Genomic DNA, 72,089 nt, shown 5'->3' on the forward strand with positions numbered 1-72,089 from the left:
TATAAATAATTTTATCTTAGATTTTAATACCAACCATATATTATAGATCTCCAAGATTTTTTAGAACATGTTATCACATGATACTTTATTTTTCCTTCAGTCTTCCTCACCATTCTCACTTCATTATTTTTGCACCCCTAATAGCATATATTATAGATCGATCATGCTCCGACTGAAATTCCTCCTAACTTTTATAATTGTTATTTACAAAAAAAATCACATAAACATGTACTCATTCCCAAATCTGAGTGAAGTTACCATACTAAAAGTGCACTATTATTTAAGGCTGTCTCTTTCATTGTTTCTTCCAGCTAAGTCATATATTATTGTTTTTGTGGGTTTTCCATATTTAAGTAAAAATGTAAGTCTTTGAAAAATTAAAATTTGAAGACAATAGAGTTTAATATGTCTCATTTTTACAATAGCATGATTGAACTTTTAATTTAAAACAAATAATATTAATTATTAGGAACATGAATGTGTGAATGAAGCCATCTGGTTTCCAACTTTACACCTTTATCTGATTAGACTTTGAGCTGAAAAGCCTTAGAAGCACAAAATGTTCAAAATTACTCTGTTAACATGCATGAAAATATTTTGTCAAACCATAAGTATTCAGCAGCTGTTACTGCTAAATCATGAAGATCTTGAGATGGTATTTGCAAAACAGTTCTTTACATTTGAAAAGATGAGGCTGGAAGCTCAGTCTCTTCCCAGATAATTAATGCTAGCTGGGCTGTTCATTTCTCTGAAGGGTGGGGACATCAGCTTATTATTCTTGCATCTTATTGTGTTAAGTGGTTATCTCCCTTTTCCTAACAACTACTGGCACAACCACAATACGTTTGCACTTAGGTTCAGTTTTCGGTGTTGTCTGGCTTATAAAACAATAAGTTTAACAGGATGAAATGATGTTGATTACCCTAATTTGTATTATACATGTATTTTTAAAACAGCATGCAGATTTTCATTTCCTATTAGACAAGTACAGATGGTGCACCTTTCAGTATTACCACCCACTCATGTAAAGAAAGGGGCAACATTAACTGGGGAAGAGTAACTGAACCATTTTCAGCCCCCTTTCCTTTCTTCCCACGCTGTTTAGGGGGAGAATGGAAGGAAGGATCTCCAGCAGCAGCACTGGAGAGGACTGTAAAGAAACCAGCCCAGGATATTCAACCAAGTCTGAATTGCTCTGCAAATCAGGCAAGTTCTCCAATGCCAGCAAGTGCAAACAAGATATCGGTGAGCCATCCCTCTTTTGGACAGTGATGCTTATAAGACTCTTACAGCCTTTTCTGCAGCCTTTCCTTCAACGTGCGTCTCTTTTAAGCCAAGGTCTGCTCAGTTGCTCTACAACTGCACCCTCTTCCCTCCACAACCAGCTGCACACCCACATCATTTCTCTTACCCCCACCTTCTCCAGTCCGGTGATCTTTAATCGGATTAAAATGGCATATTCCCCACCCACCCACCCCTCCATATTGCTGCCTTTGGCTATGCTATGTTTGGGAAATCCTGGAAGTTCTAGCCTCAGCATAATATCCGGAGGGCGCCCGGTTGGAGACGGCTGCTCCAAGGAAAACTAGAATTCGCGCCACCCCGCTTTCCACTGCTGTCTAGGAATGTGCAGGCATCGGCTTCTGGGCATCAGCGCGCTCTCTGTCTGCCTCGACCGGTGCTCCCCCGCCCGCGCTCCCCTGCACTCTGCTAGCGGAGGGCGCCCCGACCTGCATTGCCCCAAAGGGACAGTCGCCCTGCACCACCGGCCCCCCCCTCTCTCTTTTGCACGGGGCGCACGGGGATCAGTCAGCCGCGCCGTTTTGTCTAGGCAGCTGCTCTGCGTAAAAACACCCTCCGCCCCAGCAGACCGAAGACTGGCCAGCGCCACCGATCCCGGCACCCCCAGCCAGCCTCCCACCCTGCATCCCAGGAGCTTGCTCGATCCCGGGTTTTGCGCGCCCCCCCAAAAGAACGGGGCTTGCGGGGGTGTCTTCTTCCGCCTGCGCCTGCCCCGGCTCCCCCCTTCCCGTTCCCTTCCTTGTTGGCAGCGCCCCACGAACCCCCCTCGCCTCCTTACCGTCCCAGCTCTGACTCCAGGTCGTAATAATCCGTCAGGGTGTCCCTATTGGAGCCGTCGATCCAGAAATCCGGGCTAGCGGAGGCGGCAGCGGCGCCGGTGGCAGCACCTCCGACCCGGCCCGAGGTAGGGGCAGAGGCGAGCGTGCCGGTGGCGCTGGGGGTCGCCGAGGCAGAAGGAGGCGACGAAGACGCGGAGGAGGGCATGGTGACTTTGAGCATGCTGCGGTTGGAGGCGCGGCGGCAGCGGCGTTGGGGGTCCGCCGGGACTCGCCGGCTGTTCAGAAGCTGCGAGGAAACGAGAGGACAAAGCTGCTAGCGGCGGCTTCTCCGCTGCCACCCCCGCCTCCGGCTCTTCGAGCTGACGAGGGAAGCGGGAGGGGGAGGAAACTCTCGCGGGCTGCCTGAGGAAGCCGAGCTGACAAGCCAAACTTCTAGCCGGGCGCAGCGGCAGAAGCAGCCAGCGAGCAAACCTCTCCGGCTGCAGGGAGGGCGCGCTCTCAGTCCGGACGCGCGCGCCCGGGCACGCGCTCCCTTGTCTCTTTCCAAACGCGCCCTGCGCGCACAGACGGCGCTCTACAGTGGGGAATGGGATGGGGGGCGAGCTGAGGAGTCCCCCCACTAAGGGAAGGCCCGGGGAAATCACCTCCAAGGCCAGGAACGGTCGCAACCGAGCCCAGAGAGCAGAAGGACTCCAGAAATCACCTGGCGAGGGCAAGCTGCTATCCGAGGCAAGAGGGAGTTTTGCTCGCGGACAACTGTGTGCCAAAGGGTTGGACTTTGAGATACCAAATCAGTGGCAGGATTCAGAGGCTGCTTACGTCTTGGCAAAGCACCTGTTTTTCCTCCCTCCCCGAGGGTGTGTGTGTGTGTGTGTGTGTGTGCATGTAAGACACAGGCACCAGGAGAGGGAACCCCATTTGTGGTACCTCTTATTTCTGCTGGGTCTTAATGCATCCCGTTTTTCTTGCCAGAGAAGAGGAGACAGGACCAAGACCAGCAGTTTGTTTCTAGCTTCTTCTAAACCAGGCTAATCCCGCCTACATGGTCCTTCTAAACCAGGCTAATCCCGCCTACATGGTCCTTGAATTTGATGGTCCATTTGTGCTACTATTCCTGAACCCTTGTTATTTTTTTCAACAATAAAAGCAATCTGAGAACATCCTTGCTTTCCTTGATGGACTGAGGTTTCCCTATAACGCACTGCTAAACATAGTTTTAAGTTCTAGCATGGGACATCTTGCTTGGTGCTTGAAATACGACAGGGTGTTTGGAATTCTAGAACTAATGATTGAACCAGCAGCAGACAGAAATATGCTTTAAGAAACAGTGCACTGGAGTTTTAGCACTGTTTAAACTGTGCTAAAGGCATATCTTGTCCACTATCAAATTTGATATCAAATATCAAATATAAATTCAGTCTTAAGAAGGGTTAGCAGATATCTGAATAGGCAAAGGAGAACATGGGCAATTAGAAAGGAGAATAAATGGGAGGTTGGAAGAAAGACTTACTAGCTGATTAACTTTCTTAGCATCTGTGACAAAAATTGCACAAAAAAACAAAAAAAAAACACCCTACTTAGGCCTACATGTATATAAAATTACTTTTTCCAGCATCAGAAAGACTGATTTTTCAATCACAATATTTTTCCAATATATCTTTGTTTTTGAAAACTAAAAAGTAGCAATAAAATAGAATTGACTTCAACATGCTTTTCAAATTTTGCCATAGAAACATATAATGAGTCATGTGATCTACACACTAGAGTGATTGGAAGGGGTTGGACTAAACTGATTTCTGGAATCAAGTAATAAATAATGTAAATTGAGATGGTCAAGTCTGTTGATGGAAAAGTGAAAGAAACAATTTACAGAATCACAATACAATTTTGGATGACCCGTGTTGAAATGCCCCCCCAAGATATTCAAAAAGCTAGACAATGCTTGATTTTAAGGCTATGCCTTCTGATGGAGGATATAAGTACAAACAAGAGAACACGTCTTCCTTTTGTCCAGCCTCCAGTAAGCCTAGCCTGAAGCTTCATAATTATTATGCTTATGCTAATGAAACTTATTTACAAACATTAATTGGCTGTATCCACTCTACATTCCAGGTAAAAAAAATAAAATAAACAAAATGACTTCATGCTCCACAAGGACCATTAGATTAATTTGGCATAAGCATTTTGCATTATAGTTATCAAATACATTCATGTTTTCCTGAGGTTGGATATAATCTCTCACTGGGGCACATGCACACACAAAAGGGGTTAATAGTAAAGTCAAAACAATAACAGAAACATTAATGCCTGTATCAATTCAACATAAAGCTTTAAGACATGGTGAACCAATTGGAAATTTACATTATCAGTAGCTAACAGCCATCATAGAATTAATTCATAAAATTCATTAATACCTGCTGTAGGCAGGAAACTAATCTCAATTCAAATGTTTGTGGATGAAATATTTTTTTTTGATGAGTGGACGTCCCACATATTGTTTAGGGAATACATTTTAAATTAGAGTATTTCCCTATGTATTTAAGAGAAAGCTCAGACACTAACTTTTGTTGGAACTAGGGATGCAGCTGAACTGTATGAGAACATGGTAAAATCCTGAATTTGTTACATTCAGGGCAACTCAGACTTATTCTAAATAAAGGCCAAATCTTATGGGTTATTTGCCTTTAGTTCAGCACCAGGCATTCCTGCTGCTGAGCTCTGTTGAAACTGAGATTATGGACACAATAATGGCAATGCTAGAAATGAATGCAATGTAATGTGGCTTCCATTACAGATGTCAACAATATTGTGCTTTGCTGAGAGACCAGAAACCCTGGGAACAAAAGTAGTGGGAGATTCTGCTGCCTGACCCATTATCCCACAATTAATGAACGCTGCTACTACAGCTCTTCATTTCCCTGCCGGCAACAGATTTGGGTTGGAAAAAATGGACAAAATATGGGAGGGTGGAAATATCTTCTGGGTAAATTAGAGTCTTAATAGAGTAGCAGTAGGCAATGTGGTGTCATTATTGCTTCCTCCTGGTCTGCTAGCTCTCTGATTTTAACTCTTTAAAGTTCAAAAGATTAAATAGGGAAAGGGCATGCTTCCCATTTCCTAATTATTCCGAGTCATGTTTTAAGATCATCAAATCCCTGCAGATAATCTTAAAAAGGGAGGCACTTGGTTACAGCCTTGTATTTTGGAAATGTGCCTAACTGCTTGGGGATGGGGGCAATACTAGCAAAAACCTGGAATAGGAAAGAAAAACTACCACTGTTTGTGGTAGCAACCACTTTGGAAATAGGCAGACCTTCTGCCAAAGGACTAATTTTGTCTAAGCACGCACAATATGCCCTCAACATTTCCAGTATGCATGTTGATCTAAAGAGTCCTTATGGTAGAACGAGACTTGGGATCAAGGACAGACTGTATTGAACAAATATGAGCCCAATCAAAATTTAATTTAAATAAACTCATTTTGAGGAAACCTAGGAAAGGTCATGTATGGATAAATTAAAAGTGTTTGTTATATTTTGCTATATTTACAATAATGTTCCCATTCCTTCCCAAGAGTGGGGTGTTTGTTTCTCAGGAGATTACCTCTTTATTTTTTCATGGCTTTCCTTGTTGTCCCAGTTACTGCTTCTTTCTGCTAGATGTTGAACTTTTTTGTCTTCCTGTTGCTAGGAGATGTATTATTACCTCTTTCCTGTGACATGAAAGAGAAATATTAAATAACTACCGTAACCACCAACTATCTTAATTAGTTAAAACAATTCTACTTTTAATATAAGTTCTTTTTTTTAAAGTGTGTTCAGATGGGAAATAATTAGGAACAATTACATGTAAGTATTATACTTAACTGAATAGTTCTGAGTAAAAGTAAATATTTCTTTGAGCACAGCTTGTCTTCTGGTGTTTTCATGGATACATCCATATATGATTTTTTATTATGCTAAGACAAATTCTACTTCTGATTGACATTACTTTGAATCTATTTTCTAATTAATTGTTTGTTTCTTAAATCTGTAGCTGATCATATTATCCAAATTGTAACCCAGTACATAAACTTAGACTGGGATTCAAGAAAACTATTCTTGTTCACGAACAGGCAAAATTCACTTATGGTTGCCATACTGCAACTTGCAAAAGTGATGAAGAAAATTGGGGTTTTTTTGTTTAAAAGTTGTATTCTTTCCATTAGGGCAGACATGTCAAACTTGCAATGTCACGTGATGTCACGCGACGTATCGGAGCTTTTTCCCCATTGCTGGCAATGGGTTGGTTGCGGTTTCATCGTGATGCGTCTGGCCCGTGGGCTGGCAGTTTGACACCCCTGCATTAGGGGAACCTAAGTAAAGAAACTACAGAGAAAACATCAGTTAAATGCAAATGTTTCATAGATTCAGAGGTTCAGTGAATGACATATCAGAAGTGTTGTTCTGTTGGGGCATTCCAGTTAGTAATAAATCCTGTTTGCTGCAGTGTTTTTGTTGTGTGTTTATGTATTTCTCATATTGCAACAATGAGATAGAATAGGCTTAAGTGGGACTGTTCACACTTTTAAAATGATTTGGAATAATTGCTTCATGTCACTTGTGAGCATTGTCTACAGCCCTGAGCCAATATAGCAAATAATAGATAGGAACTGTGTTTATATAATGTCCAAAGCATTTCTTTAAAATCATTTTCAGAGCTTGCACAGTTCTCCTATTTAGAGCCACTGATATTTCTTCAGTTATGAAACAGGGAAACAGGTTGGAAGGGTCTATACAGAGGGTAAATCACTGTGAAAAAAGAGGAAAAAGTAGGAAAATAATATAAAATTATGTGATAGTCTTTTTATTCTGAAATATTGTGAGAAATTTTCATGACTAACAATGTTCAAAAACCATAAAAATACACCTTGTTCTGAATATATTAGAAGCAACTGAAAAGAGGCAGAAAAACATTTCAATCACATCAAATCACATCAAAAGAATTTACTCTAAGAAATATACCAATGCAGAAAAATATTTTTTCCTGTTCACCTCTTACTTAACCAACTTCGGAGACACTCAAACTAATCAAGAGAAATGAAACCAATCGCTCTATTGTCCATCACTCTTTATTTTATGAGGACTGTTCTTATTTATCACCAAAGAATTGAGTTAAAAAACTTAGTAAGGAAATCAGATTGGAAATCACTGTCTAATTGTGGTTTCCAAATCTTTTTTGTAAAACAAATCACAAATTATGGGTTGCCTTTTCAAAATAGAGAAGAAAGAATGGCTATGTATGTAGGAAGCCCGGAAGCAAGCAAACTGGGGACTTGGACCATTTCCTCATGAGCGATTTATCACATCTTATAGTGTCTTCAAACCATGAAGATAAATAATTACTATAATAGTGACTGAGGAATACTATACAATGTGATAAATCATTTATGAGGAAATGGCCTTGGTGTGATATCTATCCTGCTGTTTCCATGACAATGAAATAAGACAAAATGAGAGAAATAGGCAGGGCGAGAAATGTAACTTCTCATACAATTAACAGATTCAAATTTTAAAACAAAAAATCATTTTGTAAAAGGAAAAGGAGATGGCAGGATAAGAAAAACTATTCAACTTGTTGGCTTGAAGACATTTCATCAATGACTATTTTCTCCAGCCTAGACTTACCATACATGAAATGTAAATATACAAATGGACACCAGATGGTAAGAATTTTTTTTATCTCTTTACTGCCCTCTAGTAGTCAACTAAATATTTGCAACTATGGTAGACCTACCCAAACTTATAGCCATCCTTTATTTAGGTAAGTTCTTATCGTAAATATCCAGATTTTGAGCATTTTTCTTCTGCTTAACTTTTTCTTATATGATCGTCTTCTGAAATGCAACAAGCAGTAACAACTCTTAAGGATCAATTTCTCAGAGCAATGAGAAGTTCTAGAAGTGTAGCATTTTCCCAGTTTTGATTCTTTTAGAAGGATTGAGTGTTTATCTCAGCAACTTTAAGATGTGTGGACTTGAATTCCCAGACAATTCTGGGAGATGGTCCACACATATTAAATTTGCTGAGGTTGAGAAACTGTGATCTAGAAGGTAATCTATAACGGGTTCTAAAGGTTTCTCATCATACCTTCCTTTAATCTTAATGTACACACTTTCCCTAAAAATACAAGTACAAAATGAACATAAGTGAACAATGAAAATGATACAATGAACTTTTGGGAAAAGTGGATTTATTGTAACAATGTAATGAAAATGAAATGTAATGAAAAGTTTCTTCACTTGCACCTCTCATGGATTTTGCCTGCATCCCCTGAAGGGAGGTACACCTCCTCACAATTTGGGAAACACTGATTGATAGGTATTATCAATTTGCAGATTGAAAGTCAGGTCATCATTTTATTTTAATAAAAAATGTATTATGTAGATCTATGTCCTTTGCATGTATTTCAATTGTGGATCCAGTTGCCCTCAATCTTGGTTCATGTGAACACCCAATTATTGTTTTTAGATTATCTAACTCTTGATGTGTCTTAGCAAATTGCATAGTTTTCATTTCATCACATAGAGATTTATTGTTACTATCCAAGTATTTAATAATAATAATAATAATAATAATAATAATAATAATAATAATAATAATAATAATAATAATAATAATAATAATAATAATAAAGTTGGAAGGGACCTTGGAGGTAATCTAGTCCAACCCCCTGCTCAGGCAGGAAACCCTATACCATTTCAGACAGTACATTGTCATGCAATGTACAGATATGTTTATGGATAATTGCTATCCCCTCCCCCCAACAAGAGCCAAACTCTAAGCATATTTTTTCATGATTCGATTCCATCTCAGAATATAATTTACCAAGATCAAACTACATAAGGTTACACATGAATGGCAATTTTGTCGTAAACAGAAAAGACTGTTCCTTAGAAGTTCCACTCTCAGCCAATGATGTATCAGAAGTCATAGTGGACTTTTCCAGCTGAATATCAAGAATCTTAGATGTTTTGAGATGTCATCCATCAACATAATGTCTTGTCTTGAGATGTCATCCATCAACATAATTCTTCTATGGAGGAGGGATTTTAGAATGACCTCATTTACCCTAAAGGATAAGACTTCCTTTTTTTCTGTTTTATGAAGCATAATTAAATCTAGACTTTCTTCTTTAAACAATGTCAAGATCAGAAATCTATGTAACAGGTTTAAGAAAAAGCAAAAAGATAAGTCCCACAGTTCAATAAATTAAACAAAGAGAAGAAAGAGAAGTTAGCCACTGGAATCTCCATGCCATAAATCCACTTTTGGTAATTGGTTCCACCATCCAATTCTTCTTAGCGTAGGGAAATGTTTCTTAACAAAGATGATTAGGGGACTGGAGGCTAAAACATATAAGGAAAGGCTGCTGGAATTGGGTATGTCTTGTTTAATGAAGAGAAGGACAAGGGGTGACATGATAGCAGTGTTCCAATATCTCAGGGGTTGCCACAAAGAAGAGGGAGTCAAGCTATTCTCCAAAGCACCTGAAGGCAGGACAAGAAGCAATGGATGGAAACTAACCAAAGAGAGAAGCAACCTAGAACTAAGGAGAATTTTCCTGACAGTTAGAACAATTAACCAGTGGAACAACCTGCCTCCAGAAGCTGTGAATGCTCCAACACTGGAAGTTTTTAAGAAGGGACTGGACAGCCTTTTGTCTGAAATGGATGGTATAGGGTTTCCTGCTGGAGCAGGGGGTTAGACTAGAAGACCTCCAAGGTCCCTTCCCACTTTGTTGTTGTTGTTGTTATTATTATTATTATTAATAATAATAATAATAATTGCACAGTCAGCCAGATATTCAGATTGGATTTGACATTTTTGTCTACCTATCGAGTCCTTACCAAGGACTTGGGATAGGCAGATATGGATGTTTGATGGTATTACAGATATCATCGCAGGATGGAATCAGTTCCTAGTAAGGCTGCCTTTTGCAACTGACTAATGGCGAATTTGTCAATGCCAATAGGTTCAAGTGATGCTCCAATTGTTTTGAGATTGCACCCAAGGAGCCAATTACTATTGGTACTACCCTTGCTTGTCTTTGCTACAGTTTTTCTATTTCTATTCGTATGTCTTTGTATTTTATTATCTATTCCAGTTCTTTCTTGTCTATTGTGCTGTCTCCAGGTACTGCCACGTCCACTATCCAGACTTTTTTGTCTTTCTTATCGACAATTGTTAAGTCCAGGTGTTCTGTTGCAGGTGCTTGTCTGTTTGAATTCTGAAGTCCCAGAGCAATTTAACTTTATCATTTTCTATAACTTTCTCTATTTTACGATCCCACCAGTTCTTGCTTACAGGCAAATGATATTTCTTGCAGATCTTCCAATGCACCATTGTTGTTACTTTGTCATGCAGCTGCTTGTAGTCAGTTTGTGCGATTTTCTTGCAGCAGCTTACCAGGTAGTCCACTGTTTCTTCAGCTTCTTTGCATAGGCGGCACTTACTGTCTGTAAGAGGAACAATCGACAGCATCCTGTCATACAGCATCACGGTCTGGTTTGGAGGCATCACTGTTTCAGACAGGAAGGCGGTGCAGAAAGTGGTGAGAATGGCCGAAAAGATCATTGGCAGTTCCCTCCCTCCCATCCAGGACATAGCACAGAAGCACTGCTTGAGCAGGGTCTGTAAGATTATTTGGGACACTACACAAACTCTTCACGACCTGTTTTCCTTGTTACCTTCTGGGAGGACGCTTCATGGTATCCGAAGCAGAACATCCAGATTCAGCCAGAGTTTCATTCCATACAGCATTAACCTTGCGAACTCTCAAGCTTCCTCCTTCCGTTATATATTCAAGATGGACAATATTTAATATTTATTTGCTATGTATATGTAGGGATGTGGGTCTATACATGTTGTTCATAGTATGTTTAGGTGTGTGTCATGTATGTGTTTCACTTTGAGAGCGGGCAACTAAATTTCATTTTTGATGTATGCCATTGTGCCCACAGTATAAAAAGGACAATAAAGGTTATCTTATCTTCTCAATTTTGACTTTGTATGCATTTGTCCTTAAGGCTTGGTCTTGTGCAGCCAGAATTAATCCCTCAGTCTCTTTCTTCAACTTTCCTGCTCTTAGCCATTGCCAGGTCTTGTTATTATCTGCTTTCCCAGCTATTTTTTTTTAACGTACTGGCCATGTAGTGCTTTGTCTTCCCATGCCTCTATTCTGTTCTTCATTTGGTCTTTCTTGTAGGCCAGTTTGGTCTCTCCATTAGTCAGTAAACCTTCCTGATATACTAATTTCAATGCATCTTCATCATTGTCCTTCAGATATTCTTCCAAAGCCATTTTTTCTTCTTCAACCATCTGATGTACTAGCAGCATTCCACACCCACCTATTTGCCTTGGTAGATAGAGTATGTCAATGTCACTGCGTGGATGAAGGGCATGATTCATTGTCATTATTTTTCTGGTTTTCCTATCCATTGCTTTTAGTTCTGCTTCAGTCCAGTCCACTATTCCAGCGGTGTATCTAATGACTGGAATTGCCCAGGTGTTGATTGCCTTCATGGTATTTCCTCCATTGAGTTTGGACTTTAAGATCTTCACTCTCGATATATTCACCTCTAATCTTCTTATTGACTTCAATGTGCTTGATATTGTCAGATTGAAGGATACCCAGGTATTTGTACTAATCTTCCTCATCCAGACTCTTAATGTTGTTTTCATGGGGCATCTTGATTCTTTCAGTTTTCACTATTTTTCCTTGTTTGATAGTAAGTGTAGCACATTTGTCCAAGCCAAACTCCATTGCAATATCTTGGCTATATATACGGACAGTGTTGAGCAGCAATTCTATTTCAGATGATGTTTTTCCATACAGCTATTATTATTGTTGTTGTCATTATTTAATATTCTGGAATGTTAGATATCCATCAATCTATACTGTTATGAAGATTCATGGTCTTGCTTTCAAATAGGATATGTTTGTGACAAAATAACTAATTGGAAATACACTATAAACTTTAAAGCTAGTCATACCCTAAGACTAAAATCCTAGTAGAGCTGTCAAAAACTGGCTCTCTCTCTAAGGTTAGAGCAGAGTATCTGCCCTGTTTAAACTTACCAGACTTTTAGTAAAGAAATCCTAATTCTTGTCCAACAATTCTGTCCTGATTTCAGAAAGAGCAAAAAGGATCTCTTATCTTAAGAATGGAAAGGTGAGAAAAATTAAAAGCCACATGATCCAAAGTTCTCCCATTCTCTGAATCTGTTTCCAAGAGGGAAGACAACATATGCAGTATAACTAATTTCTCTTTTGTTGTTGCAAATAGGGTTCCCTACCATTTCCACTTCAAAATGTGACCCAGCAAGAACATCGTCCATCTTGGAGTTTCTCATCTTCAATTTCTAATTTTTGTTTTTAAATTTCTGCAACGTGCATTTTTCTGCATTTAAAAAGAAAAATTGCCATACATCTAGAAACAGTAAGATGACATATACTATACTACACTTGTATTCAGTTTGTTTTGGTAGCTGAAGCCTTTCAAGCTAGGCTGAACCTGGGGCTGTTTAGGCCTCCTGATGCTGCTCTTTACTGTATGTAGCTAGCATAGCTAATTAGGATACATAGCTAATGTAAGCTACTGTAGCTTAACAGTATTGCAGTATATTTGTAATTCTAAAACAGTGGTTCTCAACCTTTTTAATGCCGCGACCCCAACCGGTCGTAAGTCGAGGACTAAACTGGTCATAAGTCGAGGACTAAACTGGTCGTAAATCGAGGTCTAAACCGGTCGTAAGTCGAGGACTACCCTGCCCGGGAGCGCCGCGCATGCGTGGTTCCGCCCCCTGCGCCGGCCAAGGCATAGCTGGCAAGCAGCAGAGACGGAGCAGGCCGACCACCAGCTGGCCCAGCCCAAGGGAGGTAAGGCACCCGCCGGAAAAGGGGAAAAAAATGGCGGACAAAAAAAATGGCGGACAGCCTTGCTTGGCGACCCCCATGAAATGGTCGATCGACCCCAAATGGGGTCCCGACCCACAGGTTGAGAACCACTGTTCTAAAACCAGAGCACGTAGTGGATTGCTAGAATTTTGAATCTCATACCTATTTAAATGGTTAAATGGTACTATGTCACCAATATAGCTGTTTTATGAGTTTCTTCAGTGCAATGACACGAATATGTTGACCTATTGGCAAAACATGGGGAAAACGACCTGAGTTTGAGGAATACACATACAGCTCATAAGATCAGAAGGGAACTTTTAAAATATAAAATTATATATGCATGTGGTTCAAATATTTCTATTCATGCATAACCATAAATAGGCATATCTGGTTTCCATCAGATATATGTTTAAAGACCAAGAGGATTAGTGAATATTTAAATGTGACGAAAGAATCTGAATGCTGAATAGACAACACCTCTTCTTGGTAATTGCCTCCGCCCTGTGGAACATCCTCCTGAGATCCAGCAGACCCCACCCTCCTGGCCTCCTGTCAGCCCTTTGAGGTTCAGCATATTAGAAAACCCAAGTTATGAATATTAGTATCATTATTAGATTGTTACAGTAACAATCTTGTAAATCTGAATACTCTTCCTCCCCCTCTCCCTTTATATTTGTGAGAATTAGGATGGAAAGTCCGAGACATTTTCTCAAATTTTATTTCTCCCCTAGCCTCAGATTTCTTTTATCTGGCTACTAGCTTGGTTGCTGCTCTTCCTCTCGTCCCTGAAGGCTATTCTTGCAGCCTACAAAAAAAAGTTTCTGAAAAGGTGTCAAGGCCAATCTTTCCCCACAAACCTTGTGTTAGTGTAAGGCTGGAAGCCAGGGAAACTCTACAAATTGTTTGGGTATGTGGGGATGTGTTGTGTTTAGGATGCCAGGGAGTAAATATGAGTAATTTTGCTTGCACTTATTCTATAAAACACTTTAGGGAATGAATTGAACATGTGTACACTTTCTTGACTTATTTTTCTTTTACAAGAACTACCCCTTACTGAAGGTAAGAGACATTTTTTCTAAGATTGGTGCGAATAGGATGGTGCCCCAATGAAACACTTCTTGGCAGATACACTTGGCTAGTATAAGCTGCATCAGGGATTTGGGACCCCCTGGTGAACAGAATCGTAACGTCCTATCTGAAAAATCTATCTGAATCCCATCTTGTATGGAGATGCTTTTGCAGTGTGCAGAGCATGATTGGGCTCCCAGATTAAGTCATAATTAGTTTGTAGGGAGATAAAATAGCCCCCCTTCAAAACACCAACAAAATTTTAGATTCCGATATATACCCAAGAGGTGCTTATCTGCAACTACAGACAGTACTAGTTTTTCCTCAACAAAGTCTGCTTCCCTGTCAAGGTAAGGTCACAATCAAAACAAGACCATTCAGAAGTCTTGTCCTTCCTTGAGGGCAGCACCTTGAAGAGTGGAAGAAATACTTTCCATTGTTAACGTGATAAATGAGCACTTTAAAATTTACAAATATGTACTGAATTAAAATCAAGGAATATATAAATTTTAGATAAAATTATCACAGCTGTGGTGGTCCATACAAAACCCAAAATTAATAAGACCAACTAAAATGCACAAATGTGTACAAGCTCTGAATTATTCCAAACTCTTCAGCAGGAGGACATTTTAAAAATAAGGGATTGAGAAAAAGCAAGAAAGTCTTAACATTTGGTGAGATTGTTCATCCACAAAGTGAGTGGTTTCAAATCAATTTTAAGACAGAGATTGTAGAGTAATATCTTAATAATGGTACAATTGTACTATTGTAGATCTATCTACCATTTTGGGATAAAGAAAATAGTCTCACATTTCTGCTGTAATACAATTAGAATTTTGTATGTGCACTGTCTCTGTATATGTGTGAACGTAACTATGTGTGTGTGTCTATGTTGGAATATGGTAAGAGTTAGCCTGATGTGAATTTTGCAGTTCAAAAATTCTGCTACTTTTATCTGTTTAATTGTTTAAAAAAATGTTTTTCGACATTCAAGCACTCACATTTTCACTTCCATTTTTTATCCCAGTTTCAAAGGGCTCTCACTGGTCCCCATTCATATCACTACGATAGTTCTTTTCACAGAAAAGAATCCCAAAACATTCATGAACCTTATAATTTGTTTCATTTTTGCATACTGAATATTTTTCTGTACTATACTTCTTTTAAGTATTTTATTAACCCTGTACTTATTTAAATAGAATGCCCATTATTAGTTTATGAAGATACTAGATTTATATTTAAATTTGAATAAAAAGTCAAATTATACTGATATTTTAAAAACTGATGTACAATACCCATTATTAGATATACTTTGTACAAGAAATTAAGGATTCAACATCTTGAATTTCACAGAACAAAAGGTACTTTATAAGAGAGCTGTCTTAATGTAATTTAAAATGCAAATGCTTTGGTTGAATAGAGTCTGCAAATGAATCCAGATTTCTTCAAGTTGGTTTGACAGCTTGGATACTTCTGCCAACAAAGTAGGCTCGGAACAAATGATTTTAAAATGCAACTAAAAAAAAACAAAAAAAACGTAAGTTCATTTAAATGGCATTAACAGGATACAAATAAGCAAATTGATCTAGCTATTTGAGAAAGCTATTACATCACTGTGCCTGTATTAGCTAATAAACTTGTCAGCTCTCCTCAAGAGGATGCAAATCTTTCATAAATCATATTAAAATCTAAGCATGTCCCATTTACCTATCAAGGAGCATTAATGCATATAACAAGGCATCTGGCAAGTAGCAGTACTGCAGATAATGCTAAATGCTATTTAAAATTGCTCAATCCTTGTTTATAATAATGAAAATTGTAACATAAAAGGGCTCTGCACTAAACACAATAGTTACAGTTTATGCCTGGGCATGGGATGGAAATGACACTGGCTGCTCTGATAGTACTTGGACAGCAATGGGATTCTGTTGCTTACCCTAAAACAGAGGTTCCCAACCTTTTAGAAACCAGGGACTGGTTCTGTGGAGAAGTTTTTCCGCGGACCAGAGGGTGCATGGTTTTATGTGCTGCCTGCATCTTGCGGATGGGGCTTTGCTTTTTTGTGCAGACCGGTTGCTGGCATGCCACCGGCTGGTACTGGTCCATGGACCAGGAGTTGGGGACCCCTGCCCTAAAAGATCTCTCAGCAGCATCTGATACAGCGACTATATTATCCTTTTTTATTGTTTGCAAGGGTTGTGTATTAGAGGCACTATTCTGCAATGGTTCCATTCCTTCCTAAATAGGTGGTTCCATTTAGAATTTTTGGGGAAGAGGTCAGGCCATTGGGCACGTCAATATATGATGCTGACGGCTTGACCTTCTCCTTCACAGAATTTAACATTAATCTTTGGGAAAGGTTTTCTCTTGATGTGAAGTGAGGTGTTATCAATATGGTAAACATCCAGTTGCATGTCTACCCCAGAAGTTTTGGCCTTGGGTCTGAGAGTTGTGAGAACTGGATGAAGCGGAACAGACTGACAAAATCACAGCGAGAAAGAATTGCTGTCAGTATGGTAGCCCTTAGATACCATAGATATGCTATCTGTTGTTCTTGATGGGGTTGTACTTCTCGTGAAGGAGTAGGTGTGCAGTCTGGGGCACGGGGTGTTCTCTTGGATTTGTGGCTTCCACTAAAGCAATACACGAAGGCTATTTCCACGAGAACCTTCAAACAGCTTCAGCTTGTCCTATAATTGTGACCTTTCTGGGTTCAGGAAGTACTGAATAAAGTGGGTCATGCTTTTGTTACCTTTTGGTTAGACTACTTCAATTCATTCAACAAAGGGCTGCCTTTGAAGACAACTTGGAAACTACAGCAACATTGATTGTCATTAGCCTTTTGGAACTACATCAAGCTGATCTTTGTTCAAAGTTTTCATGACTTTTTCTAACTACTGTTGTGACCATTTGCTTGAGATGGAATCTGAAACAGCTGGGAGAGACAAATTGCACTCCCCTCTTGAGAAATCAGGGGGCAGAAGTTTGGAAGATGCAAAAAGATAAAAAAAGTAGCAAGTCTCTCAGGTCAGGATGGCCCGATCCTGCTAACATTTAAGACACATGTACAAATGGTTTCTTCTGCAAGGCCTCTGATGTAGAAATATCCATTAGATGGACGGCATTGGTAGAAATTTCACCAATGCCATCCACCAAGCTTACACATCGATTTTATTTTTATAACTGTAAACTGCCTGCAGTCTTGTGAATAAGCAATGTACAAATGAGTTTATAAAAATAAAATATATATATATGTGGAAAACATTATTGGGGAAAAAAGGAAAAGGCCAGATCTTAATAACTTTAATTTAAACTATTTGCATTTTTAATTATTAGCTACCCAGAATGATCTATTATATGAAAATGCTATATAAGTATTGTGCATAAATAAATAAAATCCCTATTTTTTCTTCTTCTTCAAACACTTCCCAGGAAAGTGAAAGTTGTATATTCAAAGATGTATTTACCTTTAGAAACAAGGCAAGGTATGCCTGAGCTAGTTCAAAGTCACACTTTGTATTCAGCATTGCTTCAATCATTCTTAGGAAACTCTGCATCACCTCAATAGAGCCACCACCATCTGGTGACAAGCCTCTCAGTTCTGTCTCAATATTAGATGGTCCCATGTCTTTCAGAATATCCAATGGAGACTTATCTGTAAAAACATTAAACAATGGTGAAAAGTATAGAACATATTCTAGATAGAATAGAATAGAGCTGGAAGGGACCTTGGAGGTCTTCTAGTCCAGCCCTCTGCTCAAGCAGGAGAACCTATATCGTCTGAGACAAGTGATTGTCTAGCCTCCTCTTAAAAATCGCCAGTGATGGAACGCCCACAATTTTATTTTAGATATCACAGAAACCCTATCATATTTAATTTTAATTTGTGGTTTTGCTTCTCTCCCAGAACACTTACTTCATCTGGATTAGTTTTCACATTGTTTTTGCAAGAAAAATAAATAAAAATCCTATTTCCAAGAAGCAAGCCATTCCAAAAGTCTTAAGTTTTGGGGGGAAGGGGTGTAGGACATAATACAGAGAACACATCTACCTACACAAAATTAACAATGAAAAAGTCATATTTATTTCTCTAGAGTCTAGACACTATTTGATAATCTGTCAATGGGAAAACACAACACCAAGGGGCCTCTAGGGCTGAGTAGCACCTCTTGTCACCCTTAGTTACCACACACACACAGATTGTGTTCTAGGTCATTATCTGAAATGCATGATCTATGCAGATTTCTCACATTCCTATCCAAAACTTTCTCTCACTGGCATATTCAGTCCCATCCCTTCTTGTATTTTTCAAGCCAATGTACTTTTCGCCCCCAGGGTATGTGAGGGAGCCATCATATGTAGGTGTTTATTACAAGTCCATTGATAGTCTAAACAATGTACTTATGGTTGTTTCATTTCTGATCTGGTATTCATGTCTGTCTGGGATATGAACTGCAGTCTCACAATACATAGAATGATGGGTAGATAGATGAACAGACAGGTAGATATGAAGTTGCAAAGGAGTATGGCCATATGGTACCAAAATTATTGATATACATTTACACAATAAGACATTGCACTGGCACATAACAAATGCTCATAATTATGTAAGCATCATCAGAATGATATACAGTAGTAGAATAAAAAGGACTCAACATGGTGCAATATAATAATGACACTAGTTAATTAAAATATATTAATTAAATGCCACTTGCAAATATAATACTTTCCTTCTACATTTTTGTATCAATATAGAGTTATTTATTGGCCAAGTATGATTGGACACACAGGGAATTTATCTCCAGTGTGTAAGCTCTCAGAGTTAGAACTACCATCAAGTACACTGTCATTTCATATAAAAACTTACAGTTGCTACTTTTTAATGCTTCTTCAAGCTGCAAGTGGAACTCAGATTTTTGAGCCAATATTCCAAGATTTACCACTTTTGACTGGAATTTAAAAAAAACACCACATTACTTATAAGTACATTTAAGGGTAAAAATATGTTGATGGAATGTTTAAAAACATAAGTTAGAAATCACCACAAAGCAGTTCCTACAGATGAATAATTTTTCCTCCTTCTGCTCAAGTGTTACCCCTCCCATATTCAGAACAGATTTTGAGAGTTAAGTATGAGGAAGGGCAAGAATCCACAACAATAGAAGAGCTCAGCTTTGGGGGCACTACAATGATATGAATGAATTATGCTAAAGTTATCGTGGAACCAGCCCTCTTTACTGTTGTAATTCATTAACATAATATTAGTGGTTGGCTTCTATCTCATCATCACTATTCTGAAGAAAAATATATAGATTATAGGGCAAGGGAAAGGTCAAGGAAATTTACCACTGACAAAGGACTCAAATGGAGCATAAAACATCTGCTTTAAATATTAGCCCCACTTTTAATATTCAAAAATTATGCTGTTAACATATACTAAAGGTACAAGAGACTAGAACTGAAAAAATACAGGATGCACCAAGATCAGGTGCATCTAGCACTTAAACCTCACATGGCTAACAGAAAGATATGATTAAGTTTATACCCGAAATAGTTCTGTGACACTTAGGAACTCTGAGGAAAAAAGGCAAAAAAGTTTTTGTACAATCAATTCTCTTTTTACCTGCTGTCCATCACTTTCATGCTCAACAGAAGCAAACTGTGGTATAAGACCAGGAAGAGTGGGAATGAAGAATGGTGCAGATTTTGGTACTTTTGGTGGCTCTTTGGGCTTATTCTTTTGCTGTGAATGGGAATTATCACATTATCATTGTCACATCTTTATGGAAATCCAATATTCACAATCATACTATTATTACTTATATTAACAAGCGAAGTTATTAACTTCCTTGCTATTAAAAACACTGAAAACCCATCTAAAATATTACACACAGAATAATCATAAATCAAAACGAGTTATCAGTATTTTGGAACTGTTACTATTACATTTGCAAAAATATTATGATTTAGTGAAGTGTATGAATACAAGAAGGTATTTAATTCTGCTTCACTATGTCAGTTAAATATTTTTTTAATTGCACTGGCACATTATCTCATGCCTGACTGTGTGGCTGAGACAAAACAGTATTCCTGTGGCAAATAATGCTTTCTTAATAGGTATTCTATCTTTTCTGTTTTGGGGAAAAGGGTATTTTTTGGGTCCAACTCTATATATGATTACATTTGAGGGATATTACTAGTTTGTAAATGAAAATACTGTAGGATAATTTGATGTCTACTTTCTGATATACCCAGTATAGAATTTTTGTAAACTTAAAACTTGAATGTTCTCCTAACCGATTATTCTGAAGACAGTTTATTAAAATAACTGTCTTACAGTAATAGAAACAACTCCTAGTAACTTTATATACAAGTCATGAAATGGGTACCTTAATAATATCTAAACTGAGCAAGTTTTTCCATCTAGATTCTGGCAGCAAAGAAAGAGTCACAATTGTTTCTCCCAGCTGTTGTGGAGATTCATATTGTATCATTTCATCATTTGTTTCATCCTCTTCTGTAACATCTTCAACTTTCAATTGTAAAAGAAAAGCATATATTACCAAACACCAATTCAGACAATGGCTAAGAATGTATATTCTAATCTTTACTACAACATAACAAAAGTCTTATCTGAAATTCATCATTTGCGGCTAAAATTAATTGGATAAGACTTACTTTGCCAGGGGTTGTAGATCTACACAAACGATATGCCTGGTTGTCCAGTTCTATCCCATTATCACTATTTTCACCAATACACCTAGATGTGTGGAAGTCAATTCCCAGAATTCCCCAGCCAGCCATGCTGGATGGGAAATTCTGGGAATTGATTCCCACAGCTCTTGAAGTTGTTGACATTGAGAAATACTGTCTTATATCAATGAATTTTAGATTATAAGATCTTGGCTTTGCACTGTAATAATTTATTAAATATTTTAAATCAGTGCTTGGCTATCAATTTTTGACAACCTTTTAATCTGATAATTTTAATTAGTGTAATTACAAAATTTTTACATTGTTATTTGCTCTATTCTACTTGAAAGGGAAAGATTAAAATAATAAAACAGAACCCAATCTTTAATTAAGCCCACTGCAATTCAAGCTAAGAAACATGCTAAGGCTTACTATTGTTGACTACTTCCTAAATAAGATTTCAAATGCAGCATTCACTATTTTCCAGTGAATATATTGTTTTACTAAACAAAAACTTTTAGTAGAGTCAAGTTTTTGCTGTTGTAAAAAGTTTAAGCTAACAATTTACCTAGATCCTGCTATCAAAATAGATAGAAATACAGTATATATGTCCCAAATTACATTAATGTGATTTTTCAACAAGAAATTCCAAAATATTGTATATTTTGTTAATGTGATTCTCTGAAATTATTTCAAGGCCTCTCTCTACATGCATTACTACCTTCAGTTGAACAGGTACCAGGAAGTGTTACAACAGAAGGCTCATAATCAGATGGAAGAGGGCGCAAGGAAACAAGTGAAAACAGGGAACGGTTAGACCTAAAAAGAAAATTTAAAAAGCAATAAATAATAATGATAATGATAATAAAAATAGTACATTGCAAAAGGCAGCTTTACTTGGAACAGATATCCTGTGACAATATCTTTAACACCACCAAGCAACACCATCTCTTTATCACAGGTCCTTGGGAAGGACTTGATAGATAGCTAAAAATGCCAAATCAAATCTAAACATCTGGCTATTATGGCTGATGAATAATAATACCACAAGGAGCTGGTTAAAGATCAGTATTGTTAAAGAAAAAACTCTTAGGCTTTACTTTAGCAGCCTAAGTACAAGCTTTGCCAACTAATTGCATGAAACTTAAAATTGCAAATTTAGTCTAAATTTCTAACAAATAAACTACAATATTAAATCAGTATACTGACCATCTTTCAAAAACCCTGGACAGATACTAGATGCACCAAAATAAATAAATAAATAAATAAATAAATAATAAATAAATAATAAATAAATAAATAAATAAAGTCTATACTCCAGATATTTCTTAAAGATGAAAGCCTTTACATTTCAGTTACATTAGGAAAATGGTCCTACCATACTTATCTGATTAGTAGCAACCTTGCACACTAGAAAGCACTTTTTAAAAGGGAGAAATCATCACATAATTGTAATTGTAACATGGAACAGTCCACAGAATAGAAATAGTCAAATCGTTTAAAAACAGAATTGCAAACTAATTTAATCTGATAATGATGAACTTACCACAAGTAAATTCCAAGGTCATCTACATGACAGGAAGCAAGGAAGTCTCCAGTAGGAGACATAGTAATGCTTACTGCTGCTGAATCTAGTAGGAAACAATCAACCAGGCTGCAAAATAATAAAAAAAATATCCATTCACATAGTAGATAATGCATGAAAATAAATCTGTTCTTTTTTTCCCCACTTTCAGACAAATGCTGTCTTTCAAAGCTGTTCATATCAATATTAAAAAAAAGAACAGGCCCTGAACACACACACACACACACCAAATTCAACCCACTCTCCCCTTTTCTTTTGCAGTGTTTCTCAACCTTGACAATTTTAAGGCATGTGGACTTCAACTCCCAGAATTCCACAGCCAGCATTGCTGGCTGTGGAATTCTGGGAGTTGAAGTCCTCATGCCTTAAAATTGTCAAGGTTGAGAAACACTGAGCTACCGAATCTGAGATGGAGGATGATGTCTATCTGGAATAGATATGGATGGCTTGCTGTAAAAAGAGAGGGAAAGTTTATTTTCTGGGAACTCTGCCAACAGCCCAGAGCTACATTAAGCAGTAAGATCTACTTCCTCCTTCCTAAACCACATCCCCAATTTGGCTCAATGTTTGCCTAAATAAAAGTTTGTCATGAATAAAATACAACTATAAAAGGATTCAGGGATGACTTTGCCAATCTAAGGTTGTTCAAACGTCTCCCCAATTTGTTTCCATTTGTACTGCCGATAGCTGAATTTTAACGAAATAACAGATTTAGTAGAGGGATATTTGGTATATCTAACCAAGACCTTTGAGAGTTAAGTAAGCAAGCAAATATCCATATTCTCTCACCATCTTTTTTCATGCTCAAAAAAAAAAGATCATTACGAAAGATTTCACACCTTCTTTAAAATTTAACCTTTCAAAATTTATACTTTTCTTCATAAATCATTGCTTTCATTTAGTTTCATATTAAAATCACTTTCTAAATATAAGCATCTATCATTCCAATATTAGCTATCTGATGTCTTTTGAGAACTGTCTAGTTTAAAAATCATCCTTCTCATGTCGGTTCTAGACTCAAAATGCTAAACAAGAATATATGGTAGCCTAAGAGAAACCTGCAGTGTTAGTCTAACTGTAGCATTTATTTTATTTTATTTGTGATCTGAACTTGTGTCTTCTAAATGTGATTTGTCTTGCTTCTTATATTTGATTTTCCTTTAATCATTTGTGTTTTGTTTGTGTGTTGCATAGTTTCCAGAAAGGATAATTCCTTTTTGCTAAGGATAACTTAATTTAGCCTTGAAGATTAATTGTATATTTGCTTTGTACCAAGTGTCCTTGGTGAACCTGTATTGTATTTTTTCTTATTCTTTTTTTTTCTTATTCAACAGTTGTTCCTTTTTATTAGTTTAGAATATAAAATACAAAAATACAAAGCAAATAATAGGAAAAGCAGGGGAGGGAAAAGGGAAGAGAAAAGTGTAGAGAAGGGAAAAAGAAAGAAAAGGCATTGACTTCTGACTCCCTTTGGTTCAGTAGAATAAGTAACCTCGAACCTCAACTTTAATAATAATAACAACAACAATAAAGTTGGAAAGGACCTTAGAGGTCATCTAGTCCAACCCCCTGCTCAGGCAGGAAACCCTATACCATTTCAAACAAATGGCTATCCAGTGGTTCACTGATGGAGTTAACAAAGATGGCTAAATTGACTGCTTTGATAAAAGAAAAAAAAACACAAGTACTTTTTATTCCAAACAATACCTATAAAACTTGAGAAATTTTTTTTTTAAGATCTAAATTCATTAATCTTGAAATTTATTTGGCAAGGAAAGACAGCTAGAATTAAAATTAAAACATTACAAGATGCCAAGGAAAATGGAGGTCTTGGTTTACCAGAGTGGGTTTTATATTATCAAGCATCTGCATTAACATGGGTAAAAGAATGGATAACTCTTAGAAACAAAAGGTTGTTATATCTGGAAGGGCACGATTTACAATTGGGGTGGCTACGGGAAAAATAAAATTCATAAATACTTTCTAAATCACTATATATGAAATGCATTATTAGCATGGGAAAAAATAAAATGTAAAATATATTTGAAAATTCCAGGGTGGCTGTCAACAATGGAAGCATTTGCACAACCAAATTTAGTGGACTTTGAAAAAATCTGGACATAATAGAGATATTCTAAACTCTGAAGGGAATTTAAAATCTAAACAAGAAACGGAAAATCAGGGTATCAATTTATCATAGTGGGCACATTTACAAATGCAAGGTAGATATGATAAAGATGTTAAACTGTATGGATTTTATAAGGAACAAACTGTGTTTGATAAGACATTGTTAACTTCTGATGAGAAACTAATTAAGAAAATGTATAAGTTTCTATTAACTTTGAAAATGGAAAGCGAACAAGTTAAAGAAACAATGATAAGATGGGCGAAAATTTTTTGGATACAGTATAGAATTAGAAAAACGGCAAAATCTATGGGAAAGAAATTATAAACTGACAATGTCAACTTCCTACAAAGAAAATTTATATAAAATGTTTTATAGATGCCACTTGCCATCAGCAAGACTAGCAAAAATGTTCAAAAACATGTCAGATAGATGTTGGAAATGTAAACATAAGTCAGGCACTTATTATCATGTGTAGTGGACATGTGACAAAGTAAAGAGTTATTGAAAAAAGATACATACTTGGCTAGAAAAGATGTTGGGAGAACACGTAGATTTTAAACCTAAACGTTTTTTTATTAGGTATAGTGCCAGAAAAAACTGATAAACAAAGTGTATATTTGATTTTGCATGTTACAACAGCGGCAAGAATTATACTTGTGCAATATTAGAAAAATGAAGGAATACCACCAGATGAAGAAATAATTAAAAAAATACTAGAATGCGCAGAGATGGATAGACTGACTATGAGACTGAAAGAAAAAGAAGAAATGGAATATTACCAAACTTGAGACTTATTTTATCAATGGCTAGAGGAAAGAATAAAGGATTAGGAATTAAGTATGTATTAGCGAATGTAAACTCAGACAGCATGTTTGTTGAATAAATATGATTGAATGTATGGAAAAAACCAATAAAAACTTTAAAAAAAAGATTTGAATGTTGTATCATTTCTACTTATCTGGAAACTAAACAGTCCTTTTGATAACATCTTTTACTGACATCAATTTTGATATGAATCAAGTAATTATTTTATGTGAAATGAGGTCTGTCAGAAACGTGATTGTGCATATCATATATTTACTGCTTTAATAGTGTCAAATTGTTTGCTATCTTTTTCTGGATCTATACACTATATTGATAATGCATTCGATACAGTGTAATGAACTTACAGCAGTTCTAGAAATGTAATAAAATATTTTACTATTAAACTTGAAAATTCTATTTGCAAGAAATATTTCAGTACAGAATACAGAGAAGGAATATGATCCCTGGAATACATGCTATAAGCTATTGCACATGCAGTCATGAGAAAAAGGAAGTACACACTCTTTTGAGTTCTATGATTTTATGTATCGGGTCATAGTAAAAATCATCTGGTCTTAGCAGTTCTTAAAAGTAGGTGAATACAACCTCAAATGAACAACAACACATGATATGTCATCATTTATTTTATATAACTGTTGATGCTGCATTCAAATCCCCATATATTCTGAAGCACTTTTGGGATGTCAGATCCATTAGCAGCTATTCCTGGCCTTTATTTATAGTTTTCTTACATTGTGCAAAATAAAACAACTTACTTTGCTACATCTTTCAAAACCAGAAACTTTTGTTATTTCAATTCTGAAAATATGATACAATATACGGGGGTAACATGTAAACTTCTATAGTAAAGTTTACTTACCATCCAGATGGTAGATCCCAAGTCCTAATGGTACAATCCATTGATGCAGTTATTAGCCAACGGCCATCAGGACTGAAAGTCTACAAAAAATTATAATTAAACTTTTATTGGGTAACAGTGGCCTTTTCATTGATAAAATTAATTTAGTTCGGATCAAACTTATAACGGTGTGTCTTATAATTTATCTAGTTTGGAACCAGAACAAATTGTAAAGCAATCTCATTATCAATATTACAATATTTGTTAAAAGTCCCAAGTTTTTTTTTATACTTCTAAGGCTTGCTGCTCTATTGTTAGAAATATATTTGTACCATTCATATTTTCAACTCATTAATCTAGAGCTCCGACTGTTCTCTTTGTACTGAATCATGCTTGACTGAACTTAGAACATCTAACCCTTTGAAACCTTTAATGAACCTTGAATGCAAACACAAAGTCAACTTTGTGGCTTGGATAAATTCCTTGTGTGCTATTTTTCTCAGGCAAATCTCTAGATAAAGCTAGGTTCTTTACTGTCTCTATAATCTTTCAATGGTGTTAACTGTGGTGAATTTCTTTTTCAATCCATTTTCTTAACCAGTAGAGGGAGTCCTTGATGTACAACCACAATTGAGACTGGATTCTCAGTGATTGAGACAATTCTTTAGGAGTGAAAGTGAACTGTGCTGGACAGTTTCACACCTATATGGAATGGAATTTCTCCAGCAGGTACCTTTTTGCTCTCAAACAGCTGCCTGCTGCAATTCAGTCCTGACTGCCTGCTGGAGCAATTCAAGCCCTGGACAGTTCTTTTAGCCAAAGACAAGAGTCCTTTTAGTTTGCTGCCTTCCCAGTCAGCTTTCCCGCTGACTTTCTGGGGAAGTTGACACAGAATATTGCAAATGGTGATCCCATGATCACAGAGTGCTTTGCAACCCGTTGCAAATGTGAACAAGTTGCTAAGCACCTAGATCACAATCACATAGCTGTATTTCACAATGGCTGGAAGTGCTTTACAGATTATAAAGCATCCTTTCAGACCATTGTCAAGTGAATGGTTGTAATATGAGGACTACTTGCAATTGAATGCAATGTCTTCCTCAAGTTCCAGTGTGAGGATCACTGGCTGATCCACCTGTTTAAACTTTCCACTCTGTTGATAGTCCTGAAGTAGATCAGATTGTGTAATGAGAAGAAAATACAAAAGGCACAAAACTACGCAGAAAAGACTGGTGATGCTAATAGTAGTCTCTAATGCTTTCATTGTAATTACACACATGACTTAGCCCAGAGGTCCCCAACCTTTTGGGCACCAGGGACCGCTTACGTGGAGAGAGGTTTTTCTGCGGACCAGAGGGGGCGTGGTTTTGTGTGCTGCCTGTATCCCACGGATGGGGCTTTGCTTGTTTGTGCGGCCTGGCTGCTGGCATGCTGCGGCCCAGTACTGGTCCATGGATTGGGGGTTGGGGACCACTGACTTAGCCCACCACCTTAATATGGTTGGCAAAAATATGGACTTCACCAGTTTTATATCTACAGTGATAAGGGAAAGTCTGTGAATTCTTTAGAACTATTGTAGTCTTGCAATATTATAACCTACAACGTACTTTGAGCTCCATCTAAATCATTTTAATAAACAATTCTGGATAAACAGATACCTCTGTACTGAATCATTTCATGTTTTAACCCATTGAGGCAAAATTCACTATCACTGTTTGGAAAAGTAGGCAAACAATTTAGAATTAGAGCCAGATACCTTTAACATTTCCAGTACTTGTTGACCAATTTTGGAAGAATTTTGGCCTATTCTTCTTTATAGAACTGTTTCAATTCACTCATTTAGGGCTGACTTGCATGAACTGTGCATTTCAGATCATGTCACAATTTGGTCATTGCAAAATGATTTATTTTTTCTGTTTCAACAATTATGCTGTAGATTTACTTGTGTCTTTAGGACTGATGTTGTGATGTATCTCATGGATGCCCTGACATTTTTCAGCAGAACCAGCTGATACAATTCAGACTGAATTGTTTCCTCAAAAACTGTAAGCCAGCTGTATTCTGAGACTGCAAAGCATGATACTCTCACAATCTTGCTTCATGACTATGATGAGGTTCTTTCACTGCAACACTTGGTTCATTTTCTCCAAACATAAAGTTTCTCATTAACGCCAAAAAATTCTAGATTTGTCTCATCTGCTCACAGAACATCATTCCAATAGCTTGGAACATCCAGATGCTCAGTGGCAAATTCAAGGCAGAGAGCAATGTTGTTTCCAGAGAAAAGTGAAATTTTCCTTAGTGTTCTCCCATACAGAACATTGTTCAATGTTATTATCAAGAAGTGCAAGGGCGGTCTGCAGATCATTGGCTGCTATTCTAGGTATTCTTGCAACCTCTGGAGTGTAGGAACATGGGTTGATGATGGCTTGTCTTTGAAACATCAACAATCCCTTTTCTGAGGTCTGCAAGTTCTTTTTAAGCATGTCTTGCCCTGCATTTAATGGTTTAGAAATTTTGCCAAATCTTTTTTCCAATAGAAATTAAGAGCTCATTTCAATATAACGGAAAGTTGGACATTGTGTTAAATAAAAAAACATTCAATAGATTTGCATATAAATATGTTATTTGACAAATATGCCAAGTCATTCTAGTAGCTATTATACAAAGAACTTTCACAAGCATAGAAATAGAAATACAGAGAACTTTCACAATCATTATGCTTAGTGTTAACTTAAAAACAGCAAAATCTAGAACACTTCTGGAAACACATCATTTTCATACTGTTTATAATTTACTTACCATGTCATTAATCTGCCCTTGGTGTCCTGAATATTTTCTCACAATTTTTCTTGTTTCTATATCCAGAACTTTGATGCCAAAATCATCCATAGCTATTCCCAGAATGCCACTGTTAAAATTTAATAATATAACCAAACATTTAATATGGTAAAAAAAAAACCTTGCATGTTCACTCATTGCTGATGCTTCAACCATATTTCCATATTTCTAAGAGAAAACCAGGGATGTTTATTTAGGAAAAAAAAATATGATGACGTGAACAGAATTGAATTTTGTAATTTTTGCATAAATGCAAATTGAAAGTTAGTTGGTTGCTGGATGCAAGTGACTCAGCATTGAGAGAGAGTAGGGTAGAAAAGTCTGAAATTATTATTTAATGTTCCAATAGATGAGAATTATTTATTATTAATGTTCAAGATTATTTAATGTACTTATAGATTAATATATAAGGTGAGATCACAGTCTGTTGGTTGGGGCTATGAATATACATGTACTTTTGCAATCAGATGACACTGTTCTTGGTGAGAAATGAAGAGTATAAATCTGAAAATTAATGTATAAAAGACTAAAACAATGCACAATATATAATGTGATCAATGGCAAGTTATATATAAATGGCAAAAGAACGGAACAAGTACCTTGTTTACCTTGGCAGAAAATTGACTAAAGGTGGGAAAAGATGTACAAATGCACGTAGGAAGAATGCAAGAAGTATGTGGTCCATTGTAAGGAATGAATGTTTGTCAAAAGAAGTGCAAATAGCTATGGATAGCATTATGTTTTTGCTGCTTTGTCACATGGACGCAAGGGCAGTTTATGTTTTTGTTTTCTTCCATATCATGTCTGTTTCTTGGAGACTGCCTGACAAGTCCCTAAAGTTTTCTTGACCAGTTTTTTCAGAAGTGCTTTGACATTGCCTCCTTCCTAGGGCTGAGAGACAGTGTTTGGTCCAAGGTCACCCAACTGGCTTTGTCCCTAAGGTGGGACTAGAACTCATGGTTTTTAGTTTGATGCCTCAAGCACTGCACCAAATTGGCCCTCTATCATGTTAAAAGTATAAAGGTTATGTTGAACATCATGGGAGTGGAGTGCCTAATAGGTTTGTAGAGTGAAATAGAGATAGGATAAAAAATGAATGGCTAGCAATGAATGTGGACTGATAAGAAAAAGGAGTGATATATGATAAAATTATGTTTGTAGGCATGCATGACTGCACCTGTAAAAACAATATATATTAAAATATAAAAATATAAAAATCTATAAAGTATGCATAGAGTATAAATAAATAAGGTGGAAATTATACTTGCAGTATCAATGAGGAACATCATTCCATCATCTGTAGCACCGCTTGGTTAAAGAGCAACATACACGCACACAAAATCATATACACATCCATGAAATATCAATTTAAAGTATCAATATTAAAATGATTAACAAACCAATCATTAAAATTTATCTATGAGTTTTAATTTTGTCTGTAGCCTTTACTGAATATATCACACCATCTCACCTATCTCTGTGAAGCAACATTTTATTTGGGGACGTTGAGAGATTAATAGAGTGAACAAATGTTGTGGTCTTGAATTTCCAGAACTTGATCAATCCTTCACTTCCTATTGTGACTGTAAACTGGTTGAGTCCATCCACTGCTACACCTCTTATGCAGCCTTCATGAGCTTTAATTATACATACACAAAGAAAAAATGAATAAATTGTTAGCCTTTTTTATGAGCTTCAAATTCTTCAAACAGATCTGACATTAAATACTAGAAATCTTCCAAGGACAAGACATACCACAACAAAGCTAATAAGAACCATATGTTGGTAGTCATCCAGCATTTATTACCTAAGTAGCATTACCAACCTTAAACCTAGTTTTATGTAGATTAGTCCTAATACACAGGACAGAAATTTTTATGAAAATGAAGCAATATATATATTGACTCCACAAGTTATAAATTCAGCTACTGAAGCTTTGATTAGAATATTTTTTTTTAAAAAGGTCATCTTTTCACCTTTTACTTCACCATAACGCCCTCTGTGAATACCAGACTGCATATTGTATCTATCCACATGCCCTGTTGAAAGTCCAATTACTGCAAAGTTTCCACAAGAAGTAATGTCTACTGCCTTTCAAGAAAAAGACAAAAAAAATCAAATTATTTATAATAAGGAATATCTCTGAAATATAGCAAATGTACAGATTTACACCGTCAAAATCTTAAATATTTTATAGGTACTATTCATTCAAACTGATTTATTTTCAAATAATGTTTAGATGTTCATACAAATGAGCTTTGGAAGATGAAGGTACATGCTATGTAATCTAAATACAAAGAAAACTGAAGAGCTGTACTTGAATAAATTTCAGCTTTACGTGAATTTTAAGAATTGCTTCCAATAGTTTAAGAAAAAAAACTTACTGTTGCATATATGCCAAGAGATTTATTTTTGCTTATGTCTTTTGGTTTCAGTTTATGGATTCCCATTGAAGATTTCTGATAATTCCAAGTAGTACAAGTTACAGAACCTTGATGGCAAGCAATGATACCATCCCAGTCATTTTGACGGGCCACCTCTGCAATGCAATCAATACTCATTATATATAAAACTCTTTAACTGACAGATTTTTTAAACATAGGGTAATTGTAACACTTTTTCTAAATTACAATGTAATAAAAATGCTAAACTAATTGGACTATGTCACATTTAAAATGATGCGCTTGAAATTGTTATAGTACATTTATCTATAATATGTTTCATATTTTTAAGAACACTCTTATGACAATATATTAAGAGGAACAAATATAAGTCTAGAATAAACACAGTGCTACCCGATCCAGCAGCATATGCAGCATTTTCACCAACTACTTGCATGCTAAAGTTTAGATACCCTTGTTCAAATTTTATGTTTTAATGAATCCATAAGTAAACTAGACAAGAGCTAGAAAAGAACCTCTCAGTTCTTTCTTTTGGAATTTCCCCCTTTCTTGAACTTCAGAAACACTTGAAACTCTCCTTGCATGCAACGCCTATTTGAGAATTACTCAAAGATTTTCAGTAATACTCAGAGGACTGTGAAGAGCATTCCAAAGCATTTATCCCTATAGTGAAAATAATATTTACTATATAATAATTCTCTTACACATCAAATGATGAAATGTCTTAAACAGCTGAAGTAAGCCAGCTAAGTGTTTTCTTACTGCTTTCCTATTTAGAGGTCAACATTATTGAAAACCAGAAGTTTTCCTTCAGGCTGACATTATTCCCTGAGGGAATCTGAAACATATGCTTTGGTCAGGATTAATAGCTATAGCAATGGCATTTATATACTGCCCCACAGTGCTTTACAGCATTCTCTGGGCAGTTTATAGAATCAGCATATTGCCCCCCAAAATCTGGCTCTTCATTTTATCGACCATGAAAGGATGGAAGGCCGAGTCAACTTTGAGCCCCGTCAGGATCAAACTCCAGGCTCTGGGCAGAGTTAGAGTTAGCCTACAATACTGCATTCTAATCCCTGCGCCACCTGATTAAGGCCTGATATATCTTTGCTAAAGCTTATGACTCTTTCCAGCTTTCCAACTTCAAAATGCTATGAATGAAAACGTTGGATAAAGAAAAACATCTAAGGGATGAACATAGGATTTGGAGGATGAAGATCACATATTGCAGTACATTTCAAAATAATCTGGATAACTTGATGAATTGCAAGTTGAACCAACAGTGATAGGCGGCTGCAAAAAAAAAAAACCCAAATAAACCCAAATGCATCAGCAGTGCCAAATCAGGAGAAACTGCAGTTCTCTATTCTGGACGCTCAGACCACATTTAGAAATGTTGTGTCCAGTTCTGGGCATTGTATTGTAGGGAAAACATCTGACAAACTATAGCCTATCCAAACCAGGATGATAAGAAAAGCAAAACTTGCAGAATGGTTGGAAATGTTGGATGTGTTTAACCAAAAGAAAAGATTGCAAAGAGTCACAACTGTTGTCTTCAAGTGTCTAGAGGGTTTTCAGGAAGATAATGAGGCAGTAGTTCCAGAAGACCAGTCAAGAAAAAGATTTAAATTACAAGAAAATAGGTTTAGGTCAGATATCTGGGAAAAAATCTTAATGGTTAAGTTTTTCACAACAATGGTACAGATTGCTTTGGAAATGGTGGCATTTCCTTTGCTAAAAGTGTTTAAACAGAGACTGGACAGCCATCTGTCAGAAATGCTGCAATGTTGGGTTCTACTGGCACAAAATGTAGAGTGAAAACTACATTGATAAATTAAAAATCATCACAGGCTGCAAAAGCATACATGGCATACTAAGCAGCTATTGAGAATTGATGGAGCAGTGGCAGCCCTAGAAGCTTGGAGATGCGCAGCAGCGTGTCTTTCGGGGCAGTGCCAAATTTATTTTTAAAACACAGGCGGCCTGTAGAAGGCTGCTCAATGGACTGCATGTGGTATACGGGCCATATCTTGTGCAGGCCTGGATTAAATTATCTACAAAATGCTTTCTTACACAATGAGAACGTTATAGCTCGCATCAACAGGAAAGACACATTTTATTCAAGAATAAAAAGCACAAGAATTTCACTTCTCTATACATTGTTGGCTTTTTCTTCTTCCATCCAATTATGTCCGATTCTTAGAGACTAACTGGACAAGTCCCTGCAGTTTTCTTGGCAAAAAAGTGGTTTGATATTTTCTCCTTTGTAGAGCTGGGAAAAAGTGACTGACCAAGGTCACTTAGCTGACTTTGGTTTAAAGTGGGACTAGAATTCATAGTCTTCCTGTTTCTAGCCTGATGCCTTAACTACTATGCCAAACTGGCTCTCATTATTGGGAGTGACAAACATAAATAACCTCAGCTCACCTAGATAAAACAGTACTAGCAATTCTATCAGTGAAGAATATTTATAAAATTCCCATGAATTAAAAAAAGTATTTGATATGATGGATTATAATCTTATTCATTCAAATTAAGCAGCAGTTGCATACCTGTTGCAAATGTTGTAATAGGGGGAAGTGCCATTGTATCATAACGAAGTCCTTTCTTTTTTGATTTCTTCTTATTTATCGAACCTTGAAACATGATAAATGAAACAGCTATGTATATAATATAACAGATAGTCTGAATATTCATACCTATAGAAGATTTCTCATCCCTAAGTGTTCAAAAGTGGTATAAAAAGTGTGGCCTTATGTCACCAGTTACCTAGCTTCCCACCCATAGGCCCCAAAGCCCCTTGAGGGTATAGTCATAATTTGGGGGTTTGTTTGCATTTTTTTCACTTTTTTAAAAGGCATTTAATGGGCAAATTGGGTGATATAAGTATTGCAAAGATTTAACATAACAAATTTAAACCTAAAATACCTGATTCCACTTAAGAAATAAACAAGACCCACTTGGCCATGGCCCTGCCTACTTTTGCAATGCACCACGCAAAATAATGCAAAAAAATCCCCGCAAAACTAGTGTGGTCCTTAAGATCAATGGAAATTACAAGTTCCTACTAGGAGACCATCCAATTCTATTTATTTTCTATCAGAACAGATGATACAGATAAAAATGAATACTTTCAAATATAAAGAAGACACACTTTTAACTGGGAAGTTCTCCCTTCTCAACCAATCATATTTCTCTGCATATAATTTCTCCTGGTTCTGCAGTCATGATCTGCAAGGCTGGCAAACTCAGAGAACAAGAATTGTTTCATTTTTTGGAAAGGTTTTTATTACTAGCAAGGAGATGTAATCAAATCCTGCCAAAGCAATTTGACTGATAAATAAGGCAATTTTTTTCATATTTTCTACCTCGCCTGGACTAAGAAACTTTTTCTATAAAAGTCCAACTTCCTCCCTCCTCGTTACCCAGATTAAACATTATATTTCTTATTGCTAGCTATACTGTATGCTTCCTTCAAAAAAAGGCATTTATAGCACTCACCACGTCCTAAACTTTTATTGAATCTTTCGTGCACTGTGGAAAATGATTGTAAAGTACCATCTTGACCTGTGGTAAAATATAAAAGAGAGAGCGAAAGTACTTCCTGTGGAAATGTTTATTTTAGGCATTTTCATTTATCTATGAAATACAAGCCCACATATAAAAACCACTGAATAAAGCTTGGCATTTACAAATACAAATTTGCTTGGTTACCCAACAACTTTTACACTTACTCCAAAGCTATATTAGGAAATTTCCAAAGCCAAGCCTTCTGTGACAAGTGGGTACAAAATCCCTAATACTTTTTAGAAATGTGTAAAGAATGAAAAACGTCAAGATACATTCCAGTTAAATTTGCATCAGAGACAAAACCAAAACAAATTTAGCAAACTCATTTAAAACTAAACTTTAATATGGGAAACTTGATGTAGTAAGCAAATATCATGCCACTTTATCTAAAACAGTGCCACAGGTAGTCCTTGCTTAACAATCCTAACTAGGACCAGAAGTTCTGTTGCTAAGCAAAGCAGCTTAGCGATAAGCAGTTCTAGAAGCCTTGGTTGTGGATGTTAAGACTGCACTGTTGTTAAGAGAGGACCTCTTGATTTCGTGACTTGCCCCAGTCGCTTTTGCTTTGACTCTTCCCCATCTGTCTATCCCCACTATCCATCTCTGCCCTTTTGGACACCCAGCACTCCAAAGCCCTTGCTCCTTTACCATCCACCATTATGAACTACCTTTGCTGTCTTCTTTCTCCTGCAGCTAAAGCAAACCCAGCCAGCTTTTGCCTCCTGAAGAGCTAGGCTGGGTCAGCAGTCTGAGTGCTCAGTGTCCAAAAGGGCAGAGATGGGTATGTGTGTGTGTGTGTGCAAAGGAGAGAGTTAAAGTGCATGCTGTGGTCATAAATGTAGGGGGTTGCCAAACATCTGAATTTTGCTGCATGATTATGGGGGAACTGCAATGGCCCTGACTTCAAGGACTGGTTGTAAACAGACGTAGTCCTCAACTTACAACCATTTGCTTAGTGACCGTTTGAAGTTACAGCAGCACTGAAAAAAATGACTCATGGCCACGTTTAACACTTACATTGTTGCAGCATCCCCATGGTCACGTGTTCAAAATTTGGATGCTTGGCAACTGGTTCATATTTATGAAGGTTGCAATGTCCCAGGGTCATATGATCCTCTTTTGTGACGTTCTGACCAGCAAAGTCAATGGGGAAGCCAGATTCACTCGACAACCGTGTTGCTAACTTAACAACTGCAGTGATTCGCTTATCAACCAAGGCAAGGGAGGTCATATAAAATGGAGCAAAAACCACTTAACAAACGTCCCACTTAGCAACATACATTATGGGCTCAATTGCGGGCCATAACCTGAGGACTACCTGTACCATTTGTTCAGAATCACCATAACTTTGAATGCTTGCTGAATAGTCATTAAGTGAGGACTACCTGTAGTCATTTCAACAGAAAATGGAACTCTTACTAGCACTAAGAATCTGCTGCCCATTTTGCCCATGATGTCGGATTTTTGTTGGAGGTGCGCTGTGCCCCATTCGATATCTTAGTAGTCTACCACTTCCTCCAGGGCCATCAAAGATCCATACCTATTAAATAAATGAACAAACTGTAAGCAACAAAATAAAAGGAAAGCTTTCCTATGCAACGCAACATCAGGTCTCCATAATGTTAAAACAAAAGCATAATGAAGTACTAATGCATAAGAGTTTTGTGTATATTTCTCTTGAGATGAATTTTTTCCCCCTCATTATTTGGACGAGTACTGCTATATTTAACATAGTACTGTTAAAAAATAATATCACATTCAAGCTATTTATGCCGGGAGAATTAACCTCTTTCAATTTTTAACTGAAAGAAGCCATTAGGCCAATATGAACATGAACTGGATATAACTTATGCCAGGGATTGCAGTGTTGTCAGCCCTAAATTCAATGGCACCTCTAACACCCGAAATTTAAAAATAAAAAGTAGGATACTGAAGAAAAAACTTAAAAAGCTGAAATCTTCTTGATTTTGAGTGAGAATACTGACATCTTGCACAGGTTCAAGATGAGAAAGGAAATTATACAAAATTTGACCCAATAGGATTTTTAATGAGCCATCTGTACAAGACTGCGTGATAGTCTGAAAAAAATTTTTGATGTGTAATTCTGTGTATATTCATATACAGATACACCTTATTGCATGTCGTTTTCTCAGGTAAAGCAGACAGGAAACATGCCTAGAAGAGCTAATTCTACTTTACTTTAAGGCCATATTAACAGTATCTTGCAAGTCTGAAGGTACAAACTGTCTGTTGCCACTTTTAACAACCCAAACAATTAAGGCGGGTCCTCCCTCCCTCCCTCCGATTTTTAATCCATTGCATGCTCTTGCCTCAATTGTCTGAATTGTTTCCTAGATTTAGAGCTCTCTCCCCCTTGTTCCCAAAAATCCCATTACATCGCAAAACTTAACGGTATTTAAATCAACTTGGGAATACTATGAACCTTAATTTCATGTGGTTTTATTTTATTTTATTTTATTTTATTTTCCTCAGGGGCTAATTCAGATGCAGGTGATCTTATGCTTACAAAAATTAATCCCCCCAAGCTCAATACTGTAAATAAAATGAAGCTCGAGACTGTGGTTTTTTATTTGGAATATTTGCTACTTTTATTAGCACTTGCTATTTCAAAATAAAATCACAATACTTTAGGGGAGAAATGTCTTTCAGATTGTCTGAAATGATAAATGATATAACATTATCCCGAGTGTAAGGACTGCTTATCATTTCAGGCAATCTGGTACAACTGAATGCAAGGTATACTTTACTGACAAAGATAATGCCTGTTTGCAATTTATAGTCAGTGGTATCACAGCTCCAGTCAATCAGGGAGTGTAGTTGATAATGGTAGCTAACTCTGCCACTGCAATTGCCTTGGATCACTGAGGTGCCATTCAGTACATAATCATTCTATGCTGAATGTTGTTTTTATACACTAATTAAACATACCTGAGGAAAAATGAGGAAAAACAAATCTTACCACCCAATTTTGAAGACTGCTGTTTAAGTAATTTTTCAAAATTCTGTAATTTACTTAGCACTTTTATGGAATTAATTATTTATAAAGGTCCTTGACTTGCGACCACGATGGAGTCTGCCCATTAAAATCATAAGTTGGGATGGTTGTAAAGTGGATCACCTGGGTGACCGATCTGATTTTGCATTATTTTTTTTGGCAGTGATTGTAGAGCAAATGAGCTGTATTGTTCGCTATCGGGCAAAAATAAAATCCAGTTTTGGGCAAAAACGTAAATCATGGTCACATGACCATAGGACATTTAAATTATTTGCATAATTTCACCTATTTCTCAGTTCACAAGGTTTAACTGCAAAAACACTTGACAAATTAGCCATTTTTTGCATTTTAAATTGCTTTTAAACAATGATCCTATTCTGGAGACAGTGCTGTATAACTGAAAATATGAAACATGTTTGTTTCCCAGAACAAAATAAAGAACGTAGATGAAAAGTACATAAACATTTTTGGAGAACGATTATATAAACAGACGCAACTTACCCGTATAGCATTATCTGCACCATTAGTAATGAGAAGTGGCTCTCCTTGGACAAATGATGCACCCGAAATTGCTGTAGAATGCGCATCTCGCATCTGGCCCAAAAGTTTCTTTTCCTCCAGGTCCCATAAGCCAATATGCCCAATCGGACTTCCAGCAGCCAAAACTGGATGCCCATCTGATCCAAAAAATAGGGGGGGAAATGTAAATGTTCCTTCTTAACAGTTACTATTGGGAGAAAAAAAGTCAAGGAGCTTTAAAATATCTTTTAAACAGGTATATTCAAATTCACAAAATTACAGTACTCTATGGCTGAGAGTCAGTTTGATATAGTGGTTAAGGTCTCAGACCAGAAACTGGAAGATTCTGAGTTCTAATCCTATCTTGGGCATGAAGCCAATTAAATGACCTTGGGCTAGTCATTTTGTCTCACACCTAAGAAAAATGCAAGAGTAAACCACTTCTGAAATCTTGCCAAGAAAACTGCAGGGATTATTTCTTGAAGGAGTCAAAGCTGACTCAAAGGCACAACCAAGGCAAGCATACAAAACCAACAGCAAAAAAGAATAAATTAAAAGAAGCATAAGAGTTAATAAGCTAACAAACAAATCAATATTGTCTTCTGTTTGGATTTTTAATTCAGAACATAGGAGACACTCTGGATTCCTTGAACATTTTCCAATTCCTATTATTATTTAATAAATCCTGAAATTTACCTGTACGGAATGATATTGCGGTTATCGGCCCCCAATCCTGTTGAAATTTCATCAGTGTTTCATCAAATTTAATATTATGCACTATTATATGTCCAGTCACAAGCCCAATTGCAATGACATCCACTGCTGGTGCCTGCAAAGAAAATTAGTATGCATAATAAAACAGACTCTTTTGATTTTAAAATATAACATAAATATCATGTTGAAAATATTGGAAGTATGATTCTAGCAGAATTTTTTTTTCTAGACATATTGACTCCTCCGTTCTTTTTTGATTATGGCAATATATAAACCAATCTCATGTGAACAAATATTTACAAAAAATAGAATGAGAAGATGCTCATGTATATAAATATTTACAAAATTAGAATGAGACTTAGTTCTAAAGACATCCTATCATAAAACAAGTCTAATCCAGCTAACTGTATGTAAACTATCAAAAAGAAACTGGTTATCTACTAACAGATGTGGTGTACAGTAAAGATAATCATTTTGGATGGTTAAAAGGCAGCATGTTCATAGAAGTCAGCTAACATCAGCTACAAATATGGATTTTTTTTTCCCTAGCCTTAATTCATAGTAACATTTTGGTTATTGTGTAACTAAAGTTGAAGGGGGTATTTCTTACCAGGACAGATTTGTGAGTCCAAATGCATGCAGTAAGTCATTGTGTGCCAGAAAATTCTGGACTAGGTAGGCCAAGATCTGATCCAAAAGTGGTTTTTTATCTTGGATTATGTTTCCCAAATATGTATTAACTGGAAATTATGGGAACTATGGTCAAACAAACATAGAGACACCAAGTTAAAAAAAATTAACTAAAGCTTTACACAGTAAACCTATCTGCATGCTATTTGGAACACCTACATTTATTTTTCAAATAAATGTTTTATGATGAGAGTAACAAGCTTTGCGAATACTTCTGCTAACCGCCTACACTATATGGGTTAAGTGTTATTTAGAGAAAGACTTGGTGGAATAGATCCGACTAAGCCAACAGTTTCTAAAATATTCTAAAGTACTATTAATGAACAAAATGTAATATAACAGTTACATATTCATTTTTTATAAACCTGTATCTCATAATTACCTGTTCAAGGACTGTCACTCCTGCACCCCAACCTGGAAATGTATATAAGAGTTTGCTGAGGAAAGAAAAATATTAAGTATTACTTAAATGATCAAAAATACTCACAATCCTATCCAAAATAATTTTAAGTAAAGGACATTTGTTACTCAGGTTACAAGCACCAGAGGATGAAAAGTTATACAATCAATATTCCACTGAATACTTAATCAGGTGAAATGAAATTACCTTCCATTTAAATTACTACTAAGACACATCTCCTGGGGTGTGTTCAGTTACAATAAAAGAATTACGTTTTTACTCTTCCCAAAATGTTTTATTCCCCCCACTCCTCAAAAAAACTTCTCTTAGATTATTTCATCATTGCAGTTTGGAAATGACTCAGGCTGGGTCCAGGGGTGGTATTTCCCTTGCAGTGGTGCCAACTTTATTCATTCATTTTTTTTCAGTTAAGTCAAAAAAAATCTTTCTTGAAAGCATCCCAATCAAAAAGAAAAAAATAGTCTTGTAACTTTTAACTATCCAGGGATTAATCAGTGACCTTTCCTTAGAAGGGAAACAAAAACTTAGTATTAATGAAAAAAAGGAAGTGAGCTATTTCAGAATGACAATTACCATGAAAAAACAGAAAGTAAGAAACAAAAGTAAACTGTCCACAGAATTAGCAAGAACAGATTACAATTTTCTAACATTAAAGATTCACGTGCTGTATGACAGGGTAGGAAAATATTTTTTAAAACATGTTTCTTTAATCCACTGAAAAACCCACTGAAATGGGAAGAGTGATTGTTGAGGATTGCCCGTTAAAAATATTTATCTGAAGGGGCCTGGCCTGTAATAATACTATCACAGAGGTCAGGGGTTTTCAAGCAGAGATGAGAATGGGGTTTAAAGTTAAAACAGGTTTCATACACCTTGATACCCATTTTATCCCTCGATTCCCCACAAAACAGGAAATGTCAACCAATTCTGTGGTGGAAATTAGAAATTAGAGTTGCTTGATATTGAGATGGGCAACATATAAATTTAATAAATAAATATTTACAAAAGCTCAATTAAGGCACTTTTTTTAAAAAAAGGAAAAAAAATCAAACTAGCCAAAAGACAGAGGCATTTTCACTTGTCCAGGATGCTCCCTTTGATAAAAAGGGGTTGCTAGAAGCCACCTGAAGCCTGAAACACTTGTTTCAGAATATTTATTGCTTAAGGGTGACAGTGGGGGAAATTACCTGTATAATTGGCTTGGAGGCTGAGAACAAGAAACAAAAAAAATCCTACTAGTTTCAAAGAAAATGGTGATCAATATTTCGGCCCACTTTTAAGGTAAAAGGCCGATAGCCCTTCTCTGAGAATGAGCTGAGTTAAGGAAAAACGTATTTACCCCATAGATCTGTTATAGTACTTCCAAAATAATTGGAAGATATGTCTTTCTCTTATCTACATAGATGGCAAATAACATCAAGGAAGAAAACAACCCAGCCACTCTGAAGCAAAATAAAAATGTAGGAATATTATTATACCATTTCAATATGGCTTTTTATTAAATATCCTCTAAGCTTCTGTTTATAAACACATTTTTAATTTTGTTGAAGAGGTAAAGATGTCCTTAACCATGACTGTTGGCAACTGCATTCCTGAAGTTTCCTCAACAGCATCATAGAAGCATTTGCTGTAGGCTTCTCTATGGATTTTTTTTTAATAAAAAATCTAGTGGTCAATGCCCCTAGAATTTCTAGAAGGTGCCCCCATCCTAGTTATAGTAAGAAATGATTTTGTTTAACTTCTAAGAGCAGCTAAAGTCCACAAAGTACTGTTAAATTTCCATTAACTCCACCACGCCTCTGTACTCATTCTGTCATGCCTCCGTGTCTGAATCGGAGGAGGAAATGGAGCCGGAACGGGAACAGGACCCTATGGGGCCCAGGGAGAGATGTCTGTGGCCTCAGAGGACTGTGGGGAAGAGCAGGCTGAGGCAGGCCAGGGCCCTTCAGGTTTGGAACAGGGGAGACAGGGTTCAGGCGAGGAGCAAGGCCCACTCCCACCTGATCCTAGAGCTAGAAGAGTGGAGAGGAGGAGGGAACAATGCAGGCAGGCTCACATGGGAGGAGAGTGTCCTGCCCCAGCCCACAAAGCACACCTGGGGACTGAGATATAAGGAGATGCTGTGGGGTGGGGACTTTGTCAGGAACAAACGTTGAATCTTGGGAAAGTTGTGTATTGTTGCTCTTGTTCTGTGTCTTTGTTGGAAAACCTGGACACCTTGACTACCAGACCGGCTGACCACTGTGGATTTCCTGATTTACGACCTCAGACTGCATTTTGACTTCCCTCTTTGCAAACACCTCAGGCAAGCTGAGATTCAAACGGACTCATTAAGCTTATATTTTATTTTGTTTGTTATCTTTATGGTAATCAGGCTGTATTGAAACTGCCTTCAGCCAGAGTCGCTGGAAGGTGTGTGTGTGTGTGTGCTTGGGTTGGAGGCTTGCCAGCAAACGTGGGAGCATTTGGAGGAACTTTGCAGCAATTAAAGAACTGTGTACATTGCCAGCTGACTGCATTGCCTTTGTGCTGTGCCCTGGGTCATCACACATTCAGTTCCATGTTTTAAAACAGAGGTCCCAAACCTTTTGAGCACCAGGGACTGGTTCCTTGGAGAGAGGTTTTTCCGGGGACCAGAGGTTGCATGGTTTTGTGTGCTGCCTGCATCCTGCGGATGGGGCTTTGCGTGTTTGTGCAGCCCGGTTGCTGGCATGCCGCAGCCCGGTACTGGTCCACGGACCGGGGGTTGGGGACCCGTTTTAAAATATAAGAGCTAAGTAATAACAAACGATTTAAGTCTCTAGAGAGAATAGTTCTTACTTGGATTTTACATTCCATAATTGCAAAGGTCCTTGTTCACTACCAAGAAGTATTTTATTCATGTAAGTATATGGGTGTAAAACTGCAGAAATGGCAAATACAGTCTTATCAAAATCCAGCTGCAAGTATTCTTCTGCAGAACAAAGAATAGCATTAGTCTCTGTCCACCACAAATATCTTTTTACTTTTTTTCCAGTAGTTATTACATTAAAAAGACTAGTCTTACCTTCTGATTGCACATCCCAAATAATAAGAATGCTCTCATTATCTACAGAGATGACATGATCCCCAAATGGCAATATAAAAAGGATATCTGTCTGGTGACCTGAGTAAGTGTGAACCACCTAAAATTCAAAATACTGCAGTTACTTCAATAAAATAATGCATTGTATTTGGACAATAGGAGTGTGTTAAATACATCAGACTTCTTTTAAAAGCCCTAATATGTATCACATAAAATTTTAATTCTATAGATTTAATTTTTTTTTACAGAATTCAAAAGATAAATCAAGTATGAATTTAGGCTCCTTTCCTAAGCAAAAATAAACTAGGCCTTGATTATGTGGGCAGTCTATTGCCAAATACTGAAACAAATCATAATTCTTTTACTCAGTTGTTAGCTGTAAATCTCTATGATGTCATAATGAGCATGTTTAAAAGCAGATGTCCTTCTGATGCTCTGGCCTTCATGTGAGGCCAGAGAAATCCTTCAGCTCTCCTCCGAAGTTGGAGAATATTTTTAAAGGAATGCCTTTTCTAGGGAAGCATAGTTGTGAATCCCTATGAAAAATGAAATCATTTCAAACACAGTGAAATGTATTTGAAATGGTTGCTGGTTCCTAAGTTATATTCTAAGCAATAGTGATCTTTTTCAGTTCTGTTATTTTACTTTCTTCCTGGCATCTTCCTATCTGGTGGTAAGAAGACCAAGTTACATATCCGTTCTATTCATATGCATCTATACTTCACAGTATCCTTACTTCTTTTGTACAAAATATTTCAATACAGATTTGGCTTATCAAAATTGCTAACTATTTTCTTGAACCTGTCCTCCACCTTTTCTTTTCAAAGGGACATGAAGTGTAATATTATGCTCTAATATTACTAAGAATATACATGGAAACATCATTCTTCAATGGATTAGTCATATGTTATTTATATTAACGTATTCTAACCAGCTATGTCATAAAAGCAATGTTTAAGTACCTATTTTATAGTTTTAAAGCAAGAGTTCAATAATGTTTTCTTGGATCTATCCTATTAATTTCAGCTGAATTTACTTTAAAGATTTTTTAAAGTAACCTATATGGCCCTGGAGCCTATTTCTTCAAATATTAAGTAATCTAAATTAAAATATCTTCAATATCTATATCTTAAACATAAATATTGAAAACCCTCAAATTAAAAGACCATTTGGGGGGAGACATGTGTCCCCATTACTCCTGAATATCCACTGAATCTAAATTTATGTTGTTTTGTATAATGATGCAAATGGCATGACACCATTTATATAACTACATTAGCTTGCAAATGAAATAAATAAAAATTTAAGATTTATACCACTTTAGATATAATGGACTCATTCCATATTTTGGTAAAATATCCAGATACACATTTTGTTCACTGCATCTGATGTCTCATAAAACAGAATTCCACTAAATTGAGGTTTTACAGTCATTAAATTTAGTATAAGGTACAAATCAACTGCATATTATTTGACATCAGTACAAACCTCTTTGTTGCGAGCAAAAGCATACAAAAAAGCACCACATGATGCAAAGACCAGCATTCGATCAGCTGCCAAACATGTAATATTTTGTGGCAAAGCATTGCCTAAAAGAATAATAGAACAAAGCAAAGCAAATAATCTATTTTCAAGTACATATTACCAGGAAACACTTATGATGTAATTATGATTTTCTCAACACTGCAATCTATATATATTGCTTCTATGGAGTATATATACTGGCATATAAAACTATAGATAGATTTAAAACAGATTAATTACTAAAAGTTACATTAGTTATCTGGATAAGGGGCACCCAATTTACTTTTTTGTTAAAGTCTGTGGAATAGCAGTATAATCCAACATATACTGACTTGGGGGAACCACTGTCTTCAGTGCCATTTACTCCTTCATCTTAATTTTTAAGGCAGCTGTATAACTTTTCAAAAAGTCTGGCATTGCCAATAAGTAGAAAATACACCACAATCGAAAATGAACTATCAGATATAAAAGTTATATAAATACATGAAGACAGTTAAATTATTATTGCATAATTTTATTATTTTAATCATTAAATTTATATGCTATACATCTTGCTATCCAGTGCAACTAATAAGATTGACATTATAATATATTTCTAATCATATAATAAAATGTTACATAATTCAAAAATAACTCCAGAAAGCCTCCTAATTTTCCAGAACAATGTGGCAGGGACATGGAACAATCCACTTGGCTAGCAATGCCCATTTCATCCAGGGAATAAAGGATGGAATACAATTCAATCAACTAAGGATATGCATAATAGGCATCATTTATGTCACAATATAATTACAAACAAAAAATATTATCAGACTAATGGCTAGTCAGAATCCCAGCCTGAGTACTGTCTACTTTCCAAATACTCTCTTATATGCACAGATCCTATTTTGGGACTGCAGTCTCCATATGAAAAATGTATCTACTAGCTATAATATTATCAAGACCTTCAAAGACCTGACCAAACATTAAAAATTTGATAGAAATTTTATAAAATACAATGTATGTGGGTATTATAGAGATTGTCCTAGGATCCATCAATACTGATATGCTGTAATGTAGGCCATTAATGTGTTTATATGATATTAAAAAGTTATATTTTAATGTGTTTATATGATATTAAAAAGTTATATTTTAATATAGAGATCATTAATGAACATTACATACTACAAAGATCAAACTATTTAGAAAATATACCCCTAAATAAGATTACAGAAAGATTTCTTTTATGTGATATTTTGTAGAGGTTTTTCAGTATAACAGTAGTATTAAATGTAACTTTCACTTTTTATAGAGAAAAAATTTAAAAGTTGCACATTTAAGCATATTTGATTTTATACTTACTAACAGCTACTATCCCCAACTTCTTTACCTGAGAAATTAATAAAGAGACTTTAGTAATTTGATAAAAGTATCAAAGATCTTGAAATTCAGAAACTCTTCATAGAACACCACAATGTGCAATTTTCTAATAATCTAAAACTGTAGAAAGAATAAAAACAGAAGACTGAAGCATCTCTGTTTTGGGAGGGGGGTAGGTAATAAACTACACTGTAATTTTGTTTTAAGATTTGATGTGCGATCTGTAAAAATGACTCATGCAATTGAATTACTGATTTTAGATACTTTTTGTATTTGTGGGCCATTACTAATTTTGATTATGGCACACTCTTGATTTTATTTTTCAAATTATGCATTAAATGGTAAATAAACAAAATCATTTTGATCTGAAAACAATAAAGGTGCTATTTGAAGTCCTAATTAAAGTTTCATTGAGGAATCTCAGCAGAATTCTACTGAAGTTATTATCCCTCTCACAGAACACTTGCTTGCATTTCCAGAAATGTATATCAAACTGGTTCTTGAGAATATAAATCATGCCGAAAGGTACCCCTATTTCAAGTTGGTTACAATGCACACCTAACATCCCAAAGATGCTTTTTCACGAGGCAACTGGACTTTCTTGTTGTTTTTTCTTTGAAGATGTTTAGCTTCTCATCCAAGAAGAGTGGCTTTCGCAGTCCATCTGCATTTAAAAGACAAAGGCTACTCTTTCGAAGCCAGCAAAGTCCACATTTTGGACAGAGAGGACCGCTGGTTTGAAAGAGGGGTCAAAGAGGCCATCTATGTCAAAATTGAACAGCCTTCTCTCAACAGAGGGGGAGGGATCCGACATCATCTATCTCCAGTCTAAAACACAGTCCTTTCAACAGTTCCAAGAAGGCTCCACACCCATTTGCACTACTCAGGTGACCCTGAAGACACAGATAAGCCTCCAGGCAGCTTTAAGAACTGGCTAAAAGAATGCAAATGAACAGCTGTCTGCAGGAGTATAAATCTTTCCATTCCCCACCATCCAGTCAGAGCTGAAGAAATTTCTTGGATGAGAAGCGAAACATCTTAAAGAAAACAAAAACAACAACAACAACAACAACAAGAAAGTCCAGTTGCTTTGTGAAAAAGCATCTTTGGGATAACTATGACCTGGAGGACTGAGAATCCCCATAGACATTTAGCTACCAACCTAACAGATCATTAAAGCTGGGCCAAGGATGAATGACAAAAGAGATTGCCAAAGATCAAGAAACAGAAGAAAGCAAGCTGAATATCAAAACAAACTATGGAACAGAAGCCAAAGCCCAAAAGGCAAACATTTCTGAAAGGAACTTAGCAGAGTTTCATAGAACTATTAGAGATAAGAAGCAATATTACAACTCTGAACACAGAAACACTGAATATGAAAAGCAAAAAACAAATCACTTAAATGAGGAGGTTTGGATTACGATGGCAATTGGACCTGGATTTTAAGTGATGCGGTATAAAATGTGATGTCCCATGACTACATCTCTTAGCAATGGCAATCCCAGTAGTTCTGGTTGCTGTCATAACCCAGAATTGCATGGATTGTTAAGTGGGAAGAAGCTGGAATCCCAAGTGAAGAGGATACGAGTATAGTGCCATGAAGGAACTGGTGGGTGCCATGAGTGGGCATTATTGTCTGTTCATTTTAGGGTGCAAAGCTAGGGCCCTGTCAAATTAAACCTAGGACTCATTGGTCTAAAGCAGGGGTTCTCAACCTTGGCAACTTTAAGACTTGTGGACTTCAACTCCCAGCAAAGCTGGCTGAGTAATTCTGGGAGTTGAAGTCCACAAGTCTTAAAGTTGCCAAGGTTGAGAACCCCTGAAGCCCTCTGAGCCTTTCAGCAGATTCTTTAGCCAGGAAATGAACTAGAAACACTCAAGTGCTTTTTTTTTTCTGCTGTGCCTAGCAATATGAAATAAACAGTGATTCTTCTGCTATGGATTCCAGATTTATTAACAATCTGCATGACTATTAATCAAAGCAGCTTGACCAACCCCACATGGGTCAGAACATTTAAAAAAAGGAGGCAGTGTCATGTGTGAGTCAAGGCAGTTAGATATTCTTTCTTAGACGCAGGAGTGGTTCCTGCTTCGTTATAGGAGACCATAAACATGACTATTCGTGGAAGAAAAATAAATCAGCAGAGCCGGAAGACATGACGGTGGTCAACGTGTCTCCTACCTGAGTAAGATGTTCAAGCATTTTCCCTATCCAGACACTCTGGATCTTTCCCTATCCAGACACTCTTATAGGAAACAGATCTGGATCTTTCCCTATCCAGACACTCTTATAGGAAACAGATCTGGATCTTTCCCTATCCAGACACTTATAGGAAACAGATCTGTCAGGTTCATTTTAAGTGGGATTTAGGCAGTTCAGAACAGAGTAGTCTTAATGGAGTCTTCCCTTAAGGGAGACTTCTTTTCGGAGCGGAGATTAAGGGTTTTAATCTCAGCCCCGACGAGGTGAAAGCTATTGAAAATCACGCTGCGGGAAAAGGGGGAACCGCTTTGCGCCGGGCGTCTAACGTGCGGGGGGCGGGGGAGGGAGGCTGACTCTACGTACAGGACCAAAGCCGACTCACGTTGTAAGTGTGGAAACTCTTCCCCACCGAGGTGACCAGGTAGAACTCGCGGTGGCGTCGGTGGTAGCGCAGCACGTGCGGCAGATGATTGCAGTGGAGCCCGAGCACGCGGAAGCCGGCAAAGAGCCCGCCGCCTCTGCTGGGCTCCTCCGAGTCGACAGCACCAGCAGTTGACATCCCTGAACCTCCTCCGGCGCCGACCCACGGTCCCCAACCACGTTGTTTTAGACCTATAGGACTTCCGGAAATGCTCCCGGCTACTTCCGGCGCGCTCTCTGCTAACTCCGTACACAAAAGCGGGTCGCCTTCCTTTGCTTGTTTTGGTTGAGTGGGTTCTCTAGTTCCGCGTGCTGTGTGGTCCGCCTTTTCCAAATGCGGGTGGTGGGCGCGTTTGCTTTTCTTTCTGCTTTGCACGCACACTCATTTCATGTACAGGTGAAACTCGAAAAATTAGAATATCGTGCAAAAGTTCATTTAGTTCAGTAATGCAACTTAAAAGGTGAACCTAATATATGAGATAGACTCGTTACGTGCAAAGATTGTGGATTTGGGGTTTTCATGAGCTGTAAGCCATAATCATCACAGTTATGACACATCACGGCTTGAACTATCTTGCTTTGCATGTAATGAGTCTATCTCATATATTAGGTTCACCTTTTAAGTTGCATTACTGAAATAAATGAACTTTTGCACGATATTCTAATTTTTCAAGTTTTACCTGTATTCATGAAGCTGCTTTTATTCAGAATAAACGTGTAACCCGGTCTACGGATTACTGAGCAATTACACGCTACCGTGGTTTCTTGTTTAAAAATGCAATTATTTCACACATTCTTTTAAGAGCGGTCATTAAAGAATTTTCTGAGAACGAACTCCCCCCAAATTCGATGTAAATGAGCCTTAAACATTCATTTAGCCCTATTTAACAGAACAATTTATTTAGGATTTCCATACAGTTCGATACACAGCATGCAAATACGACAAAAATTATCTAGGAAATGTATTGTTACTTTTCTATCACAAAATGTAGAATGTATTCCATGAGAAGACTAATTTTCAATATTATTAGTTGCCATGAAGGAAGAATTCAGAACAGTAATCCCACATTTGGGGGCGGGGGCTGCAGCACTTTGGAGATTTTGAAAGCATGAGGCAGATTACCAGCCTGGGGAACCATGAGCGGGATGGAGCCCATTAAATAAATAGTATCAATGTGTGTTGTCACTGTAGTGGGGGGAATGGGGAATTATTATTTTTCTTATTTTTAGAATAGAATATCTTTATTGTCATTGTGTATCCCACAACAAAATTAAGTGCTGTCCATAGTGCACACTACACACAAGTAAAAACCACAAGTAAAAAACCCCCAAACATAATATACATACAACCTTCACATTCTGTTCATTATTGCGCTGCCCCTAATGCACTTCAATGTTGCAGTATACAGTAGTATTTAATATGGTTACAGCTCTGGGATAAAAACTATTTTTCAACCTATTTGTCTTTCTTTTTATTATCTGCCAGATGGTAATAGTTCAAAAAAAAAGAATGTCCAGGATGAAATGAGTCTTTAAGAATGTTTTCAACTTTCCTAAGACAGCAGGAACTGTACAGTTTATTGGGGGGGGGGGGGAGAGGAGAGGGCAGCCAATAATCCTCTGGGCGATGGTAATGACCCTCTGGAGCGCTTTCCTATCTGTTTCTTTTATATGGAGTTTTATATCTGTGTAAGCCGCATTGAGTCACCATGTGTGAATAGGCAGCAATATAAATATTCTAAACAAATATATACAAGATTTCCATTTATCAGAAGACAAACTGGGAAGGTTGCTTACACCTCCCCCATTAGTTAACCTTTGGACTTTTTATAGAGATGTGAGAAGTTTTATATCAAAGTATATTTTACTCTTTATACTGCTTTCATCTTCCCCTTAAAATATTAACAGAATCAACAATGTCTGAGAATCAGTGTCTCTCCTAGATAATTGATGGTCAAGCTGAAACTAAATTAATCAAGTAAAATATCAATAAGATAGCAAATGAGAAAATCCCTTTCTCAAACTTACCTCAAACCCCCAAATAAGTTACCCAGACCTAATCCACATATCAAAGAATAAGATCTGCAAACACAGAGTTAATTAAATTAGGTCTCCCAGAGGAATTGCATGTTCACAACATACACACACACACACTCACGCACACGCCTCTCAAGTATCACCCTAGAATCAGCATGTGACACACTGACAAGCTCCCCCTATAAAAATCTCCTAGTGTACACCATTTCTTTACAGCCTGTCCCTAAAAGCAAACTGTTTGCTTTTAAGAATAAATATTTTTTCTTTCCTCACAGCTGCCTGGATCTCATTTTTATTTATTATTACACAGCCCTGGCTCAAGTTGGAACCCCAAATTATTCTTCTGACAGAGAGTCAAGCATATTTTCAAAAAAGCATCTATCTTATTTTCTAAGAATTTATCTACAGAACTGAAAAAAAATCAAAGCAAGGAGTTTTGTGGATAAGAACTAATGAATTTACTTGAACATCAAGAATTAATAACAAATATATATATTTCTTTGGCAGTACAGGTAGTACTTGCTTAAGTCCTTAAGGACTGTCCTGTTTAGCAACAGTTCAAAGTAATGACAGCGCTAAAAAGTAATTTTACAACATCTCCTTGCATTTATGACTCTTGCAACATCAGGGACTTTGCAACTGATGGACATTTACAACCATCCCAGTGTCCCATGATCACCATTTGTGTGCTTTTCCAGCTGGATTCCAAGAAAAAAACTCAAATGGAGAGGCCAGCAATAAAATCCCAAGTTGTAGTCAATGTCTCACTTAACTGTAGTGGAGTAAGGCTATTGTGGTCACATGATATGTCACTTAACAACTCTTATCACTTAATGATGGAGTTGCTGATCCCAACTGTCATTAAGTGAAGACTACTGTACCTATAGCTAGACACTATTACATAGCACAGTACACAAGTACAGTGCCCACTTTATGCTTTTCAATTCTGATGCACAGAATACTTAACAGAATCACAACCTTGGATTAAATGGCAACTGGAACTAGGACTGCTGTTGCTACATCACTTAGTAATGACAGTCCTGGTAGTCCAGGTTGCCATCATAACCCAAGATGTGAGGGTCATTAAGTGGAAACAGTGGGAGACCAGGTAAGGAGGGTGGGTGAGGGGTACTGTAGGAGGGTGCAGGAGGCTGTGGGAGGCTTAGTGCAGGCAGCCCCCAAGTTGGAGGCTAGAGGAGGAAAGTGTCGAGGCATGGTGCAAATATAGAAAAGTGAGAGTGTATGAATGGCGTGAAAGGGCATGAAAACAGGACTGGAGTGAGTGGCAAGATACAAGGCAAAGTGTGTGTGTGTGTGTAGCACAGTGAAACATGAATGCAGGAAGCTGTGAGAATTTACTAGAGCAACGTGCAACCTTCCCTGCCAGCTTTCCCATTGACTTGGCATGTGAGAAGCTAGGGAAGGTCACAAATGGTGTTTTGTCAGTTTCGGATTACTGAAATATGTTCACCCATGCATTTTTTCTTATGCCAAAGTTATTTCTACTTTGCTATCTTTGGGGGTAAGAAATATTACAATACAATACTTAAAACCACTAAGAGAAGCAATATGATGGGTGGAGATTCAGTACTATTAATATGCTAATGATAAAGGTAAAGGTTTTCCCTGTCTAGTCATGTCTGAATCTAGAGGGTGGCACTCATCTCCATTTTTAGCTGAGGAAGCTTGGGTTGTCTGAAGACATTTCCGTAGTCCTGTGACCAGCATGACTATACACTGGGGCACATGGAACACTGTTACCTTCCCTCCAAAGTGGTACCTATTTATCTATTCGCATTTGCATGTTTTCAAACTACTAAGTGAGCAGAAGTTGGGTCAAGGACAGGAGCTCACCTTGTCGCCAGGTTGTCAACTTTTAGCTGACAATCTCAGAGTCTGTAATGACTGAGCCATTCTGTCCTTCATGCTAATGATACTCAATCTTATTCATTATTCATTTACTTATTCATCATATTTCTATAGTTGCCCATTTCACAGAAAAGTGATTCTATAAGCAATAAAACATTTGTAGCTTAATAAGCTACAAGGAGAGAAGCAATCTAGAANGCTCCAACACTGGAAGTTTTTAAGAAGAGACTGGACAGCCATTTGTCCGAAATGGTATAGGGTTTCCTGCCTGAGCAGGGGGTTGGACTAGATGACCTTCAAGGTCCCTTCCAACTTTACTATTATTATTATTATTATTATTATTATTATTATTATTATTATTATTATTATTATTATTATTATTATTATTATTATAAGCCTCTTCAACTGCCACCTTAGGAAACAATCACAGATTAAGTAAAGAGATTTCAGAAGTAGGAACTACAGTCTTATCAAACTTGGTTGGATTTTATGTTCTATCTGAATAATACTAGATAATAACCTGGTATACTTCTTATAAGTGATAAATTTTCATATGTATGCTATCTGACTTTTTATCTACATCACAGGTGCCAAACTCACGATGTCACGTGACATGTCATGACGTATCGCATCTTTTTTCCCATTGCCGGCAATGGGGTGGGCGCGGTTTTGGCGTGACGCATCCAACCTGCGGGCCGGCAGTTTGACACCCCTGATCTACATGGTAAGATTTTTTTTGTATTTTCTATATTTCTTTCTATGTATGTATGTATGTTTATATGTTGGAATTATGTCAGCGCAGCTACCTGATATTGTAAAAGAAAAAATAAATGAACTAACAAAATTTTTTTGGGCATCTAACATTAGGCTCCCCCCCCTCCAAAAAAAGTGGTTACAGCTCATATCACAGATTGCCTCATGTCCTGCTGGATTAGAATGTATGTAAGCACCAGCAAATAAATACATATTACACTTTTAGCACTTGAATAAAAAAAGGCTGGTTCATAACAGGGATTGGAACAGGTCTGTATCTGCTGCTCTAATAAAATTTGAGCATAGTATTTTGTTTAATATCCTTAATCTCCTTAAAGTATTTTGTTTAATATCCTTAATCTCCTTAATGACATATATGAATATCCCACTAATTCCTTTCTTCCTGTTGCAATGCTCCAATTGGTTGTCTTTTTCATATATAACGTTTGGTTACTTTAATCAAAACAGACATTTTCGTTTGTTATCGACGAATTACTTTTGTAGCGGTAAAAGAACAATACAGTATAGAAAAAAATGAATTATAAACAATTAAGAAAATCACGAATGTATTGAAACGAATAAAGATTTCCTTACAACACTACGTATATGTATATATATAAATATTTGTGAAATTCTTATAACTATTATATTAGATTTTAAGAAATGCTCTTATTAGGAAGCTGACTTATAGTAAACAAAACACTCTAATTATAAAAAGCCTTTGTGAAAAACTCCTGAAGGATTTCTTTAAATGGAATTGTTAGCTAAATAGTAAATGCAGTTCAATTTAACTAAATATATATACAGTCCTCAACTTATGACTATTCGTTCAGTGATTATTCAGTTGCAGTGGCAATTTCTCACACACCCCCCAGTCACAATTGCATCTGGGTATTTGGCCAGTGGCTCATCTTAACAATTTTTTGCAGCATCCCATGGTCATGTGATCACTATTTGCAACTTTTTCTGCCAATTTCCACTATTTATTTTTTGTTTCCTGCAAAAATGCCCATTGGGGAAAATTGATTTGCTTAATTACTTTGGTGTTTGCTTTATGACCACTGCAAACAATGTGAAAAATCAGGTCCTGTCACATAATACCTCAATTTATGACCATAATGACTTACGACCGTAATTCTGGACTCAATTACAATTTACAGCAGTAAATTGAGACTAACTGTAAGGTGACATACATAGGGTACAGATCCTTATAAGGACTCTGAGCAGTGTTTTTGGTGCATGTGGCAGACATTATTACTTAATCTCTATTCTTGAATTATTCACAATATATCTTGGAAAATAGGTTCAACTGCATCAGACTGTCAGCCAGCTAGTTATTGGGCCCAGTGTTCTGGATCATGCTAAATCCACTATGGAATCTGAGCAAGCAAATATGACATGCCTACATTCAGTAACAAAAAATTCTGTTAAGAACAACAGAAAGAAAAGCATTTTCTTCTATTGATCTGGAGCTTTCTGCATTTAGTTTTAATGGACAATTCCAAGTTCTACAAATATGTAGAAGAGAGAGAAAACTTTTGTCTACATTTTCCATATTACGCCTGCTTTTGCAAATCTTCATAATATCTCTCCTCACCCACCTTCCCTCTAAACATAAAAAGCCCTAATTGCTGTACAGATTTCCCTCAACTTATGGCCACAACTGAGATCAAAATTGCAGTCACTAAATCATGTGATTATTAAGCAGGTCATTGCATGAATGGATCCAGTGAGTTAGAACAACTTTTAAGACAGACCATGTGATTATTAAGTGAAGCAAAGCAAATCTGGCTTCCCCCATTGACTTGGTTTGTCAGAAGCTGGCTGAGAAGGTTGCAAATTGCGATCATATGGCTGCAAGACACTGCAACCAGTCTGAAATGTGAACCAAGTGCCCAAATTGTGATCATGTGACCAGGGGGGTGATATAATATCAAAGGTTAATTATAAGTCACTTTTTCCAGTGCCATCATAATCCCGAACCATCATTAAACACATGGTTGTAAGTCTAGGACAGGGGTGGGAACCTTGGTTCTTTTATGACTTGTGGACTTCAACTCCCAGAATTCCTGAGCCAGTTGAAGTCCACAAGTCATAAAAGAGCCAAGGTTCCCCACCCCTGGTCTAGGAGAACGCCCCCCCCCAGGTTGCGTGTAGGGTCTGTCTGGGGAGTGCAACCTGATGAATAAGCCAGCAGACTCTAAATTATACAGCAGGTAATTAAAGTATTTATTGTATTACAGGTGATCTTATGACATACAAGTATGTTTAAATGTTCATACAAAATAAATATCATTAAAAATAAACTTTGTAAAAAAATATAAACTTGTTTAAACATGGTTCAGTAAAGATTTACTTCCAATTCAGTATCTTCATATGCTTCATAGCTGTACCACATTTCTCTGAGTTCCAGAAGTACATGAATATAATTTGAATACTTTGAGGTTTGTTTACATTTTCTTCCTCTCCATTGTTGATTCTGAGATCCATTGACCTAGGAGTCAGAAATCACATATTTCTAAGTATTACTTGCACATTATATGAATCACTAAAATAAGTCCTGTTTTCTAAAAAAAAACACAAAAACCCAAAACCCTGTCCTATAGTTAATTTTTAGTTGAACCTAGTTCTACATGTTCACTCAAAGCTGCTTTGTCTTCATTTCATTAATAATTACTAGCACGATTGTATCATGAAATTGATCCATCAGTCTAGATCTAAAAATGTGATTAATATTGTGCCAGTTAGATGAACCTTGTGTTCTTCTGTTCCTGAATCCATGTAACATTTCCTACAATTTTGTTAAATTTGAGTTGTACTTGACTATGGATGGCAATAGCACTTAGACTTATATACCACATCACAATACTTTAAATAGTTTACAGAGTCACCGTATTGCCCCCAACAATCTGGCTCTTCATTTTACCAACATCAAAAGGATGGAAGACTGAGTCAACCTTGAGCGACTCAGAATCAAACTCCTGAAGTGAGCAGTGAGTTAGCCTGTAGTACTGCATTCTAACACTGCACCACCATGGTTCTTGATTTCATGTCCATCCAGTTTGGTCTAGTGTAGGGATGAATAATTAATTTTTCCAAGGGGCCACATGAGAAACTGGAACTGTTGTGGTCAGCCAAACTAATAGGGCTATGAAAGTGCATAGGCATGCATGAACACACATAAGTAAATTGGAAAAAAAATAGCAGTCGCCTTGAAAATAAAAACAATGCCATTACATTGCATGCATGACGTACTTATTTATATTTCATTTCTAATTTCAGATTGACATCACATGGAGTGGACAGTGACAACCAATGGATCACATATGGCCCATAAAACGCCCAGGTCTGGTCTAGTGGTTAAGGCACAAGGCTAGAAAGTGTGAGACCATGTGTTCAAATCCTGCCTTGGGCATGAAAGCTAGCTGAGTAACTTTGGGCTGGTCACTCTCTCTCTCAGCTCAACCCACCTCACAGAGTTGTTGTTGTCGGGAAAATAAGAGGAGAAAAATGTACTGGATATATTTACTGTCTTGTTATTTGTAAAAAATAATAAACAAGGATACAAATAAATTCATATAGCTTTCTTGCCAATAGAAAGAAGTAATTTGCCTCTGCTATTTTTGTGAGAGATTTTTTTAAACTTTCCTTTCTAACCTACAAGCCTGAAATTCTAGGGAGGGGGAGCTGTTCCCAATTAAGTACCAACCAGGGTTGAACACTGGGCCCTATCTAACAAAATGAAATTCAGGGTAGAGAAAAGTATAATTACACTTAGGCAAGAAAAACCAAAAGTACACATATAGATTGGGTGAAACCAAGCTTAATAGCAGTAACTGTGAGAGGGATCTTGGAGTCTTAATGGACAATCAATTAAATATGAGTCAACAGTATGCGGTGGCAGCCAAAAAAGCCAACGCAATCCTAAATCGCATTAATAGAGGGATTCAATCAAGATTACATAAGGTACTAATACCACTCTATAAAGCCTTAATAAGACCACACCTAGAATACTGCAACTAGGTTTTAGTCTCCACACTATAAAAAAGATGTTGAGACTCTAGAAAAAGTGCAGAGAAGAGCAACAAAGATGATTAGGGGACTGGAGGCTAAAATATATGAAGAACGGTTACAGGAACTGGGCATGGCTAGTCAGGTGAAGAGAAGGACCAGGGGAGACATGATAGCAGTGTTCCAGAGAGGAGGGGGTCAATCTATTTTCCAAAGCACCTGAAGGTCAGATATGGAATAACAGATGGAAACTGATCAAGGAGAGATTCAACCTAGAAATAAGGAGAAATTTTCTGACAATGAGAACAATCAACCAATGGAACAGTTTGCCTTCAGATGTTGTGGGAATTTCATCTCTGGAAGCTTTCACGAAGAGACTGGACTGCCATCTGTGAGAAATTGTATAGGGTCTACTGCTTGGGCAGGGTGTTAAACTAGATGACCTACAAGGTCCCTTCCAACATTCTATGCTATTCTGTTCTATTCTATTTCTATTCTCTTCCTATTCTCAGACCACCACCACCTCCAGACAAAGCAAGCAGATGCTGTAAATTTACTATATTTTAAACTTTCTATACCCTTCTGTGGTCTCTCATGTGGATTATGTGCACTAAGAAAAACTCTAAATTCTCTAACCGACACTATACATTAACTGCATACATTGATAGAAACATGGTAGGACTTAGTTGCTATACAACTAAGTTGCTATACATTGTGGCCTATAAGCCACAATGCCACTGTCCGCCACGCAGGACAAACCTTTACATCTCTGATATAAAACGCCCAAGCTGAATTCTGCAATGCTAAGTAAAGCTGTTTTTCTCCTGCTCGGCTTTATACTCTTCAAGGGAGACCATGAGAAAAATGTTTAAAAATGTACTTTTATACCTTAACCTTAAACATTATTTGCTAGTCAGTGAGCCTTACTCTTCGCAGGCAATCAGGATATTGTTAAGATTCAAACCTATGTGCCTCTTCTTTCTTTTTTTTAATCCCAAAGCACGCATACAGAGGGTTGCTCAGTCTTCTTCCCACCCTGGTAAAGACAGCGCATTTGGTTGAACCTCATTTGGTGGTAAACTTTATCTGGAATGGATTCAGCTTCTAAATCTGTGAACAAAGTTCTCTTTTCCTTCCCCAAGTATTCCTTTCTGGCATCGAAATCAGGAATTGTAGATCAGACTATGTCGCAACTACGCGACAATTGCTATAAACAATTGTTTTCAGCCTTCTATTCATTGGAAGGGCGGCTCCTCGGTTCAATAAGCATTATTTGGAACATCGTAAGCCTGCTTGGCGCGGATTTTCTAACCTCTTTGACAGGCCGTCCTTTTACCTTGGAGTTGCCGTGGCAGTGTTCTTTCAGGAGGATATGGGTGAAATTCCAGATCTGCGATGCAGCTAAGCAGGTTTTAGTGAAGTGGTAGATGCAACCCAATACTTCAGCCTGGCGCTTATTCCGGGAGGGAAGAAGAGAAGACAAAAGGGTGAAAAGAATCATTAAGCCGAAGAATCCCTGCAGACTATTGGCCAAGAACTGGCTGCTCCCCCCACCCACCCCGTGCAAACTCCTCCAATGAGCGCCCAATCTCATCAGCGTATCAGAGGTGCGACAGAGAATTTGAAAAAAGGTGGGGTTAGCTTTCAGGGATTCTTTGACTATAGGAAGGTGCATGCTCCACTTGAATTCACTTCTTAGTTAGCTCCAGGTAAGCTTTGGGATCCTGCCAATTATGTAGAGCACCAAGGAAAAGAAATCTATGGATTAATGCGGGATAAAGAAGCTCCGAAGTTTCCCGTCATTTCACTCTTCTTCTTTGGAAAATGGTTTTTTTTTTTTAAATAGAAATTTCCTTCTACCATTTTAATTTACTTTGAGCGTTTAGGTGCTGTTTTGAAAAATGTGAAAAGCGTTTTGGGTACTGTTAGTAGCCAAGGGGGTTGGGACCACCAGTAATCTGTTAGTTTTCTCTCTCTAATGCTATGTACTGAATTACAGGATGAATTACAGTGGTTTAAAGATGTACAATTTATAATGTTCAGAAGGCTGCAAAGAGAACAATAATGGATTTGTATTGCGGTTAGTTAGTCCTTCTCCCCTTAAGCACTTGAAATTCTGTTTTCCAAGTAACATAAAATCTTACCTTCCATATACAACAGTTCTTAATATGTTGTTTAATATTACTTGCCTAGAGAGGAAGAAAAAAATGTGTGATATACATATAGTATGATCCCCCACATACATTTTAAACAAGAGAGTTAAGTATTGATAGGAAAAAAATACTATGCACATAATTATACACCAAAATATTCAGGGAATCTGTCCAAGCCATAAGGAATTTTATAATGTGCTATGTTACAAAGTAAGAACAATAGCTTAATTAAGGTATATTAAAATGAAAGTATTACTAATTATTTAGTAACATTGCTTCTGTAATATGCATGTCTAAAAAGGGTTTCCCCCTTTCTCTCTTGGGACAATTCATTATAGATTTATGTATAGATTTATTTAAATATGCTATACATACACCAATTTATAATTGAAGCCATTTTGTAGATGCTAAATACTTCTGCATCTGTACAATCCCCAAGAGAATTATGATTCAGTTAAAGAGATGAAAAAGAATAGAAGAAAACAAACCGTGCTCAACTCCTTTTTAATAATGATCTAAAAGAAATTACAGAAGAAATTAAGTAAATGTATTTGTTTAACATTTTTTGAGAAATTTTCAGTAAAAATTGCTAGGAATACTTTACTGCCAATAGTTCCTATAGAGGTAAAATGAATATTTTTTAAAAAAATGCAGTCAGCCTAAGTCTGATGTTCTGTCACTTTTACTTTAAAATAAGCCCTTTTGAATTTCAATGAAGCTTCCCAACAGCAGTGCTTAAAACTGGACTGTCAGAATAAATTATTTCTTATTAGGGCAAATTTGATTTTAGTTATTAAAATTTTAATGTATGGAGACATAAAAACGTATGACTCTTCTTTGTACTAGTTTTATTCATTAAGAATAAACAGACATTTTCATTTTTGGTAGAAAATTCAGCACAGCCTGAATTGTAACAGATGATGGCGAAGCTATTTTCTCTTGAAGATGCCACATGAATTTTAAGTCTTAAGACATATATCTGTCACTGACTTCAACTATTGCAGACACTGTCTAATCAGCTATATCTATACATTCTCCCCTTATCCCCACCAGTGCCATACCTCTAGCATACTTTGATAGTCCGTTTTAATAGCTGTATGGTTACATAGAGTGAAATTGTAAGCTCCCACAAGAGAAGCATAGAAGGACAATTGAGCCAAGCCAGTACAATGCAGAAAAAAAATCACTTTGGAAGTTACTGTAAGGAGGAGAAAAAAAACAAACATTAAAAGCAATACCCATGATCTATCTATTGCATATACACCTTAATCTAAAATATTAGAATAGAATTTGCTAGAAATAAAAGAATGAAGCAGTTGTGTTCCCATTCTCAAAATATGAGAAAATCAAATGCATCCATTTACCCATGATGACTCTTAGGAATATCAGTTTGTTTCTGATTTCCCTGCAGTAGGATCTCCCTATATATATTTACCTTTATGCCTATGAGTATTCCCCATTTCAAGGTTATAGTAGTATTGGATGTCTCATCCTTGCCTGCAAATAAATAATTCATAAGTAGTACATTTCCCATTACTAATGTTCCTAGAAGTAGATGAAACAGATATACAAATAACACTAAATACCAAGCAATCTTGGACAAGCTACCAGAAGGGGATGATTCTTTCAGGAACTTAATTTTTTTAAAAAAGTTTTAAAAATAGGTAAAGAATCTGGATAATTATATCTACAAAGCTGAAATGGGGGGGACCCTTCAAAAGCACCCAATTTACTTTAAATTTCAACTTTAAAAGTTCATATATTTTTTTGCCACTGAGGTTAGCTTTGCAAATTTTTCAAATTGTTTTGGGTTAGGGAGCAAAAGCTCTCATTATCAAATATGTTGGAGGGTTTTTCCCCCCCCTAACCCTGCATGTATATATGTGAGGGGTCCCTGGTTGTCTCTGGACTTCTCACTAGGTGGTGCTGTTACACTTCCTGACAGATTGAATGAATGAAGTGAATGTATGATTTGGCAATAAGTTGGTAAGTTGGGCTGAGAGAGAGTGACTGGCCCAATGTCACAGAGCTGACTTTCAGAGCTAAGGCAAGACGTGAATTCACAGTCTCATACTTCCTAGTCTTAACCACTGGACTAAACTATCTAAATCTTCAGTTGGTATATTATCCTCAAGATAGCTTTGTGTGGGGGGGGTTGTTTGTTTTTTGTTTGGTTAGCACAGCTACAAATTTTGTTTTGTGTGTCTTTAGAAAAATGCAGCACATTTACATTCTTATATACCAGAAAATATTTTATTCTGTCTAGTTGAGAATGTATTTTTCCAGATTGCACTTCTATTAATTAATCCTACCTAATATTTCTGTAACTGATTTTTTTAATGAACCAGAACAGATTACAAAACCTCCATAAAACCTGTTAACATCAAAATTGCCTAGTATATCTCTCTTCTATTTTCTGTTTGTTGTGTGCTGTGCAGATAGAAAGATAGAAATCGAATTGACTTTAACAGCTGAAATTTCTGTTTTTAAAAGTGTTGAACAACAATTATTTCATTGTTACATCTGGAAGCTTTGGGGGTCTATGGTATAACTCAATTCCTCTATCTGAAAAGATCTAGTTTGCACATACGGCCTTTCTCCATCAGTCCAACCCAAGAATAACATCTGTTAAATCTAACAGTAAACCAATAAATATGTTCCTTTGCTGAGAATTTTGTATCTCTTTTTAAAATAAACCAACTGCCAAACACAATTTGATATGCTGCTTTCATTGAAACATGCAAACATGCTTATCAACAATTATTCAATTTAAATATGTTGGCCTTTTTACAATCAATTTCTTCCATCAGTAACTGATGTAAAATATTATACATAGGATATGTTTATATAAATTACATGGAAGTCAAATATAATGGAATGTTAATTATGAACACCTGGAATTACGTTCCTGATACATTTTGATATATAACATATAATAATCATATATGCTAATTATTTATATGCATTACGTAAACTGAATCAGTCTACTGACAGTTTAGCAACAGTTTAGAAACAATCACAATATAACAATTGGAAGAACTATGGGAATGAGTCAATAAAATTCCAAGTTTCAATGAAAAGAAAATGGATACAATATGTTTTATAGGTGGTATACAACTCTGTCAATAATTGCCAAGATAGACAAATTATGTACAAGTAGTCTTTGACTTATAATCACAACTGAGCCCAAAATTTCCCTTGCTAAAAAAGGCAGTTGTTAAGTGAATTTTGCCCCATTTATGATCTTTTTTGCCCCAGTTGTTAAGTGAATCGTTGCAGTTGTTAAGTAAATCATGTAATTAAGTGAGTCGAGCTTCCACCATTGACTTTGCTTGTCAGAAGGCAGTTAGAAAGGTTACATATGGTGATCACATGACCATGGGACAGTGCAATTGTCATAAATGTCAGTTGCCAAGCGCCCAAATTTTGATCACATGACCCTGGGGATGCTGCAAAGATCATAAGTGTGAAAAATGTTCATAGGTCACTTTTTCAGTGCTGTTGTAACTTTGAATGGTCACTAAATGAACCATTGGAAGTCAAGGACTACCTTTATGGCCACAAATCAAGATTTAAATTCTACAGTATATTTACTCATACAATGTACTGAACCAAAAACCTATTAATTACATTTTGGTTTAATACATTGTAAAATCCAGTCAAATTTTCAATAGAGATGGACCTCAATAAACAATGCCAATTGGAACTGGAATTGCCGTCATTAAGTAATGTGGTTGTAAAGTGTGACATCATATGACTCTGCTGCATAGCCTCAGTAATTCCAGCACTCCAGGTTGCTATTGTTAAGGGAGGACTTTGCAGGTCGTTAAGCTAGGATATCATGTCGCCATTTGCAATCTGCTAGCTTTTCCATTGACTGCTTGCCAGAAGCAACAACATCATAATAATCAAGTGCCCAGATTGTGATCACGTGACTGATTGTAAATACCATTTGGTTGGCCCTGTTGCAAGTTTGAATGGTTGCTGAACAAGTAATTATTAAGCAAGGACTATCTGATATCTTTTGATAATGAAAACAGGTATGACCACAGAAGCTCTGCATTGTGGCATATGTTTTCTAAGTACTATAATTTTATCTATGACTTAGTCAATAAAATTCATACCAGTTCAGTCCAGTTGACCAACCATAATAAAAAGGAACAATTAATGTCACTTCTTCAATATATTGCATCACTTTTTCATTTGTTATAGCTAATCGTGACCCCAGAAAAATATGCCAATGGAGATTTTGTTTAATTGCATTTGTTAATTCAATAGTCAGATTTCAACAAGTTGCATTTTCAAAATATTTTCATCTTCCGTGAGAGTGGTTGGATAGCATTGCAAAGGAAGATCTTTTATATGACAACAAAGATGGATTTGTGTTTAATGGCATGCTAAGATGAACACATGTAATAAAATAGGCATTCAAAAAGTCAAGTCCCATTGGCCAATCATTTATTAATTTTTCTTCCCAGAGAAAATCTTGCTGTACTTAGGAATGTTCAAAGGTTGTGTGTCAAAAAAAGAAGGAAATATAATAATCCTGAAAATATCCTTGAGAGACAGGAAGATCAGCAGCAGCAGCAACAGGAGCAGCAGCCTAGGCAAAGGTCAGATAAGAGGCAATTTAGCTTGCAGAAATAGCAATAGCACTTAGACTTATACAGTATACCACTCCATAGTGCTCTACAACACTCTGATTGGTTTACAAATGTGAGCATATTGCCCCCAACAATCTGGGACCTCATTTTACCGACTTCGGGAAGATCGAAGGCTGAGTCAACTTTGAGCCTGTCAGGATGGAACTCCGGCTGTGAGCAGATTTAGCCTGCAATACCGCATTGTAACCACTGTGCCACCATGGCACCACCAGAAATAATGGGGCGTGGTAAACACTGTATCTTGAAGAGATCCTCCCTAGTTTTTTTGGACTATAAAAGCAAGGGAGGAAAGATGTGCTTTGGGATTTACAAGATTCTGTTTCTGTTACTTTACAATAAAGGGGAGTTCTAGTTCTCAAGGCTGGTGTTTTTGGTCTGGACTACCTCTAAGGGCTGACATGAAGTATTTAAAAAGAAAATGACAACCAATTTGAATATTTAATGTAGTTTATACAATAAACTGTCTGGGTCTGTAGCATCCCATTGTATTTCATCCTCTGGTTTCTTACATAATCAGAAATGGGTCTGGAAAGTGCAAGGTAGAGCATGAAGGAAATGGATTTACTTCTGCTCTCCGGTCATGTATATTTCAGGCCTGATTGAAACTGCTCATTTACTTCTATGTGGATTTATGGTTCATGAAGAAGAAATTGGGGGAAAAGTCAGTCTTTCTGTCAGTAACTAAAAGTCATTTTCCCACACCCCACCCATCAGAACTTCTTACTGCAAAAATAGTGAGAATGATTCACAGAATCTTCAAGGGAAAAGAGTGGGCAGTCCCAGGAATAATGATTTAATATTTAGAAAATTGCCTTTATATTTAAAAAATATAAATTCCTTAAATAGAAATATATGTCAAAATTAAAAGGTCTTGTTAATAAAAACAGTACTCACATTACTTCTTATAGTTTTGCAATTCAGGACTGTACTTTAAGCAATTTATTTTGCAGCCATAGTGATGTTCTAATCCTATCCCATAATATTCTCTATTGGGTGGCCGTTTAGTATTCTGTTTTGTGGAATTGATCAAGTAGTGTTTTACCCTTATCCGGCCGCTGAGTTAGGGTGGGCAAAAATGGTTAGGCTTTGTTATCTGATGTTTGAAGGGAAGTCAGATGACTGGCAGTGTTATAAATAGAGGCAAATATCAGGAACACAATCGGGAAAGCAGGCTGATAATTTCCAGCTGATTGAATGTTGGATAGACATAAGTCAGTAAAGGAGAAGGACCGTCAATGGCTGGGTTTATCGTAATGTTAAGCCACAGACAAAATACACTATGACTTAGCACAATGTATGTGAATCTCTACTGAGTGGATTCCTACGTGCTTCTAAATTGATTTAATCCCAGATTGCTAAATAAATCATGATCTGAGTTGATTTATAAATTGTGGTAAGCTATAGATCACAGTGACAGTGGCTCTACTTGTCTGATCTCATTAAGTAGAGATCAGCAAGTCATATTAGTATGGTTTGTGAGGGCTTTATATGCACATCTCTCTTTATATATGTTTACATGCCTTTAGGCCAGCTAGGTTCTAGTCCTCCAGGCTTTAAAAAACACAAAACTTAATACATTTTAGTACCATAACAGTTCTAAAGTATTTAAAACTGAATTGCTATTAAAAGCTTTCCATTCATTAAAAAGTTTAAATGATAGTTTTTTAAAAATAAAACTCTTGTCTGTAAATGACCTATTACCACTTTGTGGATGTGATACCATCCCACAAAATAAGAGGCTATTTTATGATGTGTGTGGCTTCAAAAATTATTTATGGTTTTATAATATTCTCTTGTTCTTCTAGAAAAGAAAAAAAAATGGAGAAATATGCTTTCCTGGCAAACTTTAGCCTTCATCTTTTATAAAAAAATTACCTCTAGCCAAAATGACAAAGTTTGTCCTCCCTTTTGTTTTGGTTGAAAGATGTGATTACATTTTCTGATTAATGGATCTATCCTTTACCCTATTTTTAATCCCATTCTCTAGTGCTGTTGTTTGTGGTAATAATCATATAATCCTTTTATTATATTTATATGCCACCCACTTCTCAACAACTCTGAGCATGAACAGAATAAAATAGGTTCAATATTCTTATGCTCCTATGTGGGTGAGATATTTTTTTATTTATTTGTTAAATTTATTTACTGCCTATCTTGCTGCGGGGCTACCCTAGGCGGCCTACCACAATAAAAAGGAAGGAATGAAAATGAGTGTGAACAGAACAGAAATAAGATAATAGAATAATACATTAAACAATGAAAAAGAAACGAGAAATATCACTACATGATTACCAAAAAAGAAAGATAGACAGGTAGACAGCAGAGAACAAAGGGAGAAGGTGGAGTCTGCCATCAATCCAGCAACCACCTCCAGTGTTGAACTCCTCCATTTGGATCCCAAATAATCCTCAAATAATCTTCAAATCTGTTTTAAAACAATGGGCTGGGGTCCCATTACTTTACAATGTAATGTTTGATTTTCAATCTAGCTCAGTATATGTATACATTGTTACTGTGGCTTCACATCCATGATTTAGGGCAGTGGTCCCCAACCTTTGAGATTTGGCAGCCTGGATGGAGGGGCGGGGGAGAGGGGAACCAGACTGGGAGCAGCGGGCTGGCACGCATATGTGTGTGCAGCTCAACTCACATGAGTGGCGGGCTGGCGCACACACACAGTTGAGCTGCAAGTTGAGCTACGTGCACGTGTGCACCAGCCTGCCACTTGCACAAGTCAAGCTGCATGCACTTGCGCATGTGCTCTGGCCTACTGCTTGCAGGCCCGGTTGCAAATAGACCACAGCCCGGTAGTGGGCAGTGGGCCAGAGGTTGGGGACCCCTGATTTTCTTCCTAAGATGGAACTAGAACTCACAGTCTCTGGCTTAGCACTTTAACCATGACATGCTCTCAACTCTGGCTTAATTAACAATTATAATTAAGCAGCATTGCAAAAAGTATGAACCCGTGCACTATTATAATATGTTTTATTATATTTTATTTTACTGGTGGGGTTATATAATCATTATTATTAAGGCTGAGTATAAATGCGCACACAAAGAGGGTTAAGCTGACAAAGCAATTGTGCAAGCTGAAAATATCAGGGATGCTTTAATAAACTGAAGAGATATGCTTTAGATGTGCTGTATACCCTGTCTGAAGGATTTGTGCAACTTTACTAACCAGGGCCAATTCTGCTTTATTTTTCAAAATCAGCTAATAGCCTTGTCTTACTCTCTGGCTGGGTTATATAGCATTCTTTTCAAAATAAGTATTTTGAGATAGTAAGATTACAATACTTTCCCACTATTTCTTTTCGCCATTGGGCCCATCATTTTGACTTTTTGTTGGCCGATAAAATGTAATTGTTAATTGTGAAGAATAGAGAAGACAGCCTGTGTGATCACTGCCCTTTTCCTACACAGCTGACAGAGTTGGTTCTGATATCTCTGTGTTGAGAGACACAACAGGGCCCCTCTTGGCATTTTGGAACAGATTATTTACAGGATGAATTCTTTTAGCAGCTGTGTATATGCAAATGCTTACATGTCAAGACAAGAAAAATAAACCCGTCTTTTTAAAAGATGCATATGCTTTAGGCTGTATAAAAAGAGCTCAATACAAAACAATTTCAGCCTTATTTTCAATCCAATCTCCATCTCTAAGGCTAGTATAGCCTATTCATCAACTGGGATTTGATTATAGGTAGTCCTTGTTTAGTGACCAAAGTTGGGACCAGCATTTTGGTTGTTAAGTAAAATGGTTACTAAGGGAAACTATAACTGTGCTGATTATTTTATTTCAGATTCCCTTTGCCTTACAGATCTGTAAAGGTCATAAATTTCATTTTTAATGTGTGCCATTGTTCCTACAGTGACAATAATCTGTCTGTCTGTCTGTCTGTCTGTCTGTCTGTCTATCTATCTATCTATCCATCTATCTATCTGCAAGGATTGGCTAAAAAGTTACTTTTATATCATTGTCACTAACTGCAAATGGTTGCTAAAAGAAACAATACTAAAAGAGGACTACTGTACTTTGTAGATAACTCAGAAATAAAGCCTCAGTGCAAACTATACATATATAATACATATGTAAATCACCTAGAGTTGCTTGATAGTGAGATGAGTGAAATATGCATTTAATAAATAAATAAAACTAGATGCACATAAATTTGTGGCCCTTAATTAAAAAAAATACAGGCTTCGCATTACGTTTATGCTAAATTATGGCTTATCAATTGATTAAACAACTATAGGTAGTTCTCAATTTATGACCATTCTTTTAATTATTACTCAAAGCTACGACAGTAAAAAAAAAGTGACATGACAGTCCTCGCATTTATAACCATAACAGCATCCTTGTGATCATGTGATTAAAATTCAGATATTTGGCAACTGGCATGTATTTGTAATGGTTGACATCTCATAGGGTCATGTGATTGCCATTTCGAACTTCCCAGGGGGCTTCCAGGAAGCAAAATCAATGGAGGAAGCTGTATTTGCTTAGTGACTATGTGATTCGTTTAATGTCCATGGCAGAAAAGGTCATAAAATCAGGTGTGACTAACTTAATGACCGCATCACTTAGTGACAGAAGTTCTGGTCCCAACTGTGATTTTAAGTCAAGGACTACCTGTAATTGCTGAATTGAACCACATACAAAGTCTTAATGTTAAAGTCCTGACCTACCTTGTTTTGATTCAGAAGCCAAGTAGGTTTAGACTTGATTTGATGCAATGAGAAACCACAATAGACGATCAGTCTTATAAACCAGACCAGACTGTTGAAACAAAATCTAGAAGAAAGCAACGGCTAGCCATTTCCTTATTACCTCCATGAAAGTTACACAAAAGTGCTTCCATAGCAACCTCAGGCATCAAACTTGACTTAAAGGAGGCTTTGCTTAAGCCATAAACTAGCCAATCATACTTTAGCCTAGCACAGCGGTTCTCAACCTATGGGTCGGGACCCCATTTGGGGTCGATCGACCATTTCACGGGGGTCGCCAAGCAAGGCTGTCCGCCATTTTTTTTCCCTTTTCCGGCAGGTGCCTTACCTCCCTTGAGCTGGGCCAGCTGGTGGTCGGCCTGCTCCGTCTCTGTCGCTTGCCAGCTACGCCTCGGCCGGCGCAGGGGGCGGAACCACGCATGCGCGGCGCTCCCGGGCAGGGAAAGTCCTCGACTTACGACCGGTTGGGTAGTCCTCGACTTACGACCGGTTTAGTCCTCGACTTATGACCAGTTTAGTCCTCGACTTGCGACCGGTTTAGTCCTCGACTTACGACCGGTTGGGGGTCGCGGCATTAAAAAGGTTGAGAACCACTGGCCTAGCATGAATCCAGGTGATGTGATTAGATTATGGTTCAGGGTCTCATGCAAATCCAGAAAATTGACTTAATTCAGTTTCTTTTCCAGTTTGGGAGCTGTAATCCCAACAAGTCTGGGGGTTATCCAATATTGAGAGGCTGATTTTAGAAGATATTAGTCCTAAAAAAGGAAGAGATAATACAGCTAGTGCTTGACTTGCAACAGTTTGTTTAGTGACCATTCAAAGTTAAAATGGCATTGGAAAAGTGACTTATGACCATTTTTCACACTTAGAACTGTTGCAACATCCTCATGGTCACATGATCAAAATTCAGATGCTTGGCAACTGGCTCATATTTATAATGGTTGCAGTGTCCTGTGGTCATGTAGTCACCTTTTGTGACCTTCTGACAAGCAAAGTCAATATATATCCTTATGAATGGACAACCATGTCACAACTCAGAAAAATTATTACCTTTGTTAGCTCCACTTCTCATATTTTAGCAGGGATAATGCTTGTTTCTATGTCATGAAATCAGCAAAGTTTGGAAAACAAATAGTTTTAAAACGCATGAAATATAAATCAATTGTGAATAGTAACTGTAGGTTATATTAAAAATTCAAAGTGTCTGTTAGCACCTTTTTAAAACTTGCAACACTTTTTAAGAGGCATTGGCTTTTGTAAATTGCAGCTCACATTGCATTACATACTGCCATGGAGATAATCATTCCAAAGGAATTCCTAGTTTTACAAAATACTATATTAAGCTTGTTTGTCATGTGGATTTAATAGGTTTAATCTTAAGTATTGCAATATGTGTGTAAAGTTGTAGAAAAATATTTAAATTATTTCTCTGTACCTAATATTTGGAGGTAGAGATGAGGAAGGATGGAAGAGGAATGAAATCTTAGTGAACACCAGTTTATGGAAACTTATCTGACAATTTCATGACTACTTTTACTGAAAAGGAAAACATTAATACATTCTTCTATACCATACTTACACAGCATTTGCTGAAAGAGAAATAAATTAGATCCAGGATTAAGGAAAGGTGAAGTAAAGTTGCAGTCTTTATGCTAAGAGCAACTTCTTCCTCTGCATCTGGATTTGTTTACGGCCAAAATGTTACCTTCCATAGTCGATTGAAAGATGTCATACGACTTAGAAGAAATCCAGATTTCCTAAGATAAGCAAAACGAAAACAGTGGGAAAACCTTAAAAGAGAAAAACAAGGAAAATGGTTGTCTGTCTAGGATCTTGGAACAGGAGAACCATAATAATAAAGCCTTCTGCTATTTTATCTAGTTTCTACTTAAAATCCTTTTAGCCAGCCTTTTTAACTCCAATTTTTGACAACGAATTCTATAAACATGTTATCTAAATTATAGCAAATTACTTACATTTTTCACAAACAATCTTTTCCAAAGCTTTTCCTCCAGTTGGATGGTTTCAGTTTTGTTTGGTCTAGACAGAAGTTGCAGTGAGATCAGAAAGGGAAAGTCTGAAATGCTTCATTTTGTAGGCTGTGATGACCAGGATAAAGGAGTCAGTTGATTTTCTAACAATGTTTCTAACTGTTACGTTCATCTTACAATAATAGCTTAGTGACTTAGTCACTAAGTCACTAAGTGACTTAGTGACTTAGTCACTAAGTCTCCTTCCTCCCTCAAAGTTATTAACTGCAATAAATGTGACCGCAATGCTGATTCTTAAAAACTCCACCCAAAATGGGTAGGGTACGAAAGAGTCAATATTTTTCAAATCCTGACAGATAAATTTAAGATGCTACATAACAAATACTACAGATTTTTAAAAGGTCCATTAAGTCCATTTTTTTTTACAGAAATCAGAGCCTTGGAGAGGTTTTTTTTTTTTTTTAAACCCTAATGTTAACAAATGTACTTTCTTTTTTCATGCAATACATTGAATGAGTCCAGCTCTGCTATCCCTTTATCAAAATTACAGGATTTTGTCTCTTTCCACGTTGCACCCTGTGAATGTTTTGACACAAAGTGACTTGTGCAATGAATATGAATCTTGATGAAGATGAGAATTTAGAAAGCGGTTTCTGAAGAATTTTCTAGCTTTTACTGTGTTTAATAAAAGGAATATATTGAGGACATCTAGGAATTTTCTGTTTTGAACTGGAAAAATTATCCCACTCAAAACCAGAGATAAGCATCCTCTTCTTGCTAATGTATTCAAACTGTGTGGGTTGTTTGACTTAAACTTTTCAAAAACTGCAGAGGAAAACTGGCAGAACTTTGCATTGCATGTAGGTGGAGCATTCATGGATGATTCTACACTAAACATTACCAGCTGGAATTCCTCTACATATACTACGAACAATAACTTTTCATAAGAATAAACACTACACAAACATTGTAAAT

At 36.8% G+C, this 72,089-nt stretch overlaps 2 protein-coding genes across 2 annotated transcripts in view; both read right to left on the reverse strand.

Annotated features, from left to right (window-relative positions):
• Nucleotides 1-2,301, reverse strand: part of LOC107296811 (calcium/calmodulin-dependent protein kinase type IV) — a gene marked incomplete at its 3' end in the record, with an annotated part of 33,063 nt that extends 30,762 nt beyond the window's left edge. The window contains exon 1 of the mRNA XM_029286153.1: nt 2,081-2,301. Coding sequence (XP_029141986.1) covers nt 2,081-2,301 — 221 coding nt within the window. The remainder of the gene's footprint in view (nt 1-2,080) is intronic.
• A 13,134-nt stretch (nt 2,302-15,435) lies between these two features.
• WDR36 (WD repeat domain 36) lies at nt 15,436-49,100 on the reverse strand. The gene is made up of 23 exons (XM_015826161.1): nt 48,868-49,100; nt 46,265-46,292; nt 44,888-44,988; nt 43,382-43,499; nt 43,156-43,288; nt 40,297-40,351; nt 39,207-39,339; nt 38,493-38,668; nt 36,395-36,515; nt 34,907-34,972; nt 33,958-34,041; nt 31,385-31,539; nt 30,977-31,091; nt 30,472-30,637; nt 28,962-29,070; nt 26,181-26,260; nt 22,330-22,437; nt 21,505-21,602; nt 20,480-20,622; nt 19,714-19,833; nt 18,958-19,039; nt 17,558-17,745; nt 15,436-15,606 (listed from the first exon to the last, which is right to left on the reverse strand). Exons 1-23 carry the CDS (start codon nt 49,042-49,044, stop codon nt 15,457-15,459), a joined length of 2,706 nt encoding a protein of 901 aa, XP_015681647.1. The 5' UTR covers nt 49,045-49,100; the 3' UTR covers nt 15,436-15,456.
• Nucleotides 49,101-72,089: the final 22,989 nt, after the last annotated feature.

The sequence above is a fragment of the Protobothrops mucrosquamatus genome, unplaced genomic scaffold (genome assembly GCF_001527695.2).
Source record: "Protobothrops mucrosquamatus isolate PMUCROS unplaced genomic scaffold, P.Mucros_1.0 scaffold2985, whole genome shotgun sequence".
Taxonomy (NCBI): domain Eukaryota; kingdom Metazoa; phylum Chordata; class Lepidosauria; order Squamata; family Viperidae; genus Protobothrops; species Protobothrops mucrosquamatus.

Bases quoted from the DNA above. Each gene is read 5' to 3' on its own strand.
- WDR36 (XM_015826161.1), bottom strand. From the start codon at position 49,044: ATGTCAACTGCTGGTGCTGTCGACTCGGAGGAGCCCAGCAGAGGCGGC. The intron at 31,092-31,384 runs GTAAGTTTTTTT...TTTTCTTGAAAG, and splicing joins CTCTTGGCATATATGCAACA to GCAGTAGACATTACTTCTTG. The intron at 29,071-30,471 runs GTGAGATGGTGT...AAATTTTAACAG, and splicing joins ATGTTGCTTCACAGAGATAG to TGGCATTCTGGGAATAGCTA.